The 72,089-nt window shown below is 40.2% G+C and overlaps 1 protein-coding gene across 1 annotated transcript; it reads left to right on the top strand.

Moving 5' to 3' along the window:
• Positions 1 to 17,859: 17,859 nt before the first annotated feature.
• Positions 17,860 to 19,420, top strand: LOC148026153 (26S proteasome regulatory subunit 6B homolog). The gene is made up of 2 exons (XM_087692057.1): positions 17,860 to 18,215; positions 19,231 to 19,420. Exons 1-2 carry the CDS (start codon positions 17,860 to 17,862, stop codon positions 19,418 to 19,420), a joined length of 546 nt encoding a protein of 181 aa, XP_087548183.1.
• Positions 19,421 to 72,089: the final 52,669 nt, after the last annotated feature.

Raw genomic sequence — 72,089 nt, forward strand, 5'->3', positions numbered from 1 at the left:
CTTGGTTACTATAAGTTGCTAAGGGGCCATGCTCCTCCATAAAGTAAGGTCCATGAATATGAAGAATATGCTGCAATACAAAGTAACACTAATTTTATACCAATTGAAAAACCTGTCAAAATAAGCCCATATTAAATAATTGTTACTTTACCAGATAAAAAGTGATATCTTTTTCTCCCCATGCCTCTTTTATCGCATGAACAAGATTTTTGATTAATCTTTTGAACTCTTCCGCATATGTATATGTTATCTTATGTTGCTTGAGGAGTTTCAGAAAAACATCAAGGTGTATCCAGACCTCCATTCTAAGAAACGCAAGCCTCGGCGTGCTTGCAACATTTGTTGTGATCTCATATAGCTCTCTCCAACACTCCCAAGCCACATTCACTTGCTTTCCTGAATGGTTTCCTAAGAATCGTATAGCTTTTGAGCCTCCCATAGAGACATTGGCCTAGATATCTCTTGTTTTTCCTGAAAGTATTGGATCCTTTCTTAAGTGAACTTGGCCCCCATGAAATCCCATTTTGATAGTAATGCCTCGCATTTATCAATACACTCATCTGATAAAGATAATGGCTTAATGGAATATGCGTAGTCAAGATGCAACCTGAGAAGCTTATCGATTATTCTAATCTCTGCATGCAAAGTACAAATATGAACATTCTTAAGAGAGATTGAAAGAATGGGATCCCAGATATCTTCTATGTTTGTAAATTTACTCAAATCTATACAGTCTCTATTTGGGGCTCTTCTTACTGGTCGCAAACTACTCCAATCTTTGGATCCAATACTTTCCATGCAATAAATGCAAGGATATTTTGCATTTGCACCATTACATATTCCAAGCATACATTTGATAGTTTTTAAATCAGCACTCATATGCCATTCCACATTAAAATTACCAACCCCATCAACTACCAACATTTTGCCTTCACTTTGAGACTTAATGATATTTGGAATACCTGTATGGTTGAACAACCATTTCAACGTTTGATGATTTTCAATTGGTACTTGGGCTACACCAATCCACCAAATCTCCATCTCGGATTGGATCTTATGCAATGGAGCTTGGTCCTCACCATTGCTATGGTCCAATGCCATGTTCATGAGGCAAATGCTAATTCTTTCCATCTTCTGTCCCTTTTGAACCTGTGCTTCATCCAACTTCAAGGCAAACTTTAGAACACCATAACTTTCTTCTACTGTGATTTTATACATGTGAACCATTGCAATTTGCACCTTTTTTAGATCAATCCATATATAGTTAAACGCATTGTAATCAAAAATTGCCTTTTTTTTTGTTTTTCATAGGACATAGACCTTTCAATGTGAATGTAATCTCCAAAAACATGTGGAATCTCGCGATTCATGGCAAATCTTGTAGTCGAAACTACAAGGGCTCGGGGCAATCCAAATATAGTTACCCTATTGCATTTAAGATTTTTAAACCATAATCCAGAGATAGCACGATAACCTTTTCGACTTATACCCACAGTATCACATGTCTCTATAATTTCATTTGCTTTCACCGTGCCTTTTAAGTCCTTCACCAACTCTTTGAGAGTTGGACCTCTCAAATCCGCATTTTCGGGTGACTTAAGAATCCTCAAAATATCTTTCTTATTCATGGTTTCCTTCAAAAGTTTGATTCTTTCCTCATTCTCTCGGATATTGATGCCTAATATGTTAGAGACATATTTCTTTGTAAGATTTAGTCTCCTTTTCTTTGCTCTCTCACACAAGTTGGTTATATTTTTTAATGGTCTCTTCCTCTCTCTAAATCCTACTAGAGTTTCTCTCAAGCGTGTTAGCTTATCTTGCAATGACTTGTTAACATTTTTCAAAATATCAATCTGACTTGTCAACTCTAAAATATTTGTTTGTGTAATTTCTAGTGCTTTTTTCATTTCGTGCATTTGAGCTATATATGTGTAAGATGCAGAGTATAACCTCATACAGTAGCCAAGCATCCCATTGTAACCTTCTCCAGCATATCTTATATAGTCATGGACATTGAAAAAAGGAGGTGGTTTACCTGTAGAAGGATCCCTAGAATAAATATTTCCGTCCACCCACAAATCGATATGCTTCATTCCTTGTGTTCACAACCTGTTGGCTTCAATCTCATCTATCAATACTCGATGATGTATACTTCTCCAAGATGTGTAAATCGGATCTAGCTGAATAGTTAGCTTGTATTTACGTGTGCTTGCGCCTGTGTTATTTGAAGTAGTATTGCTAGATAGCTGAATAGTTAGCTTGTATTTACGTGTGCTTGCGCCTGTGTTATTTGAAGTAGTATTGCTAGACATTCTAGCAAATGAACCGAGCAAGAATCTCACAGTGAAGTAAGTACAATAAAAAGAATGGCAAAAGAGAATAGTGTGTAGAAAGAAAACGCGGGAGCAAACAATTTCGAAGTTCGTACGAAAATCTTGAAAATACAAAATCTCTCGAGTTCCAAGACAAAAACGGCCGAAAAGGTGACCCCTGACCTAGATTAAAAGATGAGGGCAATTAATGGCCGACCTCTTCAATGAACCAAATATTCTCTCATTAATCACATCTAGACAACCAAATTTAGAGGTTTTATTCTTCCTAAACCTCAACTAATTAGCAACTTAATCACTTTCTTACAAGTGCCATTTTTGAAGCATTTTTGGCCCTAATGTCAATCAAATAATGCTTCAGGGTGTTGAACGCCTTGTCACAATTAGTGGTCCATGTGACTACATCTTTTCTGAGGAGCTTATGCAAGGGGACTACCTTTGTTGCAAAGTGCATAATAATAAACCTTTTGTAATAGCCCACATGGCCAAGGAATCCCCTCAATTGTTTGAGGTTGGTTGGCATTGTTAAGGCTCCGATCTTGTCAATCTTTGCAAGGTCTATTGCTATCCCTTGTGTAGAGACAATGTGGCCTAAGAAAAACTCTTGACATGACTCCAAAGATGCATTTGTCAAGGTTGAGAAAGATCCCATACTTGACATCTGTCAAAGCATTATTCTAAGTGTCCCCAATGCTCAAAAATTGGGCTACATATATAGAAGTCATTTAGGTATACCTCAATGTAGTTATGTAGATGGTTTTGGAATGTGGCCATCATCACTTGTTGGAATATAGCAAGAGCATTATAGAGCCCAAACAACCTCACTTTGTAAGCATAAGTTCCCCATTATGTTGTGAAGGTTTTTTTGGATTGATCTTCTTCTATGATAGATACTTCATTATATCACTTGAATCCATTCAAGAGGGAATAGAGTTCATGGCCTACCACTGTATCCAACAATTGGCTTGTGAAAGGGATAGGGAAATGATCCTTCTTAGTATTGGAATTCATCTTTCAAAAGTCCACATATATTCACAACTTTCCATTCCTCTTGGATACCCAAACAACCTCACTTTGTAAGCATAAGTTCCCCATTATGTTGTGAAGGTTGTTTTGGATTGATCTTCTTCTATGATAGATACTTGGTTATATCTATTGAATCCATTCAAGAGGGAATAGAGTTCATGGCCTACCATTGTGTCCAACAGTTGGTTTGTGAAAGGGATAGGGAAATGATCCTTCTTAGTGTTGGAATTCAACTTTCAAAAGTCTACATATATTCACAACTTTCCATTCCTCTTGGATACTACCACAATGGGCAAAACCCATTCACTATCAGCCAGTGTATAGATAAATGCAGCATCAAGGAGCTTCAATAATATGGATTTCACTAAAGTAGAGTAATTTGGACTCATGCATCTCTATCTTTGCCTCTCACGGCATTAGGCTCTAGGTTGATGTAATATTGACACTTGTAGGATCAATCCCCTTCAAATATTTGTACAACCATGCAAACACATCCAAGGTCTCCTTCAGTAGGTCATGCTGATAATTCTTCTTCGAAAAGACTAATACCCACCTTCAGGTGATGTTCAATACCATTTGCATCCATGAACGTAAATTACTTTTCACCTTTCGCTTTGCAGATGAATGTCCCATGAATGGCTTCTAGGTAGAGATCTGACTCCTTCAAGGGAGTAGTTTCCTCTTCTCGTGCTGCACTGGAATCAATTTTCTCTTTTGGTTGAGACTTAGCTTGCTCTTTGAGAAGCTCAAAGAGTATCATGGTTGTTTCGGGTTCTGTTTGAGGAGGAATTACTTCTTGGCTTGAGGACTCGTCTTCTGAGGATGCATCGAAGAACATCACATAACAAGAACCTTGTGTGTTCTATTTGAGTTGCAAATTGGTGGTTTTGGAACGATGCATCATCATCATCGTCTCTTGAGAAGGGTGGATTAGAGCAACAAGAGTCACTGTTGAAACAAGGCTTATTCTTCTTAATCTATTTCTTATGGATGTTTTGCATATGACATGACTCATTAGCTAGTCCAAATGGTACTAGAGTCATTTTGTCTAACAGCATGGGATATTCTACTTCCAAGGCTTCTGGAACTTCTTCTTTATATTTGTCTTCTGTGACTGGAATAGATTCTTCCAACCCACTATCATATTCTTCTTCCTCACTATCATCTTTGTCCTCTTCAGACTGTGCTTCTGCTTCTATAGGCGCTTTATAAGAGAAGAAGAGACTCTATGTTGTATCCTTTACTTTTGCTTTTGTGTCTATCTCTGGCTCTGTCTCTACTATGGCCACGTAAGAAGGAGAACAATACATCCATGCTTCTATCTCACTATCAAAGGTGACTTCAGAAGTCAATTCAGGTTCAGGCAAGAGTTATTCGCCCATTAACAAAGAATTTTCTTCTTTCGGGAGTTGGCTTATAGTGCCCATTATCTCAGGGATTGTGCCTCTGTTTTCTTGGAAAAAGATCGGTTTGACAACTTTATCTCCTGATGTACCATGTGTTACTTCATTGGAAGAGTCTATTGTAACTTTGATGGAAGTGAATACATTACCTTTTTGTGATCCATACAACTTCGGCACCACTTTGTTGGGTCCTCTACCCAGGGTTAGGGTTTCTTTGAACCAATCTATTTGTGTTCTTGCTTCAAAAAGCCATGGTCTTCTCAACAAGAGCAGTAGAGGATATGCGGTCCTATAGGAATTTGGTTGTACCACAAAATAGGTCAGCCAATAATCTCTTCTTGCGAGGGTTGTCTTGGGAGAACGCCCAAATGCTTGATTCTACTTTGGTTTGCTAGTCTGATAAGCCACTGTGTAGGCTGCATACCTTGCAAGCCTAGATCCTTCATTGTCACATCTTTCATGATGTTCACTAATGAGCCTCCATCAATCAATGAATTTTCTATAAAGCATCCTTCAATCCAAATGCAAATCTCTAGGGTATGAGGATTCAATAAAGAATTCGCCACATCTACTACTTTCATAGGGTCTGGGGCCTTGTTAGACTTTGTTGTTGTGGATCGAGAAATCCTTAGATCTCTTCTTCTTGGTAGTATGGTTTTGAATTTCTTTTGACAACTAGGAGACAACATCAGCAACACTATCAAAATGTTACATTAGGTTTAAATGTGTCTAGGTCTTTGACCAAGTTATATTCTTTGATAGGATCCACAGGCTTCTCCAATCGGCTAGGGAATGGGGCAACACCCACTTTTATCTTCCCTCTTTCTTCTAGGAGTGGAAACATATACACTTCTTTACTTTTGGATGTACTTTGGCATTCTCTATCTCCTTGACCTCTGGTTCTGTCTCTCCAACTATTTCTATGGTTGTTTGTGGCACTAGAGGGCTCTGTATTAAACCATTATGTTTTGTACTGTTCTGCTTCTCATTAGAAGGTTGAAATTCACTATCTTAAAAGAGGGATTGTTCTTCTTTCGAACTACCATTTCTCCTTTCTTTGCATGTGTTATTGTGGAAACCTCCAACTCCACCAAATTGGAAGCAAGTTCTTGGGTCTTCTATTGGGTATTAGGGGTAGCTTTCATAGGAACTAGACTAGAATAGTCTTTTGCAATGTGACATTGTCCTTTGCATCCACTACATAAGGGGTTGTAGTCCATAGACCTTCTAGGGCTTGGACAGTTTAGTGAGATATGTCACTTTCCTCCACATCTATAACACTCCACCTCTAATCTCTATCTATTGCAAGAATGTCGGCCTTTTGAGAGGAAAACCTCCTTCGACTGAAATTAGGACTGAACTCCCTAGGCTTTGGTCCAATATCTTCCATTGTCATTTTGGATTCCAACAAGTCAAATCTTGCTTCTTTATCTTTCTTCCTCCTTTCATGCATCTCCTTCAAAGAGAAAATATCCTTTATATGGTTCTTCCTCAAACAGTATGAACAGAAGGCTCTAGGAATGGTTGGTATGTGGGTACATTTAGTGGCTAAATGCCTTGCTTGATGGCACTTTTCACACCATATATTAGACCATATCACATCTCTTCCACCTCCTACTGGCTTGGATATGTTAGCGGTATTCACCTTTAGTGTTTGTAGCTATTTTGAAATCATATACATCGACTCCTTCTTGATGCTTGCAACTAAATTGGATAAGTAGTCTTTCAAAATTTCACCACATGGAGTACTTGTAGTAGGGTTTTGGGAAGCTTCTATAATTACTGTATATACTAGTTGGGTTCATCTAGAGGGCCCTCTTTTTCTGGTTCTAATTCAGAGCTTTTGTTGAGACTGAGGGTTGTTGATTTCAATTGGTGGGGTTCCACTATTTTTGTGTCACCATTGGGGGAACTGTTTGAGGCCATTGTTGTTGTGGTTGAACCACAATTTGAGGTACTACCATTTGCGTGGCCACTTTGGATTCAGTGCATTGTACATCATAGGGGTAGGAAATTGTCCCTAGGATTGTAGTTGGTGGGTATACCATTCTTGGCATGGGAGGAGGTAGGACTCATGTTCTTGAGGTCATTGACAACCTTGCTTGGACTTTATCATACAGTCTTGCACCTTCCACTGCAACTTGTAGATTAATTGGTCTTCTCAATTTCAAAAACTTATAAACTTTTGGTCTAGGCCGAATTGGGCCATGCAAGTGGCACGAGCCTTGAGTGGACTGAGGCCGAACACTAGAGGACTGAGCGCTGATTCTAGGACTCGTCCCAGAATCACGATCACTCAGATAGGTGGAACACAATAATTTCTTCCTAAATGATAAAAAAATTATCCATCCGAGTGATTGTGGGCTTCACACTTGCTAAGCACTTCTAGACCCTACCTATGTATAAAGGAGAAGGTGCGGGTATACCTGTAGTGGGCAACAAACTTGCCAATGACACGATTGAAGTAGATCCATGCAATGGAGCTCACTCACTCTCACTCACTCACTCACTCTCTCTCTCACACACACAACTAGGGTTTCAAATGAGCTCCCCCTTGGTCTCCTGGCTATTAAACCCCTGCCCGCAAGGTTCTTGCCACTCCTACCCCCTCACTTGTTGATCTCAACCCCCTTAAGCACTCCTTCTTCCCACTCTTGATTTGTGCCCTGTTTGGCCTGTTTTACACAAGTAAACCCTACGCTTTTCCAACCGATCTCTTAACCTTAACCTACTCTAAATGCAACAAGAATCAAAAGTAAATTACTGAACTGATTTCTCCTACTCTCCTACTCATCCAACCATCAAAATAACCCAAATACTTACTTGTTGTGAAGATTAAAAATCCAAACCTTCCTACCTATCTCAAGCTTCGATTCAGGGATGGAATCCTTACTTCAATGCTCAATTTGAAGCATGCAAGCGTTCAAGCTTGAATCCGTCGGTGGTCTCGGGGGAACGGAACTAAAATGTAAAGGGGGCTCACACTTGACCACCAAGACCCACGGACTGCTTATTCTTCAAGTGTTTCAAGCAAGCACTAATGGCTACCTCTCACATTACGGACACGCTATCCCTCTCTCTACGAGTGTAGTGAGCTTACCTTGATGCATGAATGAGTTGCCTCCTCCCTCAAGCACATTGGTAGCTCCATGACTTGTGATACAAGTTCAAGCATTCTCAAGCCTCTACCTCTAAGCTCCATCCTCCATAGCCGTGCGCGAGATAAGAGAAGAGAAGAGAAGAAGAAGGAAAAAGATAGTGGAGAGCTTCACCTCCTTGATCCCTCACTCTCACACACTCACTTCCTTACACTCTCGCACTCCCTCTCTCAAGCACACACAAGCAAGTAAGGAAGAGAAGAAAAGAAGAAGAGTTCACTTTGCCACACCAAAGAATTAGCTCTCATTCACTTTTTGAACTTTATATACATGTCCTAAAATCCCATGGGCATCCATCCCCTTTTTACATGACCAGCAGTGGCCCCTTTTTTCTTTTTCCCTAACTTCCTAGCTTATTCCTACCACCCGTTCATGGTTACAAATTGCACAAGAGGGATCCTGGTGCTCTTTTATAGAGGTTTTGGCAGTGCCTTTATATTTAAAGGTTCACCTTCTTACTTTTGGCTTCTTTTAGCTTCCATGGTTGTGTCTTGGACTCTCGATGGTTGTTCCCATGCTTTTAGATTTTTCTCTGGCCCACTCTCCTTATAGGGCACCTTTTCTTTTTTTCCACCTTGCACTTTTTCTCTTGATGCCTCTTTTTTTGCTTCCTTCACCTTGTAGTAAACAGTAATCTCCCTTAAAGATGGGCAACGAGACTACATTTACTAGTCTGTCATCAATATTTCTAGGAGGGATCTCACTAGGAAGGGGACCTTGAGTCACCATGGGGACTTCTGTAAAGAGTGCTACTAAGGCATCAAAAGAGGCTTCTACTGCTAGCTCATTCTGAGCTTTGATTTTTTCCTTCTCTCTACTCACGTACCTTTGGACTCATTCTAGTACTTACCTCTTGATTGCATCATTCATCAGGGAGTTACCTCCACCCAATTTTTTTGTACTCCATAGAATAGAATCACAAGGGACTTTAGTCTCTAGAGCACTCTCTTGCCACCATTTCCTCTACTTCCTTCTTTTCAACGTCTTTAAATTCATCTTTAAGCCTACTACAGAGGGGGAGATATTTAGTTCTGAAGGTGTCAAAACTCATTCTTCTGAGGATTGTTGTGTTACTATCATCATAGTAATGCCAGCTTCTGATGGTTTCAATAGTGTATGTTGTGAAGAACACTCTGTCCACTAACTTCCAATGGGTTGCTAATTGGACAAATAGAAGGTTGTCAGTGCACCATGCATCCCACGTATCCTGCTATTGAGCATCCATGAATAAATTCCAACTCTTTTCTTTCTTTTTCTCGTGAACCTCCATTAACCACGACTCTTGAAGTTTCTTCATGAACTCCCACTTGATGATGTCTAGAAACTTCTCAGTGATGAATGTTAAATCTCCCATAGTTGATCATTCTCTCTGTTTCTGCACTTTAGTTTGCTCCCAAATAATTTTCCACCAAGATACACATCTATGTTGCTTCAACAAGGAGAGGAAATAGTCCACCAAATAGAGCCTACATCATGATGGTAATATGTTTCTACAATTGTGTGATGAAATTCTTGTGGAAAGTGGCTTTGGCAATGAGAATCTCCAATTCTTCAATGGTAGAAGGAAATTTCAAGCATCCATTGAATTCTTCTCCTCTTGGAAACACCATTTTCTTCATTTTAAATCCCTTCTAATGCTTGTTGATGGAAATATTCCCTTTCCACACAAAAAAAACATGGAGCCCCAAGAGAAATACCAAGAACATGTGGAATCTACTGCAAGAAAATCTATATTATATCATCAATAAACATATTTCTTATATTTTATGTGATCACAACAACGAAAACAATGCCAAGAATAAGAAATCTTCACATAGCTTCATAGAAATAATTCTTCCATGGATTTAATTTGAACCAAATTGATTATGCTCTTCTTATTCTTCATAGAATTCATCAAGAGACCACAAAGAAACATGAGAATACACCACTTTGAATGGAAATAATCACATAGTATTCTTCTTCAAAAGTTTCGTAGCTTTCTCTGATAATCTCTCATGCATAGATACATTGTTTTGCATGGATTTTTAATCTCTCTCACACACACTCTCTCAATTGTACATTGTAATAATCAAGAATAATCATCCATAACCCCTCTTTGGTTGTGGATACCCCTCCCAAGAGGTATGTCTGATATAAAAGGTCACTAGAGTCACTACAGTGTCCCTTGAGAGCTTAGTACTATCACTGTCACTTCAGTCTTTACTTCAAGTTTTCAACAGCTACTTTTTCCACTTCTTTGAGTTATTTTGAACTTATATTCATCTCTTTACATGGTTGGAAAACTTTACCAAGCTACACATTCATTTATCATAATACTTACAGAGGCATATAAAACAAAAATAGAACAAAGATAGAGGCTCTATAGAAGCTCAACAAACTCAAATAGAACCAATCAGACACTAATGGGACATCAACAGAATATGTCAGAATATCATATCTCCACTATAAACCATTATGAGCTTCTAAAACATAATAAAACTTATCCAAAACACTCTCAAACATTTCCAAGACAACTAAAAATCATACAAAATCCATAAAAAATCAACCATTCAGTCCACAAAAACAACAAAAATCAGCTAAAAAATCAAGTAACACAATATTAGTGAGTTTGGGAATTCGCAATTCCCATCTTTTGAATACTAAAAAGGTGACACTCGGATAACATGCCAATAAGTTTCTCAAAACCACATGATGTGACCTATCATTGAAAAGCGCTTGAGAAATGGAATCTATTGAGCTATAGAGTGCTTGATTTGGAGTTATAGTGTTCAAGTTATGACAAATCCAAAGATTTGACTACGTGTTCCAAACTTATGGGAAATTCTCATATGCCCCAATATGGTGTGAAGTCCTTTCAGCCCTCAACACTTCTCTCATGCCTTATAGCTATACACAAAATTGCATCATGTGTAGAGTTGGAGATAGGTCTCTAATGGGCAATGGAGTGTTTCAACCATAATAAAATATGGGGTCTCATTTAAGGCATTAAATAAGTGACTTACTTGTTTATCTTTTGCTTATCAGCTCTACTTTTCTAGTGGTATTACATTTAACTAATTTCTATGTTTACATAGAGTTGAGCTATTTATTGCTGAATGCTGAAATGATTGTACTTTTTTGCTAGTTTTTATTGTATTTTTGGGTGGATTTTGTTTGATTGATTGGTCAACTTCATCATAAAGTTTTGCACCTTCTACTACAACTTTAGGTTGACTAGTCTTCTCACCTCCCTAAACTTACGAACTTCTAGTTACAGCCCTAAAAGAAAATCTTCCTTTTAGATGCCTTCATCTGAGTTATGATTGGTCCATCTCTTCAGCATGGATTCCATTCTAGAGACATATGCTTCGACTATCTGGCTTGTTGTTTCTTGATGTTATTTGTCATATTTTTGCATGTCAATTTGATGCCCAAACTTTTTGTAGTTTTTTTTCCTTGAATTTTGGAGGCATCCCCCCAACATGATGGCATGAACGTCTGTTTTTTGTCCCATAAAGTGTGTCCTCATGACTAACATGTTGTGTAAGACCCAATTCTGTTCTCCATGCGCCCATTTGATCCTAATACTTCAACTTTTTAAAACCCTTGCCTACGCTCAGGTGTGAAATGTGGGGCATGACCTATGATTCATTATTTAAAAGAAAAAAAACCCACAAAACCACTCCCAAAAGGAAAAAAGCCCACAAAACCACTCCCCAAAGGAAAAAATGAAAAAAAGAATAAGAATACGAAAAATATAAAGAAACACAACCCCCCAATATTTCTTTTTTTTTCCTCCTTTATTCTTCTTCTCTCTCTCCTTCTTTCTACTTCTCATCCTTTTGCTTCTTCTTATCTCTCCTCCTCTTCCTCCTTCATCTTCTTTCCGTCTTCCCTTCGTATTCCCTCCCCTCTTTCTCCTACTGCCTCTCCTCTCTCTCCCTCCTCCTGTCCCATGCACAACCCACTCGGCCCCGCGTTGCCTGCTGCCCTGCAACCTCCCCACCTTCTAGCCACCCACCCACAACCATCCTTTTTCCTCCTTCTCTCCCTAGTTCACCTCCCTTCCCTCATTTTCCCTCCTATTCCTACCACTCCACCACCTCCCCTTTCTCCCCCCCGTTCAACTTCTCCGAAACCCCCCCTTCCCGCCCTATAAAACCCACCTTTAAGCTTATTGCCACCCCTCCCCCCGCAAAAACCCCTTGTTCACCCCCGTATATTCCCACAAAAACTCCCATTTCCCCCGTAATACCCACAAATCCCCCAAACTACAAAAAAATTTGTTGTCTTTTCCCCGTGAAAACCCCCCTTTTTTCACCCCTATTCACATGCAATCATGTGCGTGTCTTCCCTTACTTCCATCGTCCTTGCTCACACACCACTATCTTGTAGCTGATGATTGTGGTTTGTGTGCATGTGGGCTATGCTAGCTACTGTTCACATTCAGGATTACACGCATCTTCGTGCACGTTTCGTGTTAAGCTGATGTTTACGTGTAGATTCTTGTGTTCGTGCATACGTGGTCAAATTGCTATTGTTCACGTGTAAGCTCGGGGGGGATCACTCATGAATATATATATATATATATATATATATATATATATATATATATATATATATATATATATATATATAACGTGAGTTCAAAATAAGGGGTTTTTAAAACACAATTTTTATACGTTTTTTATATACAGAAGGGTGTCATATAAATGGGTTACTTATAGATTAAATAGAAAAGGGTTGTGTTTTATTCAAGAAAAATTCACAGATTAGGATATTTTTAAATAAGCCATGAACGCACGTTATATAGAGAACATATATATAGTAAACCCCCCGTGCGTGTAAGGATGCACTTGTCATCTTGACCCTACCGCCAAGCTCACAAGGCTACTGTATTCATATGCAATGTAAAGGGTTTGGGTACATGTCTTCTCACAATAATAAATCCACATGCTTTTTGAAAATGAATTAAAAATTTTAATGTAAATCCTTTTCAATTAAAAAAATTTCAAAAAAGTCCTAACTAGTTGTAGAGAAATTCAAAAAGATTACAAACAAAGCTGAAAAGTTTTCAAATATTCTATTCCAATAAAAGTCTACAAAAACAACTAAACATCTAAAATATGATAGCATAAAAAGATTAAAAAATCCATAATTTTTATTTTTAAAAATTTAAAAATTAAAAAAAAACTTCATGCCCAATTATTTTTATATTTTGAGTTGAAAAATAAAATAAAAGAAGTCTCCAGACATAAACATGTACATATCCACACATATATTAACAAAAATTAATGATTTTTTCTCAAAAATTGAAAACATACATAAAATTGAAAAAAAAATAAATAAATAAAAAACCAACAATACATCACAGGGAGGGGGGAGGGAAAAATAAAACAGATAAAAAAGAAATAAAACAAAAACATTGAACACCATAAAAATAAAATATAGACTGTATCACTTTTTGTTTTTCTCACATGACAAATTGGCAAACTGCTAGATTGCATTTTGATTTTTTGTAAGGACATGGGTGTCGTTTCATAGTGTGCTCATTCAAAATAGGGTGTATTTACACATCCATTCACATATCAAAATTTTCATTTTGTTTTTCTTACACAAAAAACCACAAATAAATGCTAAAACAAACCAATTGATGAATTTTTTACCCATATCCCATGCTCAATACACATTCATTAAAACATAAAATGAACCAACTATTCACATTACATGCACATTGCACCCTAAATACAAACCTTAAATTTTCATAAAATAAACCAGTCGTCACCTTTGCACATGTTGGCTCCCCCAAAAAAAGGGTGCTACATGTACATTAATTTTTAATTATTAAAATTTTCATTTAGAGATTTTACGAGTTAAGATCGTTGTTGGGGTAACGATTAGTTACATCACTAAATTTAGTTGAACACCTAATAACAAATTTCATCCATTGATAATGATCTATAAGATACACCCAACATTAAAATTTAATCCATACACACTCAACCTCTTTCACCTAATGAATGAATATGTTGCAAGGTTTGTGGGTGATGAAGTCCACTAGTGAGTCTCTATGGAGGTTGTCAGAGAGAGAACCAGGGAGAGAGAAAGAGAAGAGAGAAGACTACAGAAGAGAGAGAAAGACTGCAAAAAGAGAGAGAAGAAGAGTGACGAGGAGAGAGAAAGACTAGATTTGGAGAGAGAAAGACAGGAAAGAGGGAGAAGACATAGAAGCTGTGAGCAAGATGGGAGAGAAGGACTGTAATTGTATTAATGTGTCAAAAAGATATGAAAAATTACATGTCCTCTCCTTTTATACCAATGTCAGTGTGACATGGCATAATATCAATATTATTTTCACTAAATCCTTATTCCCAGCATCTTACAATCCATCCCTTCCTAAAAGTTTTTGTCCTAAAAAACAAACCTCAAAAACTAGAAAAAGATGGATAGAACAAAGCACTACTTTGTTTTTACAGCTTTACAAATGGGAAGTGAATGAAGTATGACCAACTATATGGACTGAGATTGAAGAACGGAAGTAAGCCTAAGCTATATACATGATCTAGAATACTTCAAAAGTATATGGAGCCATAAATTCTTCAACAAATAATCTCAAAACAAAGTAGATAGCTTGCTGTGTAAACAGACCCTGCTGGACCAAATCTGCCATAACTTCTAGTAGAAGTGTCCAAATGAGACGTACCATATATCAAAATGAAGCTCTTGAAGAGTAATTTAAGCCCATGTAGATAGCTTAATTCTAAAAATTAGGCACGATAAAAATTGTTCTAAAATAGCGTGCTGCCTAAACCTATCTGCATCATCACTAGCTCCATAATCAATAGGCTTCAGCCACCACCAACGTATCCCTTAAGAAAGGAAACTCATCCAATATAGAATCAGGTCTCTAAGAAGCTTCCTCAGGTGGTAAACCTCTCCATTTGATCAAATATTCCACAATAGAACGAGATAGAAGCTTCTTCTCACGCTGACCTATAATAGCCTCTGGGATGTACGAATAAGCCCGTCTTCATCAATAGGTGGCAGCTCATCAACTATATCCACTGGATCACCATAAAAGGGCTTGAGCTAACTAACATGGAAGACATTATGAATCTTTGTGGAAGAGAAAAGCTCTAGTCTATATGCCAAATCTCCAATTTGCTTAAGGATCCAGTAAGGGCCATAAAACCTGTGGGCAAGCTTATTACTAAATCCATCTTTTAATGTAGAGTACTTGGACTTGGGCACCTTTACTTAAACCAACTCTCCTTCTTGGGACTCTAAAGGCCTCCTCTTCTCATCAACATACATCTTCATTTGATCTTGAGCCTTCCTTAGATTCACCTTACATTGCTGAAGAAGGGTCTGCATTCTTTCTAACTCTTCCTTCCCATGAGGATTGATTTTTCATTAAAGATGACTGTGGATAAGGACACATTGTAACCATACAAAGCCTCAAAGGGTGAAACTCCTATACTAGCATGAGTAGAATTGTTATAAGCAAACTCAGCCAAGTATAACTAAGAATCCCATTAAGTTTGGACATCATAGAAAAAATGGCGTAGATAAGTCTCCAACCATTTATTGACTCTTTCTGTCTGTCCATCAATTTGAGGATGATAAGCCGTAGATGGAGCCAATTTAGTGCCCATAGATGTAAATACCGCCTGCCAAAAGTTACTCATAAACTTTGAGTCTCTATCATGGACAATCACCTGCGGTAATCCATGTAGTCTAAAAATTTGCTCCATAAACTGACTGGCCACTTGAAAAGCAGTAAATTGAATCTTGGTTGGAATAAAATGGGCTGCCTTGGTGAGTCTGTCTACCACCACATATATACTATTCCATCCCTTCTTGGTAGTAGGTAAACCAGTAATGAAATCCATAGTAATATGAGTCCATTTACTTGTAGGAATAGGTAATGGCTGTAACAAACCTCCTGGCTTATGGGTGCTGGCCTTATTCTACTGACAAGGCATACACTTCATAATAAAGTCCTTGACATCTTTACACGGTCCTTTCCAATAGAAACTTTTAGTGATCCTGTCATAGGTCTTGAAAACTCCTAAATGTCCACCTAGAGGCGAAGAATGTAGTTCCTCCATAATTTTCCGCGTAAAAGAAGAGGTAGAAGGAATACCAATCTTTCCTTTCAACCAAATAAGGCCATTTTAAAGCTGGTAATGCGAGTTTTCTTCCATAAGACCTTGCTGTAATTTTTTAAAAATATGGCTGAATTCTTCATCCAGAAGATAAGCCTTCTGTAACTCTTCAATCCAGTCATTATGCAATTCTATCATAGCTCAAACTTTGCAAGCCCACATATGAGAAAGAGAATCAGCCACTATGTTATCTTTGCCCCTTGTATGAGTGATGTCAAAATCATAATTCTGTAATGTAGCTACCCAACGACGTTGCTTTGGAGTAAGATTGGACTGAGTAAGGAAATACTTAAGTACCCTGTGATCACTGTGTACTCTGAATCGGTTGCCATATAAGTAATGGTGCCACTTCGTAATTGCATGCAATATAGCCAACATCTCTTGGTCATAAACATTCATGGCCATTTCTTTATCTGTAGGCTTACGGCTCTCAAATGCAATCACTCCATGCTCATGTAGCAAAACAGCCCCAATGCCATGGCCACTAGCATCACGCTGTATAGTAAGTTCTTTGGAAAAGTCTGGGCATACTAAGATAGGAGCAGAGGTAAAGAGTTCCTTTAACTAGTTGAAGCTACTATCTGTAAGAGCATCGCAAAAGAAAGCCTCCTTCTTCAACCTATCAGTCAAAGGAGCTGCAACGGCCACATAATGATTCACAAATCGGCGGTAGAATGAAGATAAACCAAGAAATCCTCTAAGAGAGGTAGTAGTAGTAGGTGTTGGCCAATATTTTATACATTGCACCTTCTTGGGATCAGCCTGTATTTCTTTTTCACTGACAATATGTCCCAAGTATTCCACTTCAGTGTGCATGAAATAACACTTCTTCTCCCTAGCAAAAAGCCTATGTTGCTCAATACATCAAAAACCCTCCTCATATGTGCCAAGTGATCCTGTAGAGTCTTGGTGTAGATCAGAATGTCATTAAAGAACACCAAGACAAACTGAAAGAGGAAAGGTTGTAAAATCTTATTCATCAGGATATTTGGAAGGTAGCTGGAGCATTTGTAAGCCCAAATGGCATCACTAAGAAATGATAGGGCCCACGATCAGTCCTGAAAGCAGCCTTGACTTCATCACCCTCTCGCATGCAAATCTGATGATACCCTGACCTCAACTCAATCTTCGTTAAAAATCGAGCCCCCTTAAGCTCATCAAGAAAATCATCAATCCTGGGTATCGGATACCTATTCTTCACTGTGATCTTATTAAGATCCCTGTAGTCAATGCACATTCTGAAAGATCCATCTTTCTTTTTGACTAACAGGACTGGAGATGCATAAGGTGAAGAACTTGGTTCAATGAATCCCATCTCAAGAAGTTTCTTGATTTTCTTGGCTACTTCCTCTCGTTCACACTTCGATAATATGTAAGGTGGCCTATTGATTGTCTTTGAGTTAGGCTCCAAATCAATGGGGTGATCTATTGCTCTCTTAGGAGGCAATGAAGTAGGTACCTCAAACAAATCTCTATACTCCTCAAGAAGAGTTGTCAAGGCTAGATGGTTTGCGGTGTCATACTGTTGCACATCCAAGGTGTGGAATCCACCAAAAAGTTGTGTGTGTGACATTTGTTACTTTGTATATACTTAGTCGTTGTGTTTGCATTTTGTTCTGCGTGGGCATGATGGGATGTTTTCAGCCTATGTTGAGTAGGGACAAGTGGAAAGCAGTTTATGGTGCTACAAATAAATGCAAGAAGAAGGTTGTATTCCTTGCAAGGAAACATTTGTCATTAGCCTTCGTGCAATACCCTTTTGAAGAAAGGTGAGCCATATCTTGACCAGAAAGCCATGGACGTATTGGAGATTGGAAGGGCATTGCATGATGATGCCTCTAGGATGGGTTATAGTGTAGACATTTCTATATGTAGTGGTCTTCTGACTATATATGGTATGTATGGAGATATGGAGGAAGCAGAGACTGTGTTTGCAGGTTTGATGAACTGTGATGTTGTGTCTCGACATGTCATGCTCTCAGCATATGTGGAGCAGGGAGAAGGAGAGAAGGCACTAGATTTATTTAGACAGATGAAAGAGGAAGGTGTGCCTCTCAATGATGTTACAATAACATGTGCTTTGAAAGCCTGCAGAATAGTAGGAAATGTGAAGACATGCAAGCAACTTCACTTCAGTATCATTGCTGCTGGGTATGATATGCTTCTTTCCATGCAAAGAATTCTCATTAGCACTTATGGCTGCTATGCATGTATGGCAAAAACTCGTGTAGTGTTTGATGTATTGCTTGATCTGGATGTGTGTTCTTGGTGCATGCCGCACATTTGGCAACCTGGAGCTTGGTAAGCAGGCATTTGACAATGCCATAAGGCTTAATCCTCAGGAGGCTGCTGCTTATGTGATGATGTCAAGCATCTATAGGGATGCCGGTCTTTAACATTTAGCACTTGAGATGGAAATCCTGAGAGTGAAAGAATGCAAGTTGAGACAGGTCAATGACAGCTCGGTTGAATGTAAGTAGGGATCCTATCTGTCAGAAGTGTACAACAGGTGACAATTAACACAGGGAGGGGTGTTTTACCTTTAAGTCCCATTGAACAAGCAATAGAAGGGACTAATCCCCTTCATTCGATTAATAAAAGATCAATTTCAACAGCAGAGCCAAGGCATGAAATGGATTCAACTAATAAAAACCAATTTCAATAGCAGAGCAATTGTGTTTGAAATGCAACCCCTCAGCAAGGAGATGGGAAAAGGAAGTAAGGAAGGATAAAATGTCACTCTGGGACCCATAGCAGCTGGTGTCACCTCAGTAAATCCTGCACTTCCTATTGGGATTGGAAACCATTCTGCAGTCTGTCTAATCCCTGCGAGAGAGTGTGACTGATATCTTAACCAGATAGAGTTTAGAACAGATCAATAGTGGACTGCTTTCTCTAAGAGCCCGCTTGCATCTGGGACTCCAGATCTGCCAGGTGACAAAATTAGATAAAAAAGAAGGCTGCTTTTTTGGGAAAAGGGGAGTGCTTTGTATTGGGCCTGGGGAGAAAAAGCAAAAGGGAGGAACGCAGTGTATCGAGGGAGGGGAAGAAAAAAATGGAGGATTGGGGAGAAAAGGCAAAGGCAAAAGACGCAGGCATTGAGAGAGAGACACATGAAGGCTATTGCAAATTCTACGTCAGCTACATTCTTACGTGTTGTTGGTAGTGAACATATACAGAAGTACCTTGGAGATGGACCAAAGCGGGTCAAAGAATTTTTTAGAGTTGCCGATGACCTTTCCCCATCAATAGTTTTGATTGATGAGATTGATGCTATTGGTACCAAGCGCTATGATGCACATTCTGGAGGTGAACGCAAGATTCAACGGACTATGCTGGAATGGGCGTGTCTGTAATTTTTTTGTTAAGGTGGAACATTCTAAGGAGGCTTGTTTCAATTCTCGCAAATGCATATGATCAAGAGACCAAGCAGCTCAATGGAACTCATAAATCACATGTGCATTCCAAACAAGAGGCCAACACTTTGGCTTCGTTCAAACCAATCATCAACCATAGATATCTGCCTACGAACTTGCGACGTATTATGGAAGTAACTCAAGATGCTCTGCATCTGTTGAACAGCACTCAACATACCATTGTGTATTATGAAGACCTAGTTAAAAATAAGGAGAGATTGTACAAGGTGCAGCAATTTTTGGGTGTTCCTCAAATCAAACTAGAGAGCCAGTGAGTGAGGATTCATACAAGAGACTTGTCAGATCAAATTGAAAACTGGGATTTAGTTTACAAAACACTTAATGGAACAGAATTTGGGGAATTTTTGACACAAAAAAAGACTACAGATAAAACACATTAGCATTCTTGTGCTCTCTCTATCGGAAGATTGGTGGCAATGTATCTGGAATGAAATTGAGTTGCTGTTTCTGTGGAAGAGAAGCTGAGGAGAGCCCCTACAGGGCCCTGCTGATGGCAAACAATAAGTCTTCATTTTCGACAATGATGTCCATGGGCATGGACATGACTGTCACCATCTTTGGCTTTGTCTTAGTGCTCTGTTTATGTTCGTGATATGTTGCCACCTCCTCTGCTTTAGAATCCGGTAGATCCAGCACCTACTAACTTTCCAGGTACCAATACAGTAGCATTTCTACTCTGACACTCACCTTGCATATGGGTAAAGCAGGGTTTTCAACAAGGGGCGAGCTCAAGAACTGATATACATGCCATCGAAGATAGTGGTCAATCCCTAATTAGCAAACAATCTGCAGAGTGTTCCTCTCTGAAATAACAAGAGTCTAGTCTTTAGCATACAGATTATCTTGGTGCTTCTTATACAGTACTGATCAACGGACAACTTGTAGAGTATCTCTTCCTAAAATTAGTCAAGGTCCTCTATGGTTGCGACTTTGCTTTCAAAAACCCTTCGACATCTTTGGTGAACCCAACGTGAAAGCGTCGCATTTAAATTTCAGGATGGGAGATACTTCAGCATCAGTTTCAGCATCTTCTATGATTCCTGCTTTGTCCTCTACTTCAACTCCATCATTGACTGCTACTTCAAGTACTTCTATGGATGATTTAAATCAGATTTTGCAGAATATGTCTATGTATATGCAGCTTCAATATTAGCAGACACAATTGTATATGCAACAGCAGCAACAGTTGCATCAACAACAGTTGTCTCAGCAAATGCAACTATATTTGGAGTAAGAGAATGCAATCAGCACGACTAAGGTGATTGAAGCACTTGAGAATGAAAAGAAGCTATTTGATGGCCGTAATGTTTCGGCTTATTTGAAGACATATGAGATCAAGATGGGATTTTTTGGAGTACCAACAAGACTTATGAGTAAATATTTCCTTCGCCTTGTCACACCTGCCTTGAGGGTAAAAAGTGACTGAACTTTTCCTTCAAAATTCGCATTGGAAAGATTTTAAGAAGGCTCTGAAAGAGGAGTATTTTCTTGAGGATTTTGGGATGGCTACACGGTGGTCATTCCGAGAGCCCCTACATGCCAAACAAAGGTCTAGCTGCTTTAGAATTGATACGAGAATTTGAAGAGAGGTATAGTCAGCTTGATGCCATTGAACAAAGAGCCTTGGATGTTGAGAAAGTTGAGCTTTTCTTGCAAGCTGTAGATCCTGCTCTTCAGGAAGAATTAGGAGAGCTTCTTGAGGATCGCATGAAGCCTATGGGTCTTAAAACGGATGAACAAGATGCCCATGATGCAGTCTCAACTTTGACCAAGAGGAGGATATGAAAGACCCGCCTACAAAATGGATCCATGACACTGACACTGTCTTCTGCTCCTATGTCTGCTTCTACCCCTATCATTTCTTCTCTTCCTCAGCTAGTTTCTCGGCCTATGCCAGTGCCTACTGTTTCTAATCCTCCTGTTCCAAGACCGATGCTGGCTCCTTCTGCTCCAAAACCATCCGCTCTATCGGTTCTTTCCTCTCTTGATGACATAATCAAAGGCATAACGGATTTGACATTGGAGCCAGTTAAAGTAGAATTGGTGGGAAAATTGAAAGAGCAGTTTTCTTTGACTGTGCCTACTATTCCTTCTAGTGATCCTAGTGCACCTAGGAGAGATCGAAGATGCATTTGGTGTGATAGTACGGACCATCAGCATTGCAGGGATTGTGAATCTTTTCAAGATGCAAGGAGAAAGAATTTGGTATTTTGGGGACAAGATGGCAAGATCTGGTTGACTGAAACAGGAGCTCCGCTTGCTACCAATTTTGGGAAATGCGGAATGAAGAAATTAGTAGATGATATGGCTGCGTGTACTTCTTATGTGGCAGCTAGAGGAGATGCTTCTTCATATGGAGTCCAGATTGAGAAAGGATCAGAGAATCAGTCAGCATTATGGACCTATGCTATGGAGACGGCAAACAAGGGAAAAATTCAGCAGACTTTTTTGACTAGTGTAAGTTCTAGCATCAGATCTGAGATAGGTTGGGATTCGCCTATTGACAGGTACACTATTTATGCCTACTTGGCTAAGTCTCAGGGAGTAGATGTACTTGTTGAGGAGAAGCGTAAGAGGGATGAAGAGAATCCAAATGCAGCTAAAAAGACTAGAGGGGGTGAGTTTGTTACTCCACCTATTGCAAGGCCGTCTTTGAGACCAGGGCCAGAACGACAGATGGAAGATGCTCAAAAGAAAGAAAAGAGGCAAGAGCCTAGAGAGAGAAAGCAGCCAGGGTTTAGATTGATGTCCGATATTGAGACATCTACGGACATGAAGAAAATCTTTAATGATAAGATACTTGGCAGTGAGGTGACTTTTACTATTTCTGAGGTTTTGGGCATCTCGAAAAGAGAGTTTCAAGATCAGTTCCAAGAAGTCCTGAAGAGGAAAAGACATGCATTTCCTACTACTGATACATAGGGAGTTTTGATTGGGGAGTTGGATGAGGAGGAGGATGAGGTTATGGTTGAGAATGCTTCTGTTTTTCCGCAGACAGAGAAGAGGGTTCAGCCTATGCATTATGTTGGAACTGATGAGCCTATCTTGGTACCGCGTAATCATTTTTCGCGGAGTCATTGGGCTAGGGCAACTACAGAAACAATGGTAAAAATTGGAGAGAAACAGATGCCTTATGTTGCTTTGGTGGATCATGGTTTAGAGATTAATCTCATAGTTCATGGAGTTTATGAAAGTAATAGATGGCCTATGGATGCAGAGCATGGGTGGCATATGAGAGCCGCCAACAATACTGCAGGTGATTTGTATGCTGCCTATCCCAGTGTGAGGATTTCTATTGGAGATGTAGAGGAGGATTTTCATTTCTTTGTGCAAGATTCATGCTCTTATCCCATAATCCTTGGAAAACCATTCATCACAGGGATGCGCATGGAAACGAAAGTAATGGATGATGGATCTGCTTATGCACAGATTCATAGTAAAGATGGTATGAGAGCAGTCCAGTTTATGACTGTGTGTGTAAATCATGCTAGAAATAGGGATACTCTTCAAGATGCACCTTTCACACTATGAGGGATTCGGATTTTCATTAGGTACCGCTATCCCGCGAGACGACGGTGGTACAAACAGAGGAGATTGCAGTTCTTGCCTCCTGGCAACAATGTTTTCTCCTCCAGTTTTGTTGGAATTTCAGCAAACAGTTCGATGAGTTATCTGAAGATTTCTAAGTTGCCTAGAGCTGCCAGGCAGCACATATGCAGGAAGGGGAAAAAATTGAAAAATGCAGGTATTTTAGAGGATGATGAGCATATAGATGGGATGTATGATAGTATGGTTTGTGTAGATACGATGACAGAGATGGAAAATATGCTAAAAATTGATATGCAGAGTTGTCACAATAATGTATCAGTGCAGTCCCTAGACATGTTTCATGAAATTTCAGATTTTGTGTCACAGATAGAGTCAAAGGCTAAGGTGACTCAGCAAAAAGTGTTGAGTGTTGAAAAAATTCAGCAAACAGAGTTTCTGGCTGATTATGATCAGCCTACAAAGAGTTGAAAACTTTTAGCCAACAAAGTTTACTCCTGAAATATTTCAGCATCCAGAGTTTAGGGCTATTCCTATGTAGTCCATAGAGCAAAGGGCTGAGGATATTTAGCCCAGAGTGCAAAATTGTTGATTTATAGCAAGATTTGATTAATGCAGAGGATCATAATGAAGCCAGGGTTGACACAAAATACAAGACTATGGATAAGAAGCTGAAGCTAGTAGTTGTACCGCTTTCACCTGACAGTGATTAGCAAATAGAGAGGGCTGCCCAACATCCAATTTTGAGGAATCTAGAGCATATAGGCCATAAATTTTCAGTAGAGACTCTTGCTGAATTAAAAATTGGAAATGGTGATTTCTTGCTACCCTTGAGAAGAAATGCTTTCAAGATATGCTTGAGCGACATCATGAGATTAGATGTGTGAATCTAGATATTGTTGCTCCTATGGTGATTTTTACTATCCCTCATATTTCATGGAACCTTCGACCTATTCTAGTGCCTAAGGCACACCTGCCAAAGTTAATTGACTTATTGAATGAGAAAATCAGGATGGGAATCCTAGAGCCTTCATCTGCACCATACTCAAATAGGTGGTTTACGGTTCCAAAGAAGAATGGTACTCTCCGATTTATATAGAACATGCAGCCAGCAAACAGAGTTACTATCAGGAATGTTGGTATAGGTCCAGTTGTGGATGAGTTTGCAGAAGCATTTGCTGGATGTGCCAACTATTCTTTAGGTGACCTGTATTCGGGATATGATCAGTTTCAGGTGGCTTTGGAAAGCAGGGACATAACCACTATGAGAACTCCTATTGGGCTTGTCAAGATGTGTACCTTGCCTCAAGATGCCACTAATTCTGTTGCGCATATGATGAATGCCATGCATAAGGTCCTTCGTGAGTACATACCTAAGCTTACCATGCCTTTCTTGGATGATGTGCCCATTAAGGGGTGTGCAGAAGAAGAGAAGAATGAGAGTCTAAATGAGCAGGGATGCAGATACTTTATGGCTGATCATATTTTAGCTTGTGAAAAGATTTTGGCCAGGTTGGAAGAAGTGAACTTGACACTATCAAGGCAAAAATTTGTTTTTGGAGTAAATGAGGTTGTCATTGTTGGACATATGTGTGGGTATTATGGCAGGAAACCTTCACCTAAGAAGGTGGATGCTATAGGCAAGACTATGGAGTATTGTTCTACCACTTCAGAGGTACGGAGATTCATTGGAGCCTGTGTGTTTTATATGATTTGGATACCCCATTTCGCACACATAGCAGATTGTTTATATCAGCTGCTTCGAAAGGGGCATAATTTTTTTTGGGATGAGAGCCAGACTAGAGCCATGCGAAAATTGAAAATTTATTGCAGATTGGTCCTACTCTCAGGAAAGTGGATTATAATTGCAGAAGGCCTATTGTACTGATAGTTGACACTAGTCCAATTGGCATAGGTTGGGCTGTGGGTCAAGATGATGCAGATGGAAACAGATACGCTATTCGGTTAGGGGCGAAAGTCCTAAATGAAAGACAAAGGAGGTATCCGCAAATCAAGAGGGAATTACTCGGAATTGTTACGACTCTCAAATGTGACAAGGAGTACTTTATTGGAGCCTCAGTTGTGGTAGAGACAGATTTCTTGCCATTGATAGGTATGATTACGAGTTGCTCTACTCCGGATATAGCTATGCTGAGATGGATCGCATACATCAAGTCATTAAATCCAGAACTTAAACACATAGCAGGGAAGGATAATCTAGTGGCGGATATCTAGTCTAGAGCCAGATATGATGATGAGGAGACACTACTTGCAGAAGAGGATGATGCAAAAATTTCAGCCCGCCATGGTTGATCATGTTTGTCATGTCTATGATATTGTGGCTTTCATAGAAGAACTCTATGTTGGAGATTGGTTGCAGATTGGCAAGTACCTTAGTACACTAAGCAAAAGAGATGAATGGACAGATGAAGAGTTCAAGAATATCAAAAGAAAAGCCTATGGTTATTTTCTCAAGGACGGATTTCTTTGGAAGCACCCGAAGAAAAGAGGTGGATTACCCTTGCGGGTTGTCTGCGATAAAGAGACCCAGTTACAGGTGATGAGAGAGTTTCATGAGAGTCCTTGGGCTGGTCATAGAGGAGTGTAGGCTACTTATGAGAAAATCAAGGAGAAATATTGGTGGAAATGCATGTATAGAGATGTTTCTCGCTTTATAGAGAATTGTAGAGACTGTCAGATGTATTCCATAGTGTGTCATTGAGATGAGCTTCATCCGACCTATCCGCTATGCATTCATTATAAGTGGGTAGTTGACTTGGTTACTATGCCTATGGGTCTATGGCAGATGAGATATATTGTTCTGGCTAGAGAGGATCTTACCAATCATGTTGAGGGTAGACCTTTGAGAACGAAGACCACTAGTGCAGTGTGTAAGTTCTTATTGGAAGAAATTTTCTGCAAGGTATGGCTGTGTGGGTAAGATCACTCAAGATCGCGGTGAATTGGATGTAGATGAAGCTAGGGAGTTTTTCTCTCAACTAGGAATAAAGTTGGCTCTAACCACAGCATACAATCCAGAGGGAAATGGAAAGAGTGAAAGAGGGAAATGGAAAGATTGAAAATCAGCATATTGCACTTTAGAAGATAGTGAAAAGATGGTTTGGGCCGTACATAGTCAGACATGTCTTTGACAATGCAACATATGAGCTTACAGAATTGGATGGGACAGTGCTTTGAGTGCCTATTGCAGGAAAAAGAATCAAGATTTTCAAGAAAAGAGATGATGAGGATTATGCATTGGAAGAATTTGCAAGAGAAGAGCAACGAGAAGAAAATCCAGTAGAAGAGACAGATGATATGACAAATAATCTTGCTAATATACTGGAAATACACAATGGACAGATTGATCTGTTCGTGGATCTTGACGATAATGATCATGGGTAGTTGGCCCATCTGGAGGATGCGCAGGATTAGAGGGGGTGGATATTGTACTGCTGCACATCCGAGGTGTGGAATCCACCAAAAAGTTGTGTGTGTGACATTTGTTACTTTGTACATACTTAGTCGTTGTGTTTGCATTTTTGTTCTACGCGAGCATGATGGGATGTTTTCAGCCTATGTTGAGCAGGTCAAGTGGAAAGCAGTTTATGGTGCTACAAATAAATGCAAGAAGAAGGTTGTATTCCTTGCAAGGCAACATTTGTCATTAGCCTTCATGCAACACCCTTTTGAAGAAAGGTGAGCCATATCCTGACCAAAAAGCCATGGACATATTGGAGATTGGAAGGGCATTGCATGATGATGCCTCTAGGATGGGTTATAGTGTAGACATTTTTGTTTGTAGTGGTCTTCTGACTATATATGGTATGTATGGAGATATGGAGGAAGCAGAGACTGTGTTTGCAGGTTTGATGAACTGTGATGTTGTGTCTCGGCATGTCATGCTCTCAGCATATGTGGAGCAGAGAGAAGGAGAGAAGGCACTAGATTTATTTAGACAGATGAAAGAGGAAGGTGTGCCTCTCAATGATATTACAATAACATGTGCTTTGGAAGCCTGTAGAACAGTAGGAAATGTGAAGACATGCAAGCAACTTCACTTCAGTATCATTGCTGCTGGGTATGATATGCTTCTTGCCATGCGAAGAATTCTCATTAGCACTTATGGCTGTTGTGCGTGTATGGCAGATGCTCGTACAGTGTTTGATGTATTTCCTGATCTAGATGTGTGTTCTTGGTGCATGCTGCACGTTTGGCAACTTGAAGTTGGGTAAGCAGGCATTTGACAATGCCGTAAGGCTTAATCCTAAGGAGGCTGCTGCTTATGTGATGATGTCAAGCATTTATAGGGATGCCGGTCTTCAACATTTAGCACTTGAGATGGAAATCCTGAGAGTGAAAGAATGCAGGTTGAGACAAGTCAATGACAGCTCGGTTTAATGTAAGCAGGGATCCTATCTATCAGAAGTATACATCAGGTGACAATTAACGTAGGGAGGGGTGTTTTACCTTTATGTCCCATTGAACAAGCCATAGAAGGGACTAATCCCCTTCATTCGATTAATAAAAGATCAATTTCAATAGCAGAGCCAAGGCATGAAATGGATTCAACTAATAAAAACCAATTTCAACAGTGGAGCCATTGTGTTTGAAATGCAACCCCTCAGCAAGGAGATGGGAAAAGGAAGTAAGGAAGGATAAAATGTCACTCCGGGACTCATAGCAGCTGGCGTCACCTCAGTAAATCTTGCACTTCCTGTTGGGATTGGAAACCATTCTACAGTCTGTCTAATCTGTGCCAGAGAGTGTGAATGTTATCTTAACCAGATAGAGGCTAGAACATATTAGTAGTGGACTGCTTCCTCTAAGAGCCCGATTGCATCTGGGACTCCAAATCTGCCAGGTGACAAAATTAGATAAAAAAGAGGGCTGCTTTTCTGGAAAAAGGGTAGTGCTTTGTATCGGGCCTGGGGAGAAAAAGCAAAAGGGAGGAACGCAGTGTATCGAGGGAGGGGAAGAAAAAAACGGAGGATTGGGGAGAAAAGGCAAAGGCGGAAGATGCAAGCTTTGAGAGAGACGCATGAAGGTTGTTGCGAATTCTACGTCAGCTACATTCTTACGTGTTGTTGGTAGTGAACTTATACAGAAGTACCTTGGAGATGGACCAAAGCAGTTAGAGAATTTTTTAGAGTTGCCAATGACCTTTCCCCATCAATAGTTTTCATTGATGAGATTGATGCTGTTGGTACCAAGCACTATGATGCACATTCTGGAGGTGAACGCAAGATTCAACGGACTATGCTAGAATTTCTTAACTAGTTTGATGGGTTTGATGCAAGGGTGTGATGGAAAACAACGGGGAGATTGTTTCATATTTCAAGCAAAAAGGGCGTGCCTGTAATTTTTTTGTTAAGGCGGAACATTCTAAGGAGGCTTGTTTCAATTCTCGCAAATGCATATGATCAAGAGACCAAGCAGCTCAATGGAACTCATAAATCACATGTGCGTTCCGAACAAGAGACCAACACTTTGGCTTCGTTCAAACCAATCATCAACCATAGATATTTGCCTACGAACTTGCGACGTATTATGGAAATAACTCAAGATGCTCTGCATGTGTTTAACAGCACTCGACATACCATTGTGTATTATGAAGACCTAGTTAAAAATAAGGAGAGATTGTATGAGGTGCAGCAATTTTTGGGTGTTCCTCAAATCAAACTGGAGAGCCAATAAGTGAAGATTCATACAAGAGACTTGTCAGATCAAATTGAAAACTGGGATTTAGTTTACAAAACACTTAATGGGATAGAATTTGAAGAATTTTTGAACAAAAAAAGACTACAGATAAAACACATTTGCATTCTTGTGCTCTCTCTATCAGAAGCTTGGTGGCAATGCATCTGGAATGAAATTAAGTTGCTATTTCTGTGGAAGAGAAGCCTAGGAGAGCCTGTACAGGGCCCTGCTGATGGCAAACAATCAGTCTTCATTCCCAACAGTGATGACCACAGGCATGAACATGACTGTCACGATCTTTGGCTTTGTCTTAGTGCTCTGTTTATGTTCGTGATATGTTGCCGCCTCCTCTGCTTTAGAATCCGATAGATCGAGCACCTACTAACTTTCCAGGTACCAATACAGTAGCATTGCTACTCTGACACTCACCTTGCATATGGGTAAAGCAGGGTTTTCAACAAGGGGCGAGCTCAAGAACTGATATACATGTCATCGAAGATAGTGGTCAATCCCTAATTAGCAAACAACCTGCAGAGTGTTCCTCTCTGAAATAACAAGAGTCTAGTCTTCAGCATACTGATTATCTTGGTGCTTCTTATACAGTACTGATCAACGGACAACTTGTAGAGTATCTCTTCCTGAAATTAGTCAAGGTCCTCTGTGGTCGCGACTTTTCTTTCGAAAACCCTTTATTAAAAGCAACTCTTTCAAGAGCTCTCTTTCTCATCAACTCAATCCCACGTTCACGAGCACCAACAAGTTGCATCCAATGATGCAATCATACTGGTCCAAGTCTTCCTTGAGCGATCTCAAACCCACGGCCTTCCCAATTTTCACTCCAGGAGTATTGATGTCATCATGGATTGTTGCTTGTGCAGAGAAGCCTTTGGGATCCTTTAGTACGCTACTTTTCGAGTGTCATCTGGATGCTGAACAAGCAAAGTTACTGATGCAGCATGCTTTCAATCGATACCTTCCTGATGACATGGATTACAAACCTGGGGACTTTACTGCGGAGGGAGTGGTTGGGCTGCTTTTCTGGCAAAAAAAAGGGTTGCTTTTCTGGGGCTATTATGGAAGGAACAGAGGATTGGGAAAAAGGGAAAACGCAAGCATCGGGGGGGAGAGATTTTGGATGAAATCGATAAGCTTTTGATTAGGTGGAAGGAAGCAATGAATTCAGATGCCTGTGCTATGAGATAAAGGATATATCACGACCTCCTGGTGTCCGACAAGCTATGGAAATACAAGTAGAAACTGAGAGGAGGAAACAAGCTCAGATCCTTGAGTCTGAAGGAGAAAGGCAACTCAAGAACGCCTAGTGTTGTTTTGTTTATGCCAGCACTCGCTATGCAGGACACTTCATCTTGACAGCTTCGCCTCAGATGCATCATGTTAAGCGCATGGAGAATTGCGGTTTCCAGACGTTGCATCATTAGGCATCTTGGCACTTGTAAATTTTTTTGTCCACATACTAGCTAGAAGGCAGAATTTGATTCAGTACAGAGGTCATTTTTGCTGTAACTGAAGGATCTTCTCTGGAGTCCTCATGGATCTCTTACAAGGGCCTTGCAACATAAAGAAATTTAGACAAGGATTTTGATGATCTTGATGAGAGTGGTGTGGAGGAATCTGAATGCAGTAGCCAAGAGACTGGTAGTGATTATGAGAACACGTATAAGAGCAACGGTGAGGAGAGTATTAGTGATTTTGAAGAGGGTTCAAGTGATTTCGGATTGTTAGGTGAAGATAAAAGCAAGGAGAGATTCCCCTTAAAGAGGCAGCAAACTCCAGTTGAGGGAAAAGCCAGCTTAAAGAGGCAGCAAGCTATAACTGCCCCGGCACAAAATTGTAAATTGTTTGAGAGCAACGATTTTGAAGATGAAGCTGATGACAACAATGTTGCTACTGAAATCATTGATCAATTTCCAGTTAAAAGCCTTTTGGATATGAAAATTGATACTATGGTGCAAGATATGGGGGATCTGAAGCGGCCTTTATGGATGAGGATAGACGAGGACTGATTAGGTGGAGTCTATTTCTGTACTTATTGTGGATCAATGTATACATAGGTGCAAACTGGAAGCATAGAGGGTTGTGCCTTTGCACCCCACTCAAGTTTTGGATTTCTTACCATGCTAAGCAGATGTTAGGAACTCATATGGATCGGACAGAAGTGTTTCTCTCGTTGTGATGTGGAGATATGGTATTTGCTGCAAGTAAAGCAAATGAGGGGCATCTGGCTTTTATCCATACCTGTAGAGGTTGATAAGGCTGTGTATTGTAGATAAACACCATGGTTTTCACCAAAGGTTTGCCATTTGATTACTAACAATTACTGATTATGGACAGCATGGAATGTTGAGACTTTTTTGGACTTTGCATGGATGCAATAAGCTTCTGGTTCTGCACATTCAAATTGCTGTTAAGTTAGACAGGATTTCTGTGCCTATTGTAAGGGCAGTCTCAGATTGGCTAGTTAAGCAGAGTCAAGTTAAAGAACTAGTTGTTTGAATGCAAAGATTGGGATCTTTTCTTCCCTCATAGGCACCAACAAAGATAATGCATTGAATAATAATGTGGAATGCGTATGCTGGGAATGCCCGTCCTCTTTGCATATCTGGTAATTCTGTCAACAACAATTATGGCTATATTTATAGCTGATTGAATAGTGGGTTTTGCAGATTTTTCTGGCACAGTATTAGTGCTTTTGCTACTCACAAATCCTCTCATCTTGCTTATTTGTATGATTGATCTTCTATCCTGAAATTAGTCAAGGTCCTCTGTGGTCACGACTTTGCTTTCGAAAACCCTTCGACAGCAGAATTAGTGGGCTGATCCTGCATTTTTTAATTCAAATGCAAAACAAATATTTGTGAGCACCTCTTGTACTTGCTTTTGAGTTGTTGAATGGTAATAAGCTGAAAATCCGATCTACTAGGAATTTCCTGTAAATGGATAAGCTGTCGATTGAAGATAAACTCCATATACAACTGTGAGAAATCCATAGTGATCCTGCCTAATGTCATCAACCAATCACAACCGAGTACAATGTCTATAGGCCCCGTTTCCAAAGTGATCAAGTTTACCTTTGCTTCAAAATTTTCATCCAACTGTAAAGAAACCTGTGGGCATATTTGTGTGATGATTTCCTCTTCATCATTGGCCACTTGAACTCTAGTGATCAAGTTTACCTTTGCTTCAAAATTTTCATCCAACTGTAAAGAAACCTGTGGGCATATTTGTGTGATGATTTCCTCTTCATCATTGGCCACTTGAACTCTAATGGGCTGATGTAAATCTGTGGGAATACAATTCAGCTTGTCCATGATGGAATTATTCACAAAACTATGAGTACTACCACTATCTATCAGAATGAACACTGGCTTTCCACATATGCTTCCTTTCATACGGAGTGTATTAGGGCTCTTAGATGCTGTCCAAGCATCCATAGAAATAGAACAATTAGTGGCAGCAAGTGGCTCATAACAAGTCCCACCTGGATCAAACGGAACACTTCCACCTGGATCAAAAGGAAAAGAGTTGACTGGATCATAGAAATACTCTTGCCCAACTTCTTCCTCCTCAAGATCTTCATTTTCAGTATTAAGTGCAATTGCATTAACTTCATCCATGTCATCTTCAAAATCCTGAAAAACTAACATACTCTGAAGCTTGGGTTTGACATTTTTATATACACACTTTGAGGCATGATCAGGTGTATACTTTTCTCCACACTTGAAACATAAGCTTTTCTCCTTTCTTTCTTTATAAAGATCTATAGGAATAGATTTAGGATTTGTATTGGCTAAAATGGATTTAGGCTTGCTGTCCCCTTGTTTGAAATCAACTCTTGGACTGTTTGTTGTCCTGAAATTACTTTGAGGTCTAGAAGCATTAAGTGGAGGATAAGTTGGTACCTGTAAGCTCCCATTTGGCACATGATTGCTGCCATCAATGTTACCAACTTGCCCCTACTTAAAAACAATCCTTGGTTGTCCAAAACCAGACTGAAATGAAGATTCTTTTCTATACTTTCTTCCATAGTGCTCCGCAAGCTCAATAGCCTTAAAGAGGGAAGTAGGATTTTGTTCCATAACATCAGCTGATAAAGATGGCTCTAAACTATACACAAACTTATGGAGCTTAGCCTCATCACTGATGCTTTCCACATACATGGTTAGGTTGAGGAATTGGTTAGTGTACTCTCTTACACTTAGGCCCCTTTGTTCCAAACCATACCATCTCCGTGCTAATTTCTCTTTTTCAAGAGGGGAGACAAATACTTCAGCCACCATAAGTGCCTTGAAAGCTTCCCAATTCTCTACAAGTATGTTTTCTTTTTTTGTATACCTCCACCAAGTATGGGCAAATACCTCCAAATGCAAGGAAGCAAAATGAATCTTCATGTCATCAATTTTAGGAAATATGTCAAAGTAGGATTCCATCTTAGAGGTCCACTCCTCTAAATCAGATGGTGAAGATGACTGATCATTAAATTTAGCTAGAACAATCTTGTCCTTTAGCTCTCTTTCATGAAATGGTTGTTGTCCCAAGATAGGCTGATCATGATTACCATGTATGGAACCCCCAAATTGAGACAGAAATATCCCAACAAGTGGCTGAGAACTACTATGTAATCTTCCTGTTGGTAGAGAACCCCTAGGAATTTGAGTATTCAGCCCAAAAGCTTGATAATTAGCTCCATTCAAACTACCCAAATAGTCATAATGCCATTGTGAAGCCTTTGCTACTTCATATTGGCTATTTGAGATACCTCTTCTTCCAATAATCCCATGTCCATGACCATTTTGGTTAGATGGCTGAAGTGGGACTGAAGGCTCACTATTTGAATAAGCTTTCTCCTTAGCTTCTTTTGATCCCATTTGCATTTGCATCCATTGGGAGAATTGTGCCATAAGTTGAGCATTATATTCTACCAACTTATCAATAGAATCCTTTGTTTGAGTCGTTGAATCCACCAACTTCTCAATGGAAGACTTCGTTTGATCAGTAAACAAAACCATTTGCTCCATTCTTGATAAGATGGCCTCATAACATTCCCTATGTCTTTGTTCATGGACACACAAATTATTATTGAGTATACTAACTTCCCCTTGTTATTGAGGCTCTTCAAGGCTCTCTTGAGGTGTATTATCCAACATGGAATCCCTGATTTGCTGAGCATAATCTTCCTGGACCTTTTTTTTACCCTTATGTCCTGCCATAATAGTGCAGTTCTGCAATACCCCCTGTCAGAAAAACGACTATAACTTTTGCTAGGGAACTCTGATTTAAAACTTTTTTAGTTCAAATCGAAGCCAAGAATGCCCTCTTTGAGATGATCTATAGCACACTATAAAAAATTTAGGACAGAAAATTTTGTAGCTAGATTTTTGAGTCTAAACTGTCCAGGCCTGCACCCTGTCTAAACCTGTAAGTGCCCTGTTTTGACCTCGTAAGGCAAGATAGTAATCCCAAATGGTTATCAAACCCTATAGAAGGCTGGATAGGACTTGTGGGTACCCTGTAGTACCTGCACCTATACTTCAATAATGAAGGGTGTACTTTTAACCACCTATAAATACCCTGTAAGTGCCATGTAAATTTTCTGTTTTACCTTGTTTTGAACCTCTAGGTACTTGAGCCTTTGGAAAGCCTTCAATCTTCAATTCTCCACTCATTGTACCTGTGTGAGGGATAAAACGGCATGACAAGCTCCCTACGCGGGCTCCGAATCACTGGGAGGTGGGCAAAGTTCCCCCCGGGTCGGTTGGTTGCACCCCTTCGGGATCTTTGACAGTGAGGGAGGGTCACCTCTCTTTTGTCCCACTATCTCCCCCGGTATCCGCCTTTTTCCTCGGTGGGTATATCAACATGGCAGTAGCTAGTAATCTAATCAATCAGCATGAGATGAATTTCTGAAATATTCATTCAGCCTTTCATGAGATGCAATTGAATGGAATCTTGAAAGTTTAGATAGGGGAAGGGTCTTACCAATGCAATTCACTGACTCACCGATTGGTAGTACTTACCCTTTTACAATATTTCAGCTTGGGTAAAAGAATTCAACCAATCAATGGATTAGAGTGAACAAATTCATCAATCAATAGATTCAATCAATGGGTTCAATTGTTATGCTAGAACTAGTATGCATAGAGCAAGCATTGCATTACATGAATGGATTGATTCAAGTAAAGGTTGGCTGAAATTTGATGGATATTATTCAATTCTTTAATCTCTCAATCAAATAGGTTAAGCTCAGCAATTGGATTAATGAGAGAGATTAAGAATTGAAGAAGAGTACCTTTGACATGGTTGATGATGACTTTATCAATCTTCATATGCTTGATAAAGCCTCCGGTTGTCCAATGTTGCTAAAATAATCCCCAAGGCTTGTGTATTCAATACGTAAGAACAATCTTGAAGCTTCAAATGCTTGAAATTGAGGCATTAAACCCATTTCCCCCAAATTTTGGCTTCATGGAAGCTCTTGAGCTTCAATCTTTGACCATTTCGTGCTTAATTCTTGCAATTTGTTGAAGAATTCTTGCTGAAATGATCCCATAGGCTAAAAAGATGATGAATCTTCAAGAAATTGTTGAGAAATGAAAGCTTGGTTTGAAGCTTTCATGGCTGCCCATGGACTATTTATGTAGGGTTTCAAGAGAGTGAAAAGATGAAGAATATAGCCCCATTTTGGAGTCTACACACCAGGAAGTTGAAGAAATCACTGCCAAAGATAATTTAGAAGCACCATAGCTAAAGATTGGCTGAAGATTGATGAAGAACATGGCTGGAAAAATCAATGCAAATTTCGGGCTGCTGTCCAATCCACGTGCCTGATCTTCCAGACCATAAAATGGTATGCAACCTGTTGCATTTGATGCCTAGAGTACCATTATGCAAGCCATTGTTGAAGGAGAGCAATGATCAGTGAATAAGGAAGATATCTCAGTTGGAAAACTCCATGGAAGCTTGGCCAAAGCCTAGAGAAAGAGGAAAGGAAGACCTCTTTTGAAAAGTAACCACAGTTTAACCCCAAACTGAGCTTGGTTAACTCTCCTTTACCCTAGTTACCTCCAATTTTGCATGAAATTTGATGACAACTTGTCACTTAAGCCATCCTTTGCCATATCAGACCTTGGATATCTCCAGATGTAGTCTTTTACTAACTGTAGATGATCTGCAGCACTCCACTAGTCAGTCTCTTGTACAACGTTTGTCTGAAATTGATTTGATAGAGGAAAATAGGACTGAAAATAGAAGAAAAAGAATGGATCAAAGACCAATGCTCTGATACCACTTGTCAGAGAGAGAACTAGGGAGAGAGAAAGAGGAGAGAGAAGACTGCAAAAGAGAGAGAAAGACTGCAGGAAGAGAGAGAAGAAGAGTGATGAGGAGAGAGAAAGACTAGATTTGGAGAGAGAAAAATAGAAAAGAGGGAGAAGCCATAGAAGCTATGAGCAAGATGGGAGAGAAGGACTGTAATTGTATTAATGTGTCAAAAAGATATAAAAAATTACATGTCCTCTCCTTTTATACCAATGTCAGTGTGACATGGCATAATATCAATATTATTTACACTAAATTCTTATTCCCAGCTTCTTACAGAGGTTTATTCTAGTCCATTGTATTCTTGTTGTTATGATATTTTACTGCTCGCGATTAGGGAACATTTTGTATTCTTTTATTTATTTATTTTTGGTTGATACAGAGATCAGTGTGCTTGTTTGATTCATCTCATGAAGCTTTTGGTTTACATGAGTATGTGGATCATGTGAAAATTTTATCATAGGATTTTCAATTATTTGGGAAAGTCAATCATGTTGTGTCCATGTCATTTTTTAACTGAAATCTTATCCATGTTTTGTTTTCTATTTTTAAGCATCTTCCTACGTGTCTGTATGGTGTGATGTGTGTCTTGTTATCATTTGAATGGCATGTCAACCCATCCAATATGTTCCTTTGGTCTATTGAGATTATTCTCCATTGTTGAAATTGGACCTTATTATTAACACTAGCCTTTTCAATTTTGTGGCTCTTTCATTACCACTGGTTCCCAATGATCCTGCTGTATGTGATGAGACTTTTTATCTTCTTATAGCAAGCATGATGGTTTTGTCTAAGATACCATTGTGACACTCACAGGCTTTAGGAAGGCTTTGTCTCTTCCTTATCGTTGGGAGATCTTCCCAATAGACCATCAACTCTTAGCTAATGAAGACATTGTCAAGGTGTTGCAAAAACAAACATGTACCATCTTAGATCCTAAGAAAGTTCTCACCACCTCAGGTGTCTTGATAGCAATGAACTCTAATCCATTTTGAAAGCTATTCTGTCAATTTCTATAGGACATCTTCATGCCTGCTACTAAGATTCCATCCGATTGCTTGTCTAGGCAATTGTGCACTACCTCCAAAATGGTGCTTAAAGGAGTGGTCATTGACTAGAGTTCGTAGATTTATACAAAAATGGATCAATATTTTATCAAGGTGTAACGTGTCGACTCGTATCTTCAAGACATGTCTTGGCAGTCCATCAAAAAGGATGTTTAGAAAGCTCCGCCCGGCACTCCCAGGGAATGTTACAGGGTTTGCCATCGAGGGCTTTCCACATCTGCCACGTAGTAGAAGTATTCCGGCCGTTCCCACTTAGGACCGACCTGAATTAGGGTTTTGCTTATTGGTCATTTCCTAACAGCAACTAGCGTCGAACCCAAGCAAACTACTTTACGCAGAAACGCCAGGTCCGAAGTGGATTCACGCTGCACTTGGTTCAAGGAGAATGGGAAACGAGAGGGATGCAAAGCTCAACCTCTCTGCCATAAGGCATAGTCCCATTCCGTTCCCCTAAAACAATGTTAATCGGGATCAATTACAACTCTAGGTCAACGCTTTTGTTGTTCTATTCTTTGACGATCTTCTGGCTATCCATCATGATTTGAGAAAAGTTCCCAGCCAATCAGGACCACCCATCCATAGGACAGACCTATGGCCACATCCACTGCACTTTCCTCAAGTTGTTTTAGTTATTTAATTACCTAACACATTTAGTTGGACATGTATCAATCAGCTTCCTTAATTAACCTGTTAGGCACTAGTTCCTTCACGTAATCATATCACTTGACATAGAAAAGCAATGCCAAAGAAGTTCCATTTTAAGAGGTTATCATATTTATCTTTGAAATACATAAAGTCCAGCCCGTAGGCTTATCCACAATCTGCCCGAAGGCTAACCAGCAATCCACAGGGATCACTAATTCCAAGATTCTGCCCGTAGACTAGTATACGGGCCTCGAGATCCAATCTTGAGTCACGTTAGCCTCTTGTGCAGGGCCCGGAAGGCAAGGGATTTACAGCCAGAGCCCCCCCTGGCACCCAAGCGTCCTCCTACTCCAAGTAGTGCTTAACGGAGAGACCTCTCGCGGCGGGTTTGGTCCACCTTCCCGGTGCAGTTAACAACCCCCTTGGTTAGGGTCAGGCAGGCAGTCGGGGGTAACTGAAGCTGCCTCTCCCTTCAGGGCTTGAACTTGAAGCATTAGATATCCATTTATCCTTTAATTCATTGATCAAACAAGGCAAAACAGTGCTCTTAAATCTGTAACAAGCACAAACATTTCCATTGGTCATTTATTGTTGGCCAACTGCTAAGGAGTGAATCCTTCTTTTCGAATGCATCGAGCAATCGATCCGGGATGACTTCCGACTTGGCAAGATCCCTTATATCCTGGGTTAGGGCCGTAACCCGACTTGGTCAATACCTTAAGTTCATATGTTATTCCAATTTATTGGTTTGTCCTTTGCTCCAAGCAATTATCTTTACCCTAGAAAGATGCTATATTAGGACGACTATTCATCCTCTTGCAAGATAACTTGCGTAAGAATCTGCCAACCTCATTCCGAGAATTTGCCATTCCCTTGTGATCCAATCACAAGATCATACGACTCTACACTTGTTGCACAAGTGTTGCATCGAACTATGGGACTATTCTACTCATCAAATGGAGTCACGAAACAATCTGTTCCTGATTACATTAGGCTGACGTTGTCAGTCCTAGGGTTCCAAGTTCCATCTTTTTAGCGAAATATTCTTAGGGACAAACCCTAGATCACTTCTCAAGTATGTTCCGTTGTCCCTACATTCGGTGAATGTGGGCAAGTATTTAGGGTATAGGAGTTTCAGTTCTTGCAATACATGCGACTAAGTCACGTAATAAATCCTAGCGAGTTCTTTGGAATTGAATTAACTCTTTCTAAAACGAGTACTCCACGGGTTTAGGTGTTTAGTTTCATGCCAATTTGTTTAATTCATGAAGATAATTACGTTATCATTTTCATAAACACATGACTCATTTTCTACGCGTAAATTGATTTTCAACCCTAACTTATCGATTTAAGATCAAGCATAGGTTAGGTTATAACCTAATTCCAATTAATCATCCTATAACTTGCGAACAAGATTCATGCTAAACAAGCAATCTTTTACTAATAATTATGCAGTTGAAAAACAATAATCGATGAATTTATGCAACTTAGGAATCATTTCATGCCTTGCACTTTCCTATGGATGAGTCTTAGCACTTCCCATGATGACTCATTGCGAAGAAGATATGGCCTAATAATGCGACATGATTTTATACTTCCATGCTTAAACGGAGTGCATTATATTAATTCCGTTTTGTAAATATGGATAATAATCTAAGTTCAGTTCATTGAATGCACAAAACTACTTGCTAGGAATGCATATCAATCTTCTGCTCACTTTATTTTGTTCATTTTATTAGAAATACTAATGACTGAATTCCTCCATCGTGAGTTAATTTTTCTAAAGAATTAAGATAAAAAATGCATCCTATTTCCAAAAATCATCTACACCCAATTGAATTATAACGACGTAAAATAAAAATTAGGAAGAAAAACCTGGACTTGTGGTGAGATGTCCACGTGGATGCTAGGAGACGATCCTCCTATGGTTGTGCCTTGGGCTTTCTTATGAGCCATTGCAAATGCAGTCTTTCCATCTTGGATGCGGCTTTGCGAACTTCCTTTTTAAATTCCACCATCCTTTATGAGTTTCTTTTGCTTCCCTTCGTAGAAGCTATTTGAAGGGATGGGTGTGTGGAAGGAGGGAGAAACCACGGAAAGGGTTTAAAACCCGAAAAGGGGGTATTTTGAAAACCCTCCGCGAGTAAGGCTCATTAAAGCCACGGGAAAGGGGTTAATGGCCTTTTTAAAGACTCACAAGGAAGGGGAATAAAAGGTGTAGAAGACCCCTTTGGATATAGGGGATTGCGTATGGGGGAAAAAGAAGGGTTTAAAAAAAACACATGAAAACCCTTCAAGTCAAATGTCGGGGTGGGAAAAGGGGGCTTGTGGAGTCCTTATGACGGAATCTGTGGTATGAAAGGTTTAAAAAGGGAATTTTTGCATGGGAAAAGGGGCCTAAGGGGGCCCTTAGGGGGAATTTAAGATATGGGAAAAAAAAGGGCTATAAGGTAAAAGCTTTTTTTGGGGGGGAAGGGGGTCTTATAGAGCTCCAAGGTTTGGCAGAAAAGGGGGCTTATAGGGCTCCAAGGTTTGGGGGGGAAAGGGGGCTTATAGGGCTCCAAGGAAGAAATTTGAGAGGGGGGGGGGGGGGGGGGGGGGGGAGGGAGGGCTTTAAATAGGCCCACATGAAGGGGGGCTTATTAAGGCCTAAGAAGCTTCCAAAGCTTTTGCGGATTTCTGTGGAGCCACGTGTGGAGGGAGGTGGCTCTCCTTGCATAGCGTGGCGACGGCCAAGGCCGCTGTGACGGCGTGAAGACGGACAGCAACGGCGGCTGATGCGACAGCTCACGGCAGTGTCGACGGGCTTTCTCCCTCTCTGTCAGAAATTGATAGTATAATGGCTCCCCTCACGACTACCCTTAGCCTTCTTTCTCAGCCTGCACACCCCCTTGGTTTAAATAGGGGAAGGGATAAGATCCTCCCTCCCCCACGCGTCGAGGCACATGCTCCATAGTCTAAGCAAGCTCTAGCAAGGATCTTGCTTACACATGCTATTCCCCTCTTCCTCCAGCTCGACAGTCGGCTGGAGGAGAGGGGAATAATTTAAAAAAATTTGCCTTTATCAAAATAAAGAAATTATCCTTACGACTATAAAGAGGGTTCATGCGTGCTATTGGAAGTTTGGTATGTTACACAAGGTCACTAAAAGTAGTGTGACTAATGTTACTTATGGGTCGTATTTGAATACTTTTTTGACATACTTCATGCCTACCAAAGAGATTCTACCATCTTGTGAAAACCTTCTAGTGGTTTCTCCTTTAAAAGATCCTTCCACCTAAGAAATCCTTGCTACATCACAAAGAATTGCTCTTCTCACATGCCTTACATCTACAAACTTGTTTACGGCACATAGAGATGGTATTATGAAAATATCAATTCCTTCTCTACACTCCTAGTAGTAGGAGACGCCATTCCTTTCTTGTGTAAGGATATTAAAAGCTCCTTTGAGATATTAGTTATTATTACATGTATTACATAGTTATATTCTTTTTTTAATGAGGAGATGTAGTAGTTCAAGGAGGAGTCATGCAAGGCCACTGCAGAGCCTTGTGTACAAACTTCTTTATTAATTACATTCTGTTCCACCAAATCCTTGTATACCCCCAATGCCTTCTTTATCAAATACAAACTTGATTGCTCTTCAATATAGTGTGATGCTATGTCTACTATTTCAAGCCAAGGTACAGAGGCTACAATCTAGAATGGACCTTTTGTGGACCCATTCTGAGATATTTATGAAATATATCCCACTAGATTATTCCTTTTTTGTACATCATCGAAAAAAAAATCTGGCCTTTTATATGAAGTTGTCCATTATGGATTTGTATCCTCCAAAGGATGGATGGAGTGGTGCTTGCCCTATGATCACCATGTGGAAGTAGTGAGGATGGTATTTAAAGCCTTTCTTACACTTGACACCATGTTGATGGGTTACATCTATATTCAAGGTGACCTTGAGATTCCAAAGGATAAGGATTTGTCTTAGTATGTGGGGAATATTATTTTGCAAGATATTCTTCATTTTTGACATCTAGAGATACAAATGAATGAGATTTTCTAAGATTATTCATCCAAACTAGCTGATTGCCTTGAAGTTTCTTAGCATCTAATGATATATTCTTTTGCCTTGAATTTTCAACAATTCAAAGCCTCTTCCCATCTATAAAATTCTAACCAACCGGGGAAGGATATTTTAGCCCATGTTTCTATACAAACTCCTTTTGACATATCCTTTTTTGAAACTTGCCAAGAAACTGATTTATTTTAGGCCCATTAGTATCTTCACTTATTTATTATCAATAGATGGCCCATAGATTTTATTTTTATTTATCCATACTTCAATCGACTCTCCATGTTATTCCTTCACTTCCTTTTAAGCCTCAATTAGATCCCCAAATTTAGTTTTTCCTCATTGTCCATTCATTGCAAAATCGTGTTTTTTCACCTCCTCCCTTGTCCTTCGCCAACTACTATACTCCTTTCTACTTTTCCAGCATATTTCTTAACTTCTATCTTATCAAATTCTGTTAAACTACATGAATCTCTATCTTTAAGCCTTTCTTATTTTTATAATTTTGCATATCTATTACTTCATCCTTTTGTGCTTGTTCCCCTTCCTTCTTCTACATCTTTGATTTTTGATCCACCTCACTTGGTTAGTAGGTACTTAGATTTTGATTTGCAAATACCTAGATGTAGAGGATGGAGTCATATAGATTTGTTGGTGGGTCCCCAAATTAATTGGCCGATCATTCCAAGGGAATGGAAGACTCCTATATAAGCTTCTTAGAGTTATTTGCAATTTTGCCTAGATATATCATCAATCCATTAATCCTTCTATTGCATTGACTGCTCATTTTGCTTGGTACTTAGTGCAATACATCGTCATTCTTGATTAAGATGGTGGCTTCCTGGTTTTTGTTTCTTGAAATGGACAAATGAAGAAACCTATTATATCCTTTATAAAGTTGTCATGATTTTATATTTTTAGGATGAGTTAATGGATAAAAGGTAATTTCCTTTCATTATGCAGGTTATTGGTTGGGGTCAAGGAATGTGGATTTGTTCAAGCTAGAGTTATTTATTGAAGATGGTTATTTTAAGCTTTTATTCTCTTTTTCCAAGGTAACAAGGATATGTGGGTAGTTCACTATATGTATACCCTCTATATCAAGTGCATTCAAGGCCTATTTATCAATATCCTTATTTGTGATTTTTTCCTTAATAAAATATATTCCTTTTCTATTCAATCTATAAGTAACCCCTTTATATAGCTTCGTTGTATATGTAAAAAATTTGTGAAAATAATATTTTAAAAATCCCTTATCTTGAATTCATGTGATAAATACATATATTTATGATTGACTCCCCAAGGCAAGGACACTCCCCAATTAAGCGTGGGGGTATGTTGAATGTTGAAACGATTGTATTTTTAGATGGTTTTTATTAGACTTTTAGATAAATTTTGTTTGATTTTGCAGTTGATGGATTGGTTTTTAGATATTTTGGAAGTTTTTTAGAATGGATTGAGTAGTTTTGACAATCTCATGATGGTTTTTTATTGGGTATGATGTTTTGATTGGTTCCATATTGTTTCTATTTGGTTATGATGGGTCTGTTTTACTTTTGTTTTAATCTTATTTCTTTCCATTTGAGAGGATGAGTATAGATGAATGGTTTGAGGAATGATTAAGAGTTTGTTTATTTTTTTAAATGATTGGAGTTGTTTTTGTTTGAGCTATATGATTTTAATGCCTTCTATAGACCTTCTGCAGTGTATTGTTGAGCTTGTATGTGCCTTCTAGTGTATTTTGTGTGCTTCTGTAAATGTTTTGATGGATGGATATTTATCTTGGAGATTATTTCTAATCTTGGCAAAAAAAGAATGGAATCTCTTAATAGCTCAAAGAAGTAGAAGAAGTAGTTAATGAAGACTTGAGCTAAAGATTGAAGGGATTGTGATATTGATGAGCTTCCAAGGGACAATGTTCTGGCTGTTAACCCTTTGACGATGAAAAAGGTGGAAAATCAGGAAAATCTAAAGTAGAAGACAAGGCTAAGGAAAAAGTTAAACGGAAGACGAAGGCGTGCCAATAAAAATATAGAAACATAAGAAGTGCAGAAAAGTCCTAAATCAAGGAGAAAGGCACACAAGAAAAAGTGCAAGTCAATACTTTTGTAAAAGAGTACAAGGTGCAACATGATTTATTTTAAGAGCATCGGTCTCTCACCTATGCAAATTGTAAAAGTATATGGGTGGTAGGAAGGAAGCTAGGAAGATAAGAGGACAATGGGAAAAAGGGGATAAGGGGATGGCCATCCAAAAGGGATTTAGGGCTTTGTATATTAAGTTCAAAAAGTGAATGAGAGATCATTCTTTAGTGTGTGGCAAAGTGGACTCTTCTCTTCTTCTCTCCTTTTCTTCTCTTGCTTGCTTGTGAGTGCTTGAAGGAGGAAGTGTGAGGGAGTGAGCTTGTGAGAGTGAGGGATCTTGTGAGTGCTTGAGGGAGGAAGTGTGAGGGAGTGAGCTTGTGAGAGTGAGGGATCTTGGAGGAGAAGCTCTCCACCATCCTCTCCCTTATCCTCCTCTTCTCTTCTCTGCTCTTGTCTCGTATGTGTCTATGAATGATGAGTCTTGGAGGAAGAGGCTTGAGGATGCTTGAGCTTGCATCATGAATCGTGGAGCTATCGGAGTGCTTGAGAGAGGGAGTAACTCAATTGGGCATCAAGGTAAGATCATTAAACTCATAGAGAAGGATAGCGCGCTGGCAATGTGACAAGTAGCCGTTAGTGCTTGCTTGAAACACTTGAACAATAATCGGTCCAAGCGCCTCTACATTTTAGTTCGGTTGCCGGGACCAACGGATTCAAGCTTGAGTGCCTGCGTGCTTCAAATCAAGCATTGAAGTAAGGGTTTCATCCTTGAACCGGAGGTTGAGGTAGATAGGAGAATTAGGCATGTTAATCGTTAAAAATAAGTAAGTATTTTTGGGTTTGGATATGTAGATGAGTAGGCTAAAGAAGCATGAATGCTATCTCCTGATTTTTGTTTGCATTGGGTAGGATATGATTAAAACAGTGTGAGCACACAATAGGATTTTTGTTGTTGTATAACAGGCTAAAACAAGGAAAAGAAGGGGAAAAAACCAAAACCTTGGGTTAAATACTGGTAAGAGGACCAAGACTAAGGTGAATACAGACCTGGGTAGGGCAATAAGAGGCCAGGGGTGGCAAGGGAGACTTCATTTTGCATTTGAGATATTAAGGAGAGATAGAGAGAGAGACCTATTGACTAGAGCAGATTTTCCTTGGATCCAGGTAAGCAAAACCCTTCCTTTCTTGGCATAGATGTGATCTATAGAGCCTTGTAGAAAGTGGTGGACCAAGCTTGAAGAAATCAACCAAAATCGTTGTGTGTGCCTCATCTCCCCGTAGTTGGAGGACCACTATGTCTTGGTTCGACTCCCAGAATCAAGCAGTCGGACTGTCTAACTGCAAGAGTTGGACAGTCTGCGATCAGACCAACTGTTCAATTGGACACCCACCTATCCAATCGTGGACTACCCATCAGTCGGACCCATCAGTCAGTCCATGTGTTCGATTGGGACTAACCAAGACCCTGCATCCAATCAGACACCCACTTCGATCAAACAACCTTCCTAGTCGGACTCTTATTCTAGTCAGACTCATCGGAGTTAGACCATCCCAATTAGACCGTCCAAGTCTGAGAGTTGGTCCACTCAAAATCGGACAGTCTGATTCTAGGAATCGGACCAACAAGCTAGAATAAGAAAATACCAACCAAGACAAGCTCCACAACTCAGAGCCATCTAGGATCGAAACTAAAACATCCCTTGAAACCCACCCTAGCTTGCCAAATCCAGTAAATAGAGGAAACTGTGACTATACGGCCTAGAGGTAAACTCTAGGAGCCCGATCACATAGTTGAGTAGACGTGTAGCCCAAAGGTTGGCCTCTTGACTATAACCTAGTCTTGATAGAGCATAGAGGGAGCAGCATAGAGCCCAGAAAATCCTTAGGAGTGACTAGAGACCATGCTTGGAGACATATTAGGTCATAAACAAGAAAAGGGGATAGCTAGAATTGCATAATAATTTTGCAAGTGCACCCGACATAGTGATTTCTTCCACATAATTGCACTAGAAAGGGATAGAAAGCGTGATTTTGCACTGTCCACGACAAGGTCCCAACACCGAGTGAATAGAAGTCAAGGAATGTTTTCGATAACAAGGAATATAGGTAGACTTAATAACTTGAAGGAACCCACCAGTAGGAGGAGACCCCAATGGACCATGTCTTGGCACGGCTGGGAATTCACCCAAGTCTAGCTGGTCCACGTTTGCTCCTGACATCATTCACCATTTCCTCTCTTTCTCTAGGCTTGCTAGTACCTCCTCCATTGGCCCACTGTGACTTGGACTGTGACTGGGAATTCACCCAAGTCTGTGATCCCTAGAATGGAGATCAACTTGATGGGCATACCCAGGCCACCAGGACCCTATGTGACCCATCCATTGAGTGATGATCCAGTCCTTTATGTGGAGGAACCTAATGAAGATGAAGCGTACGTAAACCCTACATCTCATATGAAAAAGAGGGCAATCTAGTCCTGATGGACTATCAACTAGTATCAGTGATGGCATTAGGTAGGGGTAGGGGGAGAGGATTCGTAGGGCCAATCTCATGTTGGACTTGCAGTCACTCAGGCCACATCTGATCATGCTGTCCAAAGAGAGAACAAGTGAATAAGGAAAAAGCCGAGACCTTTGATGGGTCAAGTGCAACATCACTCACCTCTTTGCTAGTTGCCCTAGAGGAACGCCATCCCCTAGCCTGAAAAATGTGCCCTCAATACCCTTGATTGGGGTTGTTTGGATTCGAAACATTCAATAGCAAAGACACACCCATCCCAGTGCATGTCATGACTAGAGCACAGATGAAGCAGGCAGGCATATCACTGCGAGGGCCCAACAATTTAGAGGTAGCCTCAATAGGAAAGAAGAGCTGATGGAAAAGGAAGAAAAATACTAACGCAAAGGTATTTCTTAAGACTGAGGATGCGACAACACTTGTGACTAGCAAGAAGGTCACAGATGTAGAGGCAGAGACAATCACTCCAAGGACGACAGAGAAAGGAAGTGCAAAGGTAGGGGAGTATCCCCACCCTAGATTCCAATTCGAAGAAATAGCCAAAGTAAAAGAATGGGTAAAGGAAGCCCACGAGCACCTCAAGGACGTCTCGATCCTATCTTAAAGGATGAAGATCTCTCTAGTGAAAGCATGCCAGTCTCACTTGCATGACCAAGGTCGAGAGACGCACCCATGCCATAGGCAGTGCCACCTAGGCCAAGTCTAGATGCCATGAGTCAGTTAGTCAGTCAAGACCAATGGCCAAGGAGCACACACCTAGGAGAGAGGCAGAACCTCCTTGCGACATTAATGACCACCCCAGTGACCCTGAGTTTAGGAGACCTACTCAGACAACACCCTACGCTTATGGCACGAGTTGAAACACTGGGTACAAGGACCAATGGAGCATGCTACTACTGATTTGCATGATCATGATGCAGTCATGCAGATACCCAACATTGCACTACACTCAGTGCTGAAGTCACTACACGCTAATGCCTTTTGGGAATGCACTAAGACACACATAGTTTTGCCTATCCTAGCCCCGAGGAGACATAAAACGAAAGGAATCATAGATAGTGGGGCAGGAGTGTGTTGAGTCATAATGTGTTCCAAGCTTCGGAAACCCGCCTATCAAAATCGCTAGGTTCAACATCACTTTAGCTAACAAAACAAAAGTAAGGGCCATTATGAGTGTTAAAGAATCCACCAGTAAAGATCGCACGTGTCCAATTCTCTGTGAACTTCATTGTCATGAAGGGAGTGGACTACAACATTCTGCTAGGACAACCTTGGATGAGGAATGCTCGAGTCATTGAAGACTGAGGCAATGGTCTAATGTTCTTAGGGAACCAAATGGAAGCAGTAAAGTTCGAGATGGACACTCGGAAGAGATAGCATCTAGGTCGACTCCCATTCTCAAACGAGGAGGAGACGTACAAACAAACTGAAAAAACTACAAGTGTGTCAAAGAGGGAGCCCATAGAGCCACTCTATATGATGACCATGAGCTCAAGCATCTGACCTAAACCTATCTCTTCCCATGTTCCTAGCAATAGGCTAGAATTGCATGAGATCCTTGAGTATCGGGCATGTGAATTGATTGGAAATTCTATTGTTAATCTCAAGCCTCTCAAAGACCTCCTAGACGATCCTAAGCAGAAATGGACTAAGGTGCATGACTTGAACCTAATGTACAATTAGGCCTTAGTCACCGACAAAGGATAGGATAGAGAGGAGAGTCTAGGGGATGACAAGCGGACAGGAGGAGAAAATTTTGATGATGAGTATGAGGACTTCCCCTCGAATAGTGAGGAAACCGGGGAGGAAGTAGACATCGTAGAATATAACATTGAAGGACGGGTGATAGAATAGATCAAAGTAGACTCCAAGCCCCAAGAAGGGAGTACTTACAGGATCAAGAGAGGAGTCACACAGATGGAATGCGACCGCTCGTGGCTGGAGCATGTGGAAACAATAGTTTACGGACAAGCAAGGATAGCCCAACCAACCAATGGCAACACCCTTGCTTACGACAAACGCACCCATCGAGATCTGACTAATAGGGGAAACTCCTTTGTCTAGCGAGGATTGTGAGTTTAATTCTGAATCAGAGGTTAGTACAGAGATCGACTCGGAGATACCCCAACCTCCTAGGACCAAATGCACCAAGGGGTACTTGCCAGTCCACCTAAGGCAAAGGCAATTGAAGGAAAAAAGGAGAAAATAGACGAAGAAGGTGGAGGCAGAGTAGGAGAAGAAACCATAAGACCTAGCGAGATGCTTTATGAAGTTTAAGAAGGACGATAGAGTAGTGGTCCTATTGGGAGCAAAAAGACAAGGATAGACAAGTGAGGCGATCGAGGGACTTGCCAAGGTCAAGGAGGTCAACTTGGTAGGGGAAGGCGAAAATCCTTGATCAATATTTATAGCCGATGCCCTGACTAAGGAGGAAGTGGCCAGTCTCATGGCGGTCTTGCAAGAGTATGTGGATGTGTTTGCTTGGTCCTTAGATGAGCTCAAAGGCGTGGATCCTAGAGTGGTGATGCATAACATACCAATGGCCCTTGATGTGGTGCCCGCTAAAACAATGACCATACCCCATGAATCCAAAACATACCTAGGCTGTGAGGGAGGAAATCAATAAGCTAATGAGGGCAAGATTCATCTATGAAATAGAGCACACGGACTAGGTGTCACCAATTGTGATAGTCATGATGAAGAATGGGAAGATATGAGTGTGCATGAATTATAAGAAGGTTAACGCTATGACAAAAAGGGATAATTATCCATTGAAGAGCCCAAGGACAACACCTAGTCTACCAAGAGAGCAGGCCTCATGGTGGCATCTACAATGCCCGTGCCCTCAAAAATCTGCAAGAAACACCCTTCCTCTCAACAAGAAATCATGCTCACACACAAGAATCCAGCACACAAGAAATATAACCATAATCTTCATCCTCACAGCAGTCAATTTAATGACAGACCAGACGATGCAAGAATTAGGTTTGAAGAATTTAGAAACTGCTCATATAGTTTTACGTATGGCTGATCAAAGAAAAGTGACTCCTTTGGGGTTACTTCGCAACGTGAAATCTGTAATTGCTGGACTAGAATTTCATGTAAATTACTTAGTAGTTCTCTCATTGTCGAATATCTCTTCATATTCTGTGTTGCTGGGTCGACCTTGGTTGTACCAAGCAAGGTGCACTTAGGATTGGTATAAAGGTTCAATTGTGATTGGTCCTCGAAGTGATAGGGTCAAGATTCAAGTTACCACAAAAGGGTTTTTGAGGGAGTCAGGAGATGAAATAGTTAGTGAGATGGATGAAAAGTCTAATAGTGAATTCTATGATTCAGAAGTAGAGAGGACCGATAACGAAGGGCCTTATGCTTGGTTATTTAAAACACAACGACCAGCAAAAGCAAAAAAATTAGAGGTTAATATTGTGCATCAGCCTAGCAAAGCAGAACAAGTGGGTATTGGTGAATATGCTGTTAATTTTTCATCAGACAATGATTTTGATAGTGATATTACTCGCTGGTTGTCTACCTCGGAAGATACAACCCTAGACTGTTTAATGGTTTCAGTAAAGGAGGATAAATATCCTGTGGATGTAATCCATGAATTCAATGATTTGAATGATTCATTTTTCGATGCATGTCCTGGATTTGGTAAAAATGAGGAAGAAGGTGACCTTGGAGATGCATTTTTTGCATATAACAGATCGGAAATCTTTTCCCCTCATGACTTAGAAGAGGAGGGGGAGAATGAGGCAGGAACATCAGACTTAGATGAAGTTTCAGTAAGCTCCTCTATGGAGGAAGTCAATACTATTGAGAATGATCATGACGAACCTGAGGAGAGTTTAGTTACAACATTTCCTTATGAGTTAGATATTCTGCCTTTTGGGTTCGAACAACTTCCAGTTGTTGCTAAAAGATCTTACTATCGTCAGCTAGAAAAGAAAGAAAGAGAAAGAAGAAAAAGGAATGGTTGCAAACCTTTACAACAGCCGATATTACATGATGATAGAGATGACCCATCTCCAGCTTTAAATAGATTTACGTAGACTTTTAATGAATGCCATGGTAATTATGATAGGATAATCAATGATTTAAATGAGACTTTGGAAATAGAACGTGAGGCAGCAGTGACAGCTGTGAATGAAGCAATGAAGAAAATTGCGGAGTTACAAAAATAAAAGTCAGAATTCCAATTTAGGGAGAGGCGGTATCTAGAAGAAATTTCACTTCTAGAGATGTATTTAGAAGAGCAAGAATCTAAATTAAAAAATGATGTACAACAAATGGAACGAATATCGCCTATTCCTAGGAAATGCTCAGTGGAATGTGGGCAAACAAATGAATTTTATACAAGAAGTAAACCTCTGGCTATTTCTGGAATTGGATTGCAAGAGAAAAACTCGACTACTGCTCCTTGGCTATATTATTCCCTTAAGCGCTCTATGAGCAGTAGACAAAAGCCGTATCATTATTTAAAAAGAAGGAAAAAATTAAAAATAAAAAAGGCGTACCAAATAATCCTTTTTTTTTTTGATTTGTTGTTAACTTCATATTTTAGGTTTTTGCGCACCTTAGCTTAGTTAGTCTTCACCTGGTTAGGTAGTTAGTTGCACACACGGTTGGGATACTCCAGTGCTAGGAACTTATTACACGGGAGTTTGACTAGGTGGCCAGTTTCTAAAGGAGTTTCATTCTTTATTGAGCTAACCTATTAATGGTTTAGTGGTTAGTGGTTGCGTTCTGTGCAGGTTTAATGATTTTTGCAAATTTGTGAACCACTACGTGTTTATTCTCGCATTATTTTGGAGCTGCCACGTCAACATTCATAACAGGTTGTTTCATATCTAATCTATCTATTTATATTCGTTTGAAATAAAGGACAGTAACAATCTCTATAACTTGATTGAAATAATTTAGAGATTTCACAACCTAAGTAATTACAAAAGGAACACAAAACATTTAAAACATAAATACACTGAAAGATACATAAACAATTTAGTCTATATGAGAGTCCACTCACATGGGATGGGACTTAGTACCAGGGAGTGCTTAAAAGGGGGTGATGTGTGTGCATGACATAGTGAATTCCATTGTATGGATGTCTAATTGGGAATCCAATAGAGTTTTCCCTGGACTTTTTGTCGCTTTTTAGCGATGTGGGGTAGCTGAATAACAAGGTTCTCTCCACGAAATTTTGACTAGGAGTAGAGTGGAAGATAAATGCTGAGCTGGTGAGTATCTTTGCTTGTCATTTGCCTAGGCAAGGTGACTGATATTATGTGCTAGATTAGATTCCTCGCGTGACATTGTTGAGCTAAAATGTTTGAAAGTTCAATTTGGTGATGTATTCCTAGCCTTCTAGTCATTCCTATAAGTCACGAGATTCAAAACTAAAGTAATAATAATAAATTAAGTTCGGGAGAGTCGATCTATTTATTCTTCTAAAAAGACAAAGAATAAAAAGAAAAAGAAAGAAAAGAAAAAAAAAAACGCCCTGAGACTGCAGGGTTGAAAAAAGAAAAACCAAAAGAAGATAACCATCGCCTCTGAGGTCCTGGTAGGCTGTAGGGATTTCCTTGACGGGTGCCCTACGTCCGATGCCTTGCATCTCTTTAGGGTGGGACCTTTTGGGAAGGAGAATAAATATATATACTCTTTTGACTTTTTTTTAAAAAAAATCCAAAAACAAAACAAAGAAAAGTTATTCTAAAAAAAATCAGGAAAGTTTGGAGTTAGGGACCATTTACTGGTTGTTCTAGTAGAACATGGAGGGTTAGCAGTTAAACCATAGGAGTCCTATTTGGTATTGTAGTATTGGATTGCCTTGTTTGGGTTCTTTGATAGGCATGGACCTTATCAGTGACGCTATTTCAGAAGCAATATTTCTAGTAGGATAGTAGTGTGGCAATTTATTGCCTAGACGGATTATTGTTGTTTAGCGGCTCTAGATAGCTTCCTTGTTGGTATATTCTATGCAATGGATGACGCTCTGTTATGCACTTTAGTGGGCAGAGTGAGTAAGGGGAATGTTAGGTTGCACTAGTTTTTACATAATTTCCTTGACATGTTTGTATTGTTTACGTTTTACTATGACACCAATCAGTATTTTTCTACCTTTGCAGTGTCTACTAGTTGTCCATGTGTGGTTTTGCAGATTTTGTAGCTGTGCTCGTGAGGACGCTTCGCAATTAAGTGTGGGAGAGTATAATTTTTTCTTGAAGTTGCGTAGTAGTGTTCGTGATGCTGAATGTTCGTGATGAAGATGTGCTCGTGAGGACACTTCGCAATTAAGTGGGGGAGAAATGACAACACCTAGAAACAATGCCTAGCATTGCAAAACTTTTTAGCAATATTCTATACAATTGACACATTGTTACCAAATTTTCACATTAATTTAATGCAGATGCGATTGTAATTTCGTCTTTGGAGGACCTGTCTCTGTAGTCCTACAAGTGGAAAATCCTAGTTCAAAGGATTTTTGTGTTAGAGGGTGGACTTAGGAAAATACCAAATAGAATTCGATAGTTTTATCTAATCAGAAGGGATTATTTTTTATTAGTGGAACCATGAGTATTTGAGTTAATATGAGAAAGGAGGGGAAACATTTTGATAATGGCAACCTCATAGGCAAAAATGCAAGAGAGGTTAGTCGTATAATGAAGGTGGAAAAGTAGCTAACATTTTAGCTTAACAAAAAAAATTTATGTAAGAGAGGATGCTAGTTGAAAGAGAAGGGGGGGTGTTCTTCTATGTGTTATGGTTCTAAAGGTTAGGAAATGAGTTTTTAAAAAAACCATAACTAAAAGAAAAAATGTTGCATGTGGATTTAAAGAGGTTATGACTAAGGAGAAGGGCGCCCTCATCCTAGGGGGCACATCATAGTGGGAGATGAAGAGAGGGAGAAGGGGAAAAGACTAAGTGGAAGAGGAAGAGGAAAGGGAGAGGAAGTCCAAAAGCCAATTGAAGAAGAGGAAGGGGAGGAGTTAGTGGAAGTTGAAGAGTCATGAGAAAGAGAGGAGGGGGTACCATCCTATAAAAAGGGAGAGAGAGCAAACTAAAGGGAGAGAAGGGCGCCATCATCAAGAAGAGGATACTATCATCCTGAAGGAAGTGCCATCAATTCAAGCCATCCAAGCAAGAGGATTTGAAGAAACAATTGAAGTTGGAGAGAGCAAGAAGAGAGAATTGAAGCCCATGCCTATTCCATAGCCATTACAATGTCTTCTCCTTCTACCTCCATTTTGGAGCCTTTCTCTTCTCTTCTCTCTTAGTCATCAACATAAAACCATGGAAGCTAAGCTCTTATGTTTGGACTTAATCAAGATTAAGTCTTAAAAGAGTTACAAGTGGCTTTTCCATGGCAACAATGCAATTGACCAATTGATCTCTTGGGAGAGGGAAAATGATGAGCTCACCATTGGGAACGATTGGATAGACTCCCCTTTGCTGGACTACAAAGGACACGGCTCCCAAAGATGCAATTACGTTCTCATACTTCACGTAAGTGCCTTAACTTGTTTAACATTAAAAAAATAATTTTACATAAATATTTCTTTAGTTTGGAATTTTTATAAAATGCCTTTGAATCTCAATTTCAACTCTAGATAGTTTTTAGAATTTATGTAGGTCTTATTTTTATTTCAAAAATAGAAAAACTGTTAAAGATGCTTTAAAATGACTTAAAAATGACACAAATAATTTTTTATAAAATGGCTGATTGAAAATTTATAAGTTATGATATTTTTTCTATAAAGGTTATGACTCAGAATATTTACTGAATTTTTATCAGAATTTTTAAAGATGTTGTATATATATATTTGAAAATTCAAAAATAGTTATTTTTAAAGTAAAATAGTAGTTTACATTTAAATAAAAAATGTTCTCTATCAATAAAAATATAGATCTTTACATGAAAAGCTGAAAAGATAATTCCTGATTGCTGATGAGTTTTTGTAAGCTTTAAGATGAAAAGAAACATCAGTTTAATTATATTTTACTGAAAGAACATTTACATGAACATAGTGTTTTTATTTTAAGTAAATAAAACGATACGTGGTGTACTACTCAATAACACAGGGATGGGTGAAAAATGAGAGATGCAATAGTATTTTATGATTTTTTTGATGATAAGAAAATTATAACCTTAAATTTAATTTACAAATATCAGAAACGTAATAAAATAATTATTTGATGGCATGAGGGAAAGCCTCAGCATCCATATTTAAGATCTACATTTTGTTTATATTAAAAAGAAGTCATCTGATGATTGTGATAAAGAGTGGAGGGCCACTAGGACTAACTGATAAATTAAACGGAAATATGGGGATTTAAAATGAATTATGTATGTATTTATCGCTAGAGTAGAGAGAGAGAGTACCTGTTTTTATCTTGATTGATATTTAGTGAAGAGAAAGAAGGAAAGGACGTCATACTCGCAAAATGAATTAAGTATTTAAATACTAAAAAGTAAACGACGAAATTGCAGTACGGAGTGGAGAAACGTTTATGAAGGGATTAAAGTTTATGGGTTTTTAAAACGTTAGATGCTTTGATTTGAATGTTTGCTGTTATTTAATAAGTAAAATGAATTAATTCTAATCAGTTGGAGAAGAGAAATATAAAAGGAAATTTAAATGGGGGTATTCAAATAGATCCAAGGGATCTACACCATGAAACAAACTTCTTAAAGTCAAACATCAAAGCTTCCTGGATAAACCGCCACTAGTATGGCAGGAAAAATTTATAAGGAGCCGCTCCTGAAAGATGGAGGGAAACTGTAGTTATCCTAGGTTAGCGTTTTAGTGCCCAATATAAAGACCTAGCTGAAAAAGGTTGAAAAGAAACGAAGTGTGAGATTAAGTATGTTTACTGGAGTTTAGATATCTATAGTTGGACTACTACAAACGAGTGTCGTAACTATTGAGGAAGGCTAGTACAAATCATAGAAATTAGTTATCAATATCACTTATTCAGTGCAACAACTCCTAGGAGTTGGCTTGACATCCGGGTTAAAAGTGGCTTGGTTTTTGGCCAGTCATACTTAATCTCACACTTCGTTTCTTTTCAACCTTTTTCAGCTAGGTCTTTATATTGGGCACTAAAACGCTAACCTAGGATAACTACAGTTTCTCTCTATCTTTCACTAGCGGCTCCTTATAAAATTTTCCTGCCATACTAGTGGCGGTTTATCTAGGAAGCTTTAATGTTTGAATTTAAGAAGTTTGTTTCATGGTGTAGATCCCTTGGATCTATTTGAATACCCCCATTTAAATTTCCTTTTTATATTTCTCTTCTCCAATTGATTAGAATTAATTCATTTTATTTATTAAATAACAGCAAACATTCAAATCAAAGCATCTAACGTTCTAAAAACCCATAAACTTTAATCCCTTGATAAACGTTTCTCCACTCTGTACTGCAATTTTGTCATTTGCTTTTTAGTATTTAAATACTTAATTCATTTTGCGAGTATGACATCCTTTCCTTCTTTCTCTTCACTAAATATCAATCAGGATAAAAACAGATACTCTCTCTCTCTACTCTAGCGATAAACACATACATAATTCATTTTAAATCCCCATATTTCCGTTTAATTTATCAGTTAGTCTTAGTGGCCCTCCACTCTTAATCACAATCATCAGATGACTTCTTTTTAATATAAACAGATCTTAAATATGGATGCTGAGGCTTTCTCTCATGCCATCAAATAATTATTTTATTACGTTTCTGATATTTGTAAATTAAATTTAAGGTTATAATTTTCTTATCATCAGTAAATATCATAAAATACTATTGCATCTCTCATTTTTCACCCATCCTTGTGTTATTGAGTAGTACACTACGTATCGTTTTATTTACTTAAAATAAAAACACCATGTTCATGTAAATGTTCTTTCAGTAAAATATAATTAAACTGATGTTTCTTTTCATCTTAAAGCTTACAAAAACTCATCAACAATTAGAAATTGTCTTTTCAGCTTTTCATGTAAAGATCCATATATTTATTGATAGAGAGCATTTTTTATTTAAATGTAAACTATTATTTTGCTTTAAAAATAACTATTTTTGAATTTTTAAATATATATAAACCATCTTTAAAAATTCTGATAAAAATTAAGTAAATATTTTGAGTCATAACCTTTAAAGAAAAAATATCACAACTTATAAATTTTCAATCAGCCATTTTATAAAAAATTATTTGTGACATTTTTAAGTCATTTTAAAGCATCTTTAACAGTTTTTTGATTTTTAAAATAAAAATAAGACCTAAATAAATTCCAAAAACTATCTAGAGTTGAAATTGAGATTCAAAGGTATTTTATAAAAATTCCAAACTAAAGAAATATTTATGTGAAATTATTTTTTTAATGTTAAACAAGTTAAGGCACTTACGTGAAGTACAAGAACGTAATTGCGTCTTTGGGAGCCGTGTCCTTTGTAGTCCAGCAAAGGGGAGTCTATACAATCGTTCCCAATGGTGAGCTCATCATTTTCCCTCTCCCAAGAGATCAATTGGTCAATTGCATTGTTGCCATGGAAAAGCCACTTGTAACTCTTTTAAGACTTAATCTTGATTAAGTCCAAACATAAGAGCACATCATAACACATAGAAGAACACCCCCACTTCTCTTTCAACTAGCATCCTCTCTTACATAATATTTTTTTGTTAAGCTAAAATGTTAGCTACTTTTCCACCTTCATTATACGACTAACCTCTCTTGCATTTTTGCCTATGAGGTTGCCATTATCAAAATGTTTCCCCTCCTTGCTCATATTAACTCAAATACTCATGGTTCCACTAATAAAAAATAATCCCTTCTGATTAGATAAAACTATCGAATTCTATTTGGTATTTTCCTAAGTCCACCCTCTAGCACAAAAATCCTTTGAACTAGGATTTTCCACTTGTCGGACTACAGAGACACGTCCTCCAAAGACGAAATTACAATCGCATCTGCATTAAATTAATGTGAAAATTTGGTAACAATGTGTCAATTGTATAGAATATTGCTAAAATTTTTTGCAATGCTAGGCATTGTTTCTAGGTGTTGTCATCCATTACCATAATAGAGCACATGCTCGAAAGGGTAGCAAGCAAAAAGGGCTACAACTTTTTGGATGGCTTCTCAGGATACAACCAAGTGCAAGTACATCTTGATGATAGGCACAAGACCGCATTTGCTATTGAGTGGGGTGTTTTCACTTACATTGTAATGCCCTTTGGGTTTATGAATGCACCTGCAACCTTTCAGTGGTTAATGTGCACCATCCTCAAAGATATGCTTAGACAAGACCTAGAGGTGTTTGTAGATGGCCTATGAGTGCACTCTTGTTGGGTAGAACACTTGGGGAAGCTGCAAGTAGTCTTTGAACATTGCAGACTTTACAACCTGTCATTGAATCCATTGAAATGCCAGTTCTCGGTTAAGCATGGATGCATCACAAGGGCACGTGGTGTCCAAGAACACCATAGCCACTCCACTCGTCATCACCACTAAAGCACTATAAGGGAGTTCAGTGTTTCTTGGGTCACATATGATACTATCTGTGCTTTTTGTTGAATTACACTTTGATTGCAAGGCCATTGTACAAGATGCTAATCATATTTGAGTGGATTGATGAGTGCCAACGAGCATATGAGGAGTTGAAGAAGGTTCTTACAACTGCACCAATCTTACAAGCCCCAAACTGGAACATCACCTTTCACGTGCATATAGACGCGTCTAAGTGTGATATTGGAGCTATCCTATGGTGTGCCAGCTTGGGGTGCATAATTTGGATTACCTCGTGAGTTTTGCTAGCAAACAAAATCACCGACATGGAGATGAACTACTCCACCACAGAAAGGGAAGGGCTTACCATGGTGTTGTTGTAAAGAAGTTATGACACTACCCCTCAGCCACGCCTTTCACCTTCTTCATAGACCATCAAGCATTGCTCTATCTTGTAAATAAGCCATGCGCTACTGGATGCATTGCTAGATGGTTGCTTATTCTTTTAGAATTTGATTTCTCTGTGGTCATACACAAGGGCAAGCAACACTACATGGCTGATCACCTGTCCCAAATACCTAGAGAAGAAGTTGTTGGGCCGAGCATAACTGACGATTTGCCGGATGCTCACCTTTTCAACATGTCTAGTGAGAAATATTTGTTCAAAGTTGATCTAACACTGTATTGGGTGGACGATATAGTCCAAACCGATAGACCTATCAAGAAGGCTAGGCTTTGGCAACTTATTCTAAGAATCCAATCTTACCAGTTGATGGCCGCTCAACTCTATAGGCTAGGGCAAGATGGGTTGCTACGGCAATGTATGTGTGAGCACGATATGCATGACGTGTTGAGCGAAGCACATGGAGGGATTGCTGGAGGGCACTTCAGTGGTGGGGATATGACAGCCTGCAAGGTGCTGCAATATCAGTTGTGGTGGCCCACCTTATTCCGTGACGCTGCTAAGTCTGTAAAACATTGCAACGAGTGCCAAAGGACTAAAGTTCCTTCTTGAAAGGATAAGATGGAGTTGACCCCTATTATTGCACAGAAACCCTTTGAGAAATGGGGTGTTGACTTCATTGGACCCATCAGTCCCCAGCACAATATTCACAGGCTAGATACATCATAATAGCAACTAAGTATCTTACAAAATGGGCCAAGGCACGAGCCACTAGGAAGAAAGATGCTAGGACCACATCAAAGTTCTTGTGGGAGTAAATCATCTCACGATTTGGTTGCCCTATTGAACTAGTAAGCGACCAAGGCATGCACTTCATCAACAAGGTGATTGCCCACCTGCCCTCAACCTTCTTACTCATTCACAGGAAATCCTCACCCTACTACCCTTAAGCTAATTGTAACGTGTCCACTAGAATTATCCAGGACACGTCTTAGCAGTCCATCGGAAAGGATGTCTAGAAAACTCCGCCCGGCACTCCCATGGAATGTTACGGGTTTTGCAATCTAGGTCTTCCCGTGTCTGCCACGTAGCGGAAGTATCCTGGCCGTTCCCACTTAGGATCGACCTGAATTTGGGTTTTCCTTTTTGGTCATTAGCTAGCAGCAACTAGCGTCAGACCCGAGCGAACTACTTTACGCAGAAACGCCAGGTCCGAAGCGGATTCACGCTGCACTTGGTTCAAGGAGAATGGGAACGAGAGGGATGCAAAACTCAACCTCTCTGCCATAAGGCATAGTCCCATTCCGTTCCCCTAAAACAACGTAAATTGGGTAAAACATAATTCTAGGTCATTGCTTTCGATGAACCTCCCGCTGCTCTTCGAGATTTTTGAGAAAAGTTCCCGACTAACCGGGACCACCCAACCGTAGGACAGACCCATGGCCCATCCTCCGCACTTTCCTCAGTTTGTTTTAGTTATGTAATTATCTAACACATTAATTTGACATATAACAACCAGCTTCTTTAATTAACCCTGTTAAGCACTGGTTCCTTCACGTAATCTTATCACGTGACATAGAAAAACAATATCAAACAACTTCTTTATTATCATTTCATCATTTTATCTTTGAAATACAAGGAGTTCCGCCCGTAGGCTTGTCCCTAATCCGCCCGAAGGCTATCCAGTAATCCGCCAGGGATCACTATTCCAAGCTTCTGCCCGTAGACTAGTATGCGGGCCTCGAGATCCAATCCCGAGTCACGTTAGCCTCTTGTGCAGGACGCGGAAGGTGAGGGATTTACGGCCAGAGCCCCCCTTGGCACCCAAGCATCCTCCTGCTCCAAGTAGAGCTCAACGGAAAGACCTCTCGCGGCGGGTTCGGTCCACGTTCCCGGCACGGTCAACAACCCCCTTGGTTAGGGTCAGGCAGGCAGTCGGGGGTAACTGAAGCTGCCTCTCCCTTCAGGCCTTCAACCTGAAGCATTTATATATCTTTTCATCCTTTAGTTCCTTGAGCAAACAATGCAAACAGTGCTTTCTAAACTGTTACAAGCACAATCAATTCCAGTGGTCGTTTATTTGGCCAACTGTTAAGGAGTAAATCCTTCTCTCCGAATGCGTCCAGCATTCGATCCGGGATCAATTGCGACTTGGCAAGATCCCCAAGTTTTGTTTGTTCACCCTTTTGTCCTTGGGTTAGGGCCATACCCTAATAACTCAACTTAACCAACACCTTAGGTTTTATTTACAGTAAATCCTGGCGACCATGTCGCTTCAATTTATTGATTGGTCATTTTCTTTTAAGCAAATACCTAATTTCCCTTTTTCTTGGCAAATTTTCCCCAAGAAAGGTGATGTAACATGATGATTACTCATCCTCGTGCAAGTTAAACTTGCGCAAGAACTTACCAACCTTATTTCAAGAAATGGCAAAGCTCTCTTGTGAACAAACCACAAGTCTATGCGACGTTGCAACTTATTGCACAAGTGTCGCATCTATTCCATGGGATCATTTCACCCATTGAACGGCGTTTTCTGGTATCGGAATTATCTCCAGATGAGAAGCAGGGTTTAGGGTGTCTTGTTACCCAACCCATTCCTAATTACACTAGGCCGACCATGGTCCTAGGAATTCCAACTCAATCCGATTTTCATCATTTGAACGAGTGACCCTTAGGGTAGAATCCTTAGATCGTTTCTTCCAAGCCCGTCCAATTGTCCCTACATTCCGTGAATGTGGGTAGGACCTTTGGGTATGAGGGTTTCGACTTGGCAACAAGTGTGAAACTAAGTCAAGTCCTTAACGTGCTAAACCCTAGTTAGCACTTGGGATATATTGTATCGATTTAACCATCCTAAATGAGTCCTTTGCGGTTTAGGTGTTTTGGATAGACCCATTTACTTGTCTTACGACAAGGACAAGCCATTCCTAAAGATATTGTCTTGATCTAAGAGGGGAAAGACTAGTTGCATTACGTCATAACTCACGTAAGCATGCGATTCATTTTCTCTAGATTCACAATCCCTAACTACTCTTGTTAAGACCAAGCACTTGCTAAAATTCACATAACTTCCATTGATCCTACTAGGACCTGGATTCACGATTCATGCTACTAAGCTTTTACGGTTTTATGTTAAAATGAACCGTGCAGCCTTTCCCTAACTACACCTCTTGATGAATGAAGTTCTCACGTATGATGAATGTGCAACATGCAATCCTTTCCTAACTACAAGTAGTTAAATGAGATTCATGCCAATTGAAGCTAGAGTTAATCTATTTAATGCAACCCCTAGAATTATTTCCACGCTTTGCTATTTCCTACGGGTGATAACGACTTCCAAGAAGATTTGTCTAAAAATGTGTCATGCCATTAATCTTTCCATACCCAGTAAAAGGTGTACCTCAATAATTTCAACCTTGTAATGAGGCAACAGTTGTCCTAGGCTCGTCACTTTTGAATGCACAAAAGGAAGCTTACTGGTAAGGTCCTAAAAATGCATAGACACCTTATGTTCTTTTCACTCATTCCATTGAACGTACCAATGGCCAATTTTCGTATCTTGAGCTAATTCTAGTAAATGTTCAATAGCCAATTCATTTTCCAACTGCATTTAACTTGACTAGTTGAATTTGAACATGCATGAGTGCTTCCTAATCCATGAAGTTAACGTGACTACTTCAATACTTTTGTGTGGAATCCAAATAGATAAAACCTGGACTTGTGAACTCCGGGAAATATCCACGTAAATACTAGGAGAAGATCCTCCCGCTGGCATGCCTTGTGACTTTTTAGGGCCATCGTAGGCATGATTTCGGCTTGTGGTTTGCCTTTGCGGTCTACCAATTTTACTCCTCTTGGTATGCAGCCTTATGATCTTTGCCTTTTCCCATCGTACATAGGAAATTCCTTCACGGGACTTCAGATGAATGCTGCTTGCGGAAAAAGGGGCTTTATGAGCTTCTTAGGAAGGAACTGGGGTGGTAGCTAGGAATGGATTTACGGATGGCTTGTGGGCTTTGAAGCTTATTTGCGGAAAGGCTCTTACGATGGGTCTCGCGGGAAGGGAGCTTTATAAGCTTCTTCTTCTTCTCTTCAAAATTCCGAGGCTAGGAATTGGCTTATGGGGGATTAGTGGGAAGGGGCTTTATAGACTTCCTCTTCTTCTATTCAAGTCTCGGGGGGTGTAGGAATGGACTTATTGGGGAATCTAGCGGGAAGGGAGGCTTAGGGTAGCCCCCTTAGAAGCTTCTAAGAAGCTTCTTACAACTATCAGAGGACCACGTGGATGAGAGGAGGGGGTAGTAACGGGTGGAAGATGATGTCTTGAAGGTGGCCCACAATCAGCATGTTGAAACGGCGGCCGTCATAAGGGATGGGGGCAGCAAACTTAGCCGGAAGTTGGCGGCGTCTCGGTAATGGCAGCAGGCGGCCGGCGCAACTTTCCTCTCTCTCTCTACGCAGCACCGCCCATCCCTCAGCCCAGCAACCTCCAGTCCCTCTCTTCCTTTCTCCACGTAGCCTCTCTGCTTCCTTCTTTTTCTCACTCCACGCAGCACGACAACTCTCTACTTCCTCCCTCTTCAATGGCGCAGCACAGCCGTCCTTCAGCATAGTAACCTCCAGTCCCTTTCCTTCGCGGCAGCCTCCTCACGGCCCCTCCGCGGCCTCTCAGCTTTCCCCACCACCCCTTCTCACCCCTTAGAGGGGGGTATTTATAGGAAGGGGGGGTAAGGTCTCCCTCCCCCACGTGGTGCCTGCATGGCTCCTCTTCCTCCACCTCTCCTATTTCCCAACATAGCCCCCATCCTCTTCCCTCAGCCACGCTTCGGCTGGGGGAAAGAGGAAAAAAATTTGAAATAAATCTAATATTATCCTCTTAACCTCCCCCCCCAAGAGGAGGTTCATACGAGGATATGCAGGTTTCTTTAAACCATTAGTCGTCGTTTTTGCCACTATCGTATACAATCGCACTGTCCGTTAACATAATGCTAGCATTATCATTTGCCCGAGACTTCACACGGCCTCGTAACATTTTCAACGGGAATATTACATTCTCTCCCCCTTGGAGGAATCGAGATGTCCTCATCTCAAGATAAACTGGGTTATTGATGGTTGAGAGTGCTTTCATCGATCGAAGTGGCATCCTCCTCAGGACAGTCTTTCCACTGGACGAGGCATTCTCTCAAGGTTTTGGATCGCAGTTGTTTCTCTCTAATATCTAAGATCCTATCAGGCCGTAGCTCAAGGACTCCTTGACTAAGTATTACAACTTGTTGGTCATCAAGTAAATGGTTAGGATTAGGTATATACTTCTTCAGTAGGTTGATATGGAATGCATTATGAACCCTTAGGTTCTCAGGGAGTTGCAGTCTATACGCATTAGGTCTTAAGCACTTGAGGATCTTGTATGGTTCACAATACCTTGGACTTAGCTTCCTGCAAGCTTCTAAGCTAGGGAACTCTTCTTTGTGCGTATGCGAATGAAGACCATGTCTCCTTTCTCGAAGATTGAAGGTTAAAAAATCTACATATGCCTTTTGTCTATCCTTGGTGGCTTGGATGTCCTGTCTTATTAACTTTATTTGGTCATCCATCTCTTCCAACATCTACCTTGAAGGTTAAACCCTCAAGGTTGGATCTGAGAAGTTTAGGGAACTTCAACGTCATGACCATACAATGCGTGGAAAGGGGTCATCTGAATACCTTGTTGGTAAGAAGTATTGTAGGCAAATTCAACTGAAGGCAAGTATTGAATCCACCTTTTTGGCTCACGACAGCAGTGTGCCCTAAGCATGTCCTTGATGACTTGATTTATTTGCTCCGTTTGGTCATCAATTTGGGGATGGTAAGCTATATTAAAATAGAATTGAGTCCCAATAGCTCCAAAGATAGCTCTCCAGAAGTGTGATGTGAAGAGAGAATCATGATTACTAATGATTCTTCTGGGTAACCCATGTAGCTTGAATATCTCCTTGATAAACAACCTTGCTATGTCTGAGGCTTTATAGTTTGTCTTTACCAGAATAAGGTATGCAACCTTAGTCAACATGTCAACCACAACCATGATGGAGTGGTATCCTCTCTGAACTTGGGGTAGGTCAATCAACAAAGTCCATACTGATGAATTCCCTTTTTATTTGGGGAATGTTGAGTGGTTGCAACTCCCCTGGCATTTTGACATGTTTGTCTTTGATACGTTAACAAGACAAACACTCAGCAAAATATTTGAGAATGTCACCATTAAGCCTCTCCCAATGGTAGCTTTTCCTAACTGCAATGAGAGTCTTGGCATAGCCAGGATGTCCTGAGAAAGGGGAATCATGAGCTTCCCACAATATCTTCTACTTAAGTGACTGGCTTGCTCGTATACATACTCTCGTCCTATAGTAGACAAGTCCACTACTGACAGAGAATTCATGATACTTAGCCTCTAGCTTTTGTTCCTGGTCCTTGATAGAGACTTCCCTTAGCATCCTTTGATAGGCTAGATCATGGCATCCTTCCTCTCTAGCTAGCTCAAGTATTAGGTCGTTTGGCATGGACACCTCTGTAGCTAGAGATCTAGCTATTGATGGATTTTTGCAAGATTAGTGAATTAAGGAATGCCTTGCGATTGAGTGCATCAACAACTACATTCTCCTTTCCAGTTCAGTACTTGATCTCAAAATCATACTCCTCCAATACTTCAATCCACCGCGGTTGCCTCATGTTGAGCTTGTTCTGGGTAAAAATCCATTTGAGACTCTTATGATCGGTTACTAGAGTAAACTTGTTACTCAACAGGTAGTGTCTCCAAAGCTTTAGAGCATGGATGACAGCTAATAATTCCAGATCATGCGTGGCATAATTCTTTTCATGACTCTTCAATTTCCTTGAAGAATGTGCTACTGGATGACCTTCCTGCATAAGTACACACCCCAAGGCAAGAATGCTGGCATCAGTTACTACCTCGAACTCCTTATTGAGGTCAGGAAGTTTTAGAATAGGCGCTAATACCAAACATTGCTTCAATTGGTCGAAGCTATTTTGTTCGGGAATTGACCATGTAATAGAAGTCTGCTTCTTTAGTAAGTCGGTAAGAGGTGCTGCAATCAAAGCATAGTTTTTTGATAAAGACCCTATACCATCCTGTCAAGCCAAGAAAGCTACGTATTTCTTTGACGGATACTGGTATTGGCCATTCAAGCACATCACTGACTTTGGCTAGGTCTACTGATATTCCTTCTGATGATACTATGAATCCTAGATATTCAATTTGATGCTTGAAGAATGCACACTTCTTCATTTTTGCATACAGCTTATGAGACCTCATTGTCTCAAGGACAATCCGAAGTCGAGGTTCATGATCTTCTTTCTGTTTAGAATAAACTAAAGTGTCATCGAAGAAGACGAGTACGAAGTCATCAAGATATGGCCTAAAAGATATCCTGCATTAACCTATTGAAGGTGGCAGGCGCATTCGTGAACTCGAATGACATAACTAGGAACTCAAAGTATCCATATCTTGTGTTGAAGGTCGTCTTTGGGATATCTTCTTCCTTGACTCTTATCTGATAGTAACCAGACCTAAGATAATCTTGGAGAAGATTTTGGCACCCTGAAGACTATCAAGAAGCTCATCTATTCTAGGAATATGATATTTGTTCTTGACTGTTGATTGATTCAACCCTCTATAATCAATACATAGTCGAAGTGTTCCATCTTTCTTTTTCTAGAACAGTACAGGTGCTTCTCATGGTGAACTGCTAGGACGGATGTAGCCCTTTGATCTAGCACTTGTTGAGTTGTTCCTTCAGTTCAATTGCTTTCGGTATAGACATTTTATAGGGTCTCTTCTCAATTGGCACAGCTCCTATTACTAGCTTGATCTCATGATCTACTTCACTTTGAAGCGAGAGTTTTGTTAACTCTTCAGAAACTACGTCCCCGTATTCCTTTAGCCAAGTGACCAAATCACTTCATAGTCAAGACAATCGTTGATTAAAAAAAAGTTTTATTCCATTCATATCAGCATAGCCCTTTCGTGGTACAATTATTTCTTGGGCCGATGGAACAAGTTGATACATTAATTCGAAGAGAATAAGATATTATTGCATTCAGCTACAGGAACTGAGTAGTAGTACGGATTGGGGTCATCGATTTTCAGGAATCGATAGTTCATTGGAAGATTAGGGTATCTTTTCCTTTGATATCCATTCTTCACATGACGTCCCAAAACCTTGATTCGGTCGGCAGGGATTCTTTGAATCACTTCTCCGTACACATACTTATTCTGGTTAACCCTTCGACCCCCGACCTGTAGGGACGCGTTCACGTGAGCCTCAACAAAGACGAACAGCTTCACGATCTTCAAATCCTCCATCCACTTGATTCTCTTCAAGTTAATTTGAAGGTACGCAGGTTGATGGGCAGCTATGTAATAGATCCCTGAAACACCCATCCATCTCCGTTCCATGTATACAGGCGATGGATTGTAAATGCAGTCTAGGATGTTCATCATCTCAACCCTTTGTCGATAATCCGTGGAATGCATCGCGGTCATAAACATGACTCGGAACACTAAAAACCTGTTCCATGCTTCATAATTCTGCAAGACAGCATTGAAAGTAAGGAAATGTTTGGGACAATAACATTTGCTTTACTTCTTCTTATTAAAATTTCTCTTTAAAAAAAAAGTCCTTTGTTGGTTCGCTCTAATACCAACTGTAACGTGTCCACTAGAATTATCCAGGACACGTCTTAGCAGTCCATCGGAAAGGATGTCTAGAAAACTCCGCCTGGCACTCCCATGGAATGTTACGGGTTTTGCAATCTAGGTCTTCCCGTGTCTGCCACGTAGCGGAAGTATCCTGGCTGTTCCCACTTAGGATCGACCTGAATTTGGGTTTTCCTGTTTGGTCATTAGCTAGCAGCAACTAGCGACAGACCCGAGCGAACTACTTTACGCAGAAACGCCAGGTCCGAAGCGGATTCACACTGCACTTGGTTCAAGGAGAATGGGAACGAGAGGGATGCAAAACTCAACCTCTCTGCCATAAGGCATAGTCCCATTCAGTTCCCCTAAAACAGCGTAAATTGGGTAAAACATAATTCTAGGTCATTGCTTTTGATGAACCTCCCGTTGCTCTTCGAGATTTTTGAGAAAATTTCCCGACTAACCGGGACCACCCAACCGTAGGACGGACCCATGGCCCATCCTCCGCACTTTCCTCAGTTTGTTTTAGTTATGTAATTATCTAACACATTAATTTGACATATAACAACCAGCTTCTTTAATTAACCCTGTTAAGCACTGGTTCCTTCACGTAATCTTATCACGTGACATAGAAAAACAATATCAAACAACTTCTATATTATCATTTCATCATTTTATCTTTGAAATACAAGGAGTTCCGCCCGTAGGCTTGTCCCTAATCCGCCCGAAGGCTATCCAGTAATCCGCCAGGGATCACTATTCCAAGCTTCTGCCCGTAGACTAGTATGCGGGCCTCGAGATCCAATCCCGAGTCACGTTAGCCTCTTGTGCAGGACGCGGAAGGCGAGGGATTTACGGCCAGAGCCCCCCCTGGCACCCAAGCGTCCTCCTGCTCCAAGTAGAGCTCAACGGAAAGACCTCTCGCGGCGGGTTCGGTCCACGTTCCCGGCACGGTCAACAACCCCCTTGGTTAGGGTCAGGCAGGCAGTCGGGGGTAACTGAAGCTGCCTCTCCCTTCAGGCCTTCAACGTGAAGCATTTATATATCTTTTCATCCTTTAGTTCCTTGAGCAAACAATGCAAACAGTGCTTTCTAAACTGTTACAAGCACAATCAATTCCAGTGGTCGTTTATTTGGCCAACTGTTAAGGAGTAAATCCTTCTCTCCGAATGCGTCCAGCATTCGATCCGGGATCAATTGCGACTTGGCAAGATCCCCAAGTTTTGTTTGTTCACCCTTTTGTCCTTGGGTTAGGGCCATACCCTAATAACTCAACTTAACCAACACCTTAGGTTTTATTAACAGTAAATCCTGGCGACCATGTCGCTTCAATTTATTGATTGGTCATTTTCTTTTAAGCAAATACCTAATTTCCCTTTTTCTTGGCAAATTTTCCCCAAGAAAGGTGATGTAACATGATGATTACTCATCCTCGTGCAAGTTAAACTTGCGCAAGAACTTACCAACCTTATTTCAAGAAATGGCAAAACTCTCTTGTGAACAAACCACAAGTCTATGCGACGTTGCGACTTATTGCACAAGTGTCGCATCTATTCCATGGGATCATTTCACCCATTGAACGGCGTTTTTTGGTATCGGAATTATCTCCAGACGAGAAGCAGGGTTTAGGGTGTCTTGTTACCCAACCCATTCCTAATTACACTAGGCCGACCATGGTCCTAGGAATTCCAACTCAATCCGATTTTCATCATTTGAACAAGTGACCCTTAGGGTAGAATCCTTAGATCGTTTCTTCCAAGCCCGTCCAATTGTCCCTACATTCCGTGAATGTGGGTAGGACCTTTGGGTATGAGGGTTTCGACTTGGCAACAAGTGTGAAAGTAAGTCAAGTCCTTAACGTGCTAAACCCTAGTTAGCACTTGGGATATATTGTATCGATTTAACCATCCTAAATGAGTCCTTTGCGGTTTAGGTGTTTTGGATAGACCCATTTACTTGTCTTACGACAAGGACAAGCCATTCCTAAAGATATTGTCTTGATCTAAGAGGGGAAAGACTAGTTGCATTACGTCATAACTCACGTAAGCATGCGATTCATTTTCTCTAGATTCACAATCCCTAACTACTCTTGTTAAGACCAAGCACTTGCTAAAATTCACATAACTTCCATTGATCCTACTAGGACCTGGATTCACGATTCATGCTACTAAGCTTTTACGGTTTTATGTTAAAATGAACCGTGCAGCCTTTCCCTAACTACACCTCTTGATGAATGAAGTTCTCACGTATGATGAATGTGCAACATGCAATCCTTTCCTAACTACAAGTAGTTAAATGAGATTCATGCCAATTGAAGCTAGAGTTAATCTATTTAATGCAACCCCTAGAATTATTTCCACGCTTTGCTATTTCCTACGGGTGATAACGACTTCCAAGAAGATTTGTCTAAAAATGTGTCATGCCATTAATCTTTCCATACCCAGTAAAAGGTGTACCTCAATAATTTCAACCTTGTAATGAGGCAACAGTTGTCCTAGGCTCGTCACTTTTGAATGCACAAAAGGAAGCTTACTGGTAAGGTCCTAAAAATGCATAGACACCTTATGTTCTTTTCACTCATTCCATTGAACGTACCAATGGCCAATTTTCGTATCTTGAGCTAATTCTAGTAAATGTTCAATAGCCAATTCATTTTCCAACTGCATTTAACTTGACTAGTTGAATTTGAACATGCATGAGTGCTTCCTAATCCATGAAGTTAACGTGACTACTTCAATACTTTTGTGTGGAATCCAAATAGATAAAACCTGGACTTGTGAACTCCGGGAAATATCCACGTAAATACTAGGAGAAGATCCTCCCGCTCGCATGCCTTGTGACTTTTTAGGGCCATCGTAGGCATGATTTCGGCTTGTGGTTTGCCTTTGCGGTCTACCAATTTTACTCCTCTTGGTATGCAGCCTTATGATCTTTGCCTTTTCCCATCGTACATAGGAAATTCCTTCACGGGACTTCAAATGAATGCTGCTTGCGGAAAAAGGGGCTTTATGAGCTTCTTAGGAAGGAACCGGGGTGGTAGTTAGGAATGGATTTACGGATGGCTTGTGGGCTTTGAAGCTTATTTGCGGAAAGGCTCTTACGATCGGTCTCGCAGGAAGGGAGCTTTATAAGCTTCTTCTTCTTCTCTTCAAAATTCCGAGGCTAGGAATTGGCTTATGGGGGATTAGTGGGAAGGGGCTTTATAGACTTCCTCTTCTTCTATTCAAGTCTCGGGGGGTGTAGGAATGGACTTATTGGGGAATCTAGCGGGAAGGGAGGCTTAGGGTAGCCCCCTTAGAAGCTTCTAAGAAGCTTCTTACAACTATCAGAGGACCACGTGGATGAGAGGAGGGGGTAGTAACGGGTGGAAGATGATGTCTTGAAGGTGGCCCACAATCAGCATGTTGAAACGGCGGCCGTCATAAGGGATGGGGGCAGCAAACTTAGCCGGAAGTTGGCGGCGTCTCGGTAATGGCAGCAGGCGGCCGGCGCAACTTTCCTCTCTCTCTCTACGCAGCACCGCCCATCCCTCAGCCCAGCAACCTCCAGTCCCTCTCTTCCTTTCTCCACGTAGCCTCTCTGCTTCCTTCTTTTTCTCACTCCACGCAGCACGACAACTCTCTACTTCCTCCCTCTTCAATGGCGCAGCACAGCCGTCCTTCAGCATAGTAACCTCCAGTCCCTTTCCTTCGCGGCAGCCTCCTCACGGCCCCTCCGCGGCCTCTCAGCTTTCCCCACCACCCCTTCTCACCCCTTAGAGGGGGGTATTTATAGGAAGGGGGGGTAAGGTCTCCCTCCCCCACGTGGTGCCTGCATGGCTCCTCTTCCTCCACCTCTCCTATTTCCCAACATAGCCCCCATCCTCTTCCCTCAGCCACGCTTCGGCTGGGGGAAAGAGGAAAAAAATTTGAAATAAATCTAATATTATCCTCTTAACCTCCCCCCCCAAGAGGAGGTTCATACGAGGATATGCAGGTTTCTTTAAACCATTAGTCGTCGTTTTTGCCACTATCGTATACAATCGCACTGTCCGTTAACATAATGCTAGCATTATCATTTGCCCGAGACTTCACACGGCCTCGTAACATTTTCAACGGGAATATTACATTCTCTCCCCCTTGGAGGAATCGAGATGTCCTCATCTCAAGATAAACTGGGTTATTGATGGTTGAGAGTGCTTTCATCGATCGAAGTGGCATCCTCCTCAGGACAGTCTTTCCACTGGACGAGGCATTCTCTCAAGGTTTTGGATCGCAGTTGTTTCTCTCTAATATCTAAGATCCTATCAGGCCGTAGCTCAAGGACTCCTTGACTAAGTATTACAACTTGTTGGTCATCAAGTAAATGGTTAGGATTAGGTATATACTTCTTCAGTAGGTTGATATGGAATGCATTATGAACCCTTAGGTTCTCAGGGAGTTGCAGTCTATACGCATTAGGTCTTAAGCACTTGAGGATCTTGTATGGTTCACAATACCTTGGACTTAGCTTCCTGCAAGCTTCTAAGCTAGGGAACTCTTCTTTGTGCGTATGCGAATGAAGACCATGTCTCCTTTCTCGAAGATTGAAGGTTAAAAAATCTACATATGCCTTTTGTCTATCCTTGGTGGCTTGGATGTCCTGTCTTATTAACTTTATTTGGTCATCCATCTCTTCCAACATCTACCTTGAAGGTTAAACCCTCAAGGTTGGATCTGAGAAGTTTAGGGAACTTCAACGTCATGACCATACAATGCGTGGAAAGGGGTCATCTGAATACCTTGTTGGTAAGAAGTATTGTAGGCAAATTCAACTGAAGGCAAGTATTGAATCCACCTTTTTGGCTCACGACAGCAGTGTGCCCTAAGCATGTCCTTGATGACTTGATTTATTTGCTCCGTTTGGTCATCAATTTGGGGATGGTAAGCTATATTAAAATAGAATTGAGTCCCAATAGCTCCAAAGATAGCTCTCCAGAAGTGTGATGTGAAGAGAGAATCATGATTACTAATGATTCTTCTGGGTAACCCATGTAGCTTGAATA

The sequence above is a fragment of the Lygodium microphyllum genome, chromosome 14 (genome assembly GCF_053477565.2).
Source record: "Lygodium microphyllum isolate KBCC chromosome 14, Lygodium_microphyllum_v1.1.10, whole genome shotgun sequence".
Taxonomy (NCBI): domain Eukaryota; kingdom Viridiplantae; phylum Streptophyta; class Polypodiopsida; order Schizaeales; family Lygodiaceae; genus Lygodium; species Lygodium microphyllum.

Excerpts from the sequence above, each read along its gene's own strand:
- LOC148026153 (XM_087692057.1), top strand. The coding sequence starts at position 17,860 with ATGGACGTATTGGAGATTGGAAGGGCATTGCATGATGATGCCTCTAGG. Across the intron at positions 18,216-19,230 it reads TTCAGTATCATTGCTGCTGG|TGAACATATACAGAAGTACC; the intron begins GTATGATATGCT and ends TGTTGTTGGTAG.